The sequence below is a fragment of the Glycine max genome, chromosome 6 (genome assembly GCF_000004515.6).
Source record: "Glycine max cultivar Williams 82 chromosome 6, Glycine_max_v4.0, whole genome shotgun sequence".
Lineage (NCBI taxonomy): Eukaryota > Viridiplantae > Streptophyta > Magnoliopsida > Fabales > Fabaceae > Glycine > Glycine max.
In genome coordinates this window covers 37,172,030-37,244,118 of record NC_038242.2, presented here as the reverse complement: position 1 = coordinate 37,244,118, position 72,089 = coordinate 37,172,030, and the positions used below count along the sequence as shown (strand labels likewise).

Genomic DNA, 72,089 nt, shown 5'->3' with positions numbered 1-72,089 from the left:
TTTTCCGCTTTATTTTACTAAAAGATGTCTTTTTGATTATTATATTATTTTTTACCTCTTTTTGATTTCCAACGTGGTTACGGCACGACCGAACGGTCGGAATTTATTTTAACCGAAGTTAATGGATAATACAATTCAAACGTTCGGTGGAAATTTATTTTATTTTTAAGTTAAGCGAGAAATGACTTAAGTAAAATGGCTTAAGCACGTCAACAGGGGGTATAAAAAGTAAACAAAACGAGAATAAAAATGCACGGAACACAATGTGGACCACTACGGGTACATAGAATGAATCGAAAAGCTTGGTTCGAGGTACTTACCCGTTGAAGATCGAAGAACGATGAAGAACGAATGAAGAACGTCGAAGAACGGTTGAAACCTTTGCGAAATTCCTCACGGAAAACGTTACGGAAACGTTTCGGAAGCGCCTCGGCTTAGATTTTCTTCACGGAAACAATTTTTCCAAGCAAATTCGAAAGAGAGAGAAGTGCCTAAGGGGCTGAACCCCTTTCTTCTTCACTTCCTCCCCTATTTATAGCAAAATAGGGGAGGTGGTTGCCGCCCAGCTCGCCCAGGCGAGCTCAGCTCGCCCAGGCGAGCAGGGTTGCTTCCTCCAGAAGCAACCGCCTTCTGGAGGAATATTCCGGAGGGCCCAAGTGGGCCTGGGTGCTATTTGCACCCCCATTTTTACTAAGTACACCCCCCTCTGCTGTTTTTTGGTGATTCTTTTTCCGTAAAGTTACGGAAACTTACGAATTTCGTAACGATACTTGTTTTCTTTCCGTAATGTTACGGAACCTTGCGGATTACATAATCATCCCCTTTTTGACTTACGGAATGTTACGGAACCTCACTTAATTATGCAACGATGCTTCCATTTGATTTCCGGTGTGTCACGGAAACTTACGGATTGTGCATCAATATTTTTTTGGTTTTTCGGCATGTCCTGGAATTTCACAAATTGCCTAATGATGGGTGCCAAGCACCTCACGAGGACCAAAGAATGGTCGCACGTCATCGAGCAAAGGTTCCCGGACGAAATTAGGGTATGACAGTCCCCAAACGAAATTAGGGTCTGACAGTCTAAATCCTGACATTAGAGATGTTGTTGAATTACAAGAGTATGTGGAATTGGATGACTTACTACATAAAGCAGTACGGGTTGAACAACAGCTCAAGAGGAAAAGTGCAGCAAAAAGGAACTCATCCAACAATTTCAACTAGAACTGGACCAACAGATCCGAGAAGGAGGGAGACAACTCGTCCAATCCACATGGAAAGTCAGCAGTGTTCAGTGCTGGAACCAAGCATAATTCTGCCTCATCATCCAACATCAATACCAGAAACATAAATGCTTCAATTGCTTAGGCAGAGGACATATTGCTTCTAACTGTCCAACTAGGAGGACTATGATCATGAAGGTAGATGGAGAAATCACCAGTGAATATGAAATCAGTGAAGAAGAAGAGGTGGAAGAAGAGCTCGAGGAGGAAGCTATGCAACATGATAGCGAATGGTGAGAAGACTCTTGGGAAGTCAGATGCAGCCATTGGATGATACCCAAAGAGAAAATATTTTCCACACCAAATGTACAATTAATGGTAAGCTTTGCTCTTTAATTGTTGATGGAGGAAGCTATACCAATGTTGCAAGTTCAAGGTTAGTGTCCAAACTGAGTTTGGATACTAAGCCCCATCCTAGGCCATACAGACTTCAGTGGCTTAATGAAGATGAAGAGGTAAAAGTGACTCAGCAAGTTGAGGTGTGTTTCACCATTGGAAGATACAATGATAGGGTGATGTTTGATGTGGTTCCAATGGAGGCAACTCATATACTGTTGGGAAGACCATGGAAATATGACACCAAAGCGGTGCATGATGGATTCGCCAACAAGATTTCTTTCCAGCACCATGACCAGAAAATTATTCTTAAACCTTTATCCCCTAGAAAAGTGTGTGATGACCAAATCAGAATAAGAGAAAAGAGAGAACAAGAGAAAGAAAAGAGTGAGGCACCAAAGAGGAATAGGAAAAAGAAGTGTGATACACATGAGAGAAAATTTAATTGTTTAGTAAAGGCGAGTGAAATAAGGAAAGTGTTACTTGCTCGTGAACCACTCTATCTAATGTATTGCAAAGACAATAAAATTTCTACTGATAATTCTAATGAGTTAACTATTTTTGTTTCTCCCAGTGTTGAACTCTTATTGTAGGAATTTAAGGATGTCTTTCCCAAGGAGATTCCTCATGGACTGGCACCCTCAAGAGGCACAGAACATCAAATTGACCTCCTTCTAGGTGCTTCATTGCCTAATAGACCATCTTACAAAAGCAATCCCCAAGAGACTGGGGAGATTAAGAAGCAAGTGCAAGACCTTATGCAGAAGGGGTGGGTGCAAGAAAGCTTGAGTTTGTGTGTCATCCCAGTTATTCTAGTGGCAAAGAAGGACAGAACTTGGAGGATGTGCATAGACTGCAGGGCCATCAACAACATCACAGTAAAGTATAGACATTTCATTCCTAGGCTTAACGATATGTTGGATGTATTGCATGGAGCTTGTGTTTTCTCTAAAATTGATTTGAAAAATGGGTACCATCAAATTAGGATTAGAGAAAGGGATGAATGGAAGACAACTTTCAAAACTAAGTATAGGTTATATGAATTCCTGGTTATGCCCTTTGGGCTGACCAATGCTCCTAGCACTTTCATGAGATTAATGAACCATGTGTTAAGGGAATTTCTTGGAAAATTTGTTGTGGTTTATTTTGGCAATATCTTGATTTACAACAAATTCCATGATGAACATCTTATGCATCTGAGACAAGTATTAGAGGCCCTTAGGCGTGAGAGTTTGTATGCCAACATGGATAAATGTGTGTTACGTATGGACCATGTAGTTTTCCTTGGTTTTGTTGTTAGTTCACAGGGAGTACAAGTTGATCAAGAAAAGGTGAAAGCCATTCAAGAATGGCCAACCCCCAGAACTGTTGGTGAGGTAAGAAGCTTTCGTGGTTTGGCAAGTTTCTATAGGAGATTTTTTAGGGATTTTAGTACCATGGCAGCACCTCTTACTGAGATTTCCAAGAAAAATGTAGCATTTAAATGGGGGGGACAAGATAATGCATTCACTGCACTTAAGGAAAAACTGATGCATGCACCAATTCTTGCATTACCTAATTTTGACAAATCCTTTGAAATTAAGTGTGATGCATTTGGGGTTGGGATATGGGTTTTTTGAATGCAAAAGAGACATCCCATTGCCTACTTTAGCGAAAAACTGAATGAGGTTGTCCTTAATTATTCCACATATGACAAAGAGTTGTACGCATTACAAAATTGGCAGCATTACCTTCTACCCAAACAATTTGTCATACATAGTGACCATGAATCCTTGAAGCATCTTAAGGGTCAAGGCAAACTGAGCAAGAGACATGCCAGGTGAGTGGTGTTTCTTAAACCCTTCCAATATGTCATCAAGTACATGAAAGGTAAGTCCAATGTAGTTGCTTGTGCATTTTCAAGAAGGTTCTCAAAAATGGCACATTTCATACCCTGTAAGAAAAATGATGATGTGTGCCATGTTGCTGATTTATTTTTCAAGGAAGTGGTGCGTCTCCATGCATTACCGAGAAGCATTGTTTCAGACCAAGACACCAAGTTCCTTAGTCACTTTTGGAGAATATTGCGGGGTAAGGTTGGAACAAAGCTACTCTTTTCCACCACATGCCATCCTCAAACTGATGGCCAAACTGAGGTAGTAAGCCAAAGTTTTTCTTCTCTTCTTAGAGTTGTGATTAAAAAGAATATAAAGATTTGAGAAGAATGTATGCCTCATGTTGAATTTGCATGCAATAAGGTTGTACATAGCACTACACAACACTCTCCATTTGAAGTAGTGTATGGTTTTAACCCCCTGACTTCTCTTGATTTGTTACCATTGCCTAGCATTTCTAATTTTAAGCATAAGGATGCACTGGCTAAAGTTAAGTATGTGAAAATATTGCATTAGCAGGCAAAGGCTCAAATTGCAAAGAAGAATGAAAGATATGTTAAGCAAGCCAACAAGAACATGAAGGAAGTGGTACTTGAACCAGGTGATTGGGTTTGGGTACACATGAGGAAGAAGAGGTTTCCTAAACAAAGGAAGTCCAAACTTCAACCTAGAGGAGACGGACCTTTCCAAGTACTAGAGAGGATCAATGACAATGCTTACAGAATGATATTCCAGGTGAGTATGGAGTAAGTTCTTCATTTAATGTTGCTGACTTGACTCCATTTGTTGCAGGTGATGATTCTGAACATTTGAGGGCAAATGCTTTCCAAGAAGAAGGGAATGATGAGAATCCTAAAATTTCCCAAATACAGGGACCTATGACCAGGAGTAGGACTAAACAGTCAGTGGATACCCTCCAACAAATGGTAATAGGCATACTTAACAAGGCCCAAGTGGAGAAGGATGAAGGCCTAGAGGTAGAGGCACTACCGAGAATATTAATTGTTGCCAAAGTCCCAAACTAATTTGAAGGCCCATGCTAAATATGTTCTATTTTTAATTTATAATTTTTTCATTATAATTTTGACCCAAAATCATTTGAATGCCCATGTCTATTTCAATTTTTTTTGTTTAGATACACTATATGTATGAATGTCATTTTCAATAGAAGGACTTTTGGCATTTGATAAAATTTGGTGAGAACTTCTCTCTGGGTTCCTTGTTGAACCAATCTTAGACTTATCAAGGTAATCCTTGAGGCGTCTACCCTGACTTATCTTCCCTCTATGGAAGTGGCATCATCCAAACTCTATGACCTGTATCAAGCGATCTGCTCCTAGTAAGGATCACATCACTAAGGGTTTATCCTCTCGTAGCCATAAGGGGCCTTACACTTGAAAAGGGGTTTAGAAATTGATGGAAGAGAAGGGATGGAAAAAGGGAACAGAAGATGATTGAGAGAGAAGAAAGAATTGCCTTAGGGAGTGTTCTTAGGCTTTAGGTGTGTATTAAAGTGCTCTGAGACTCGATGTGTCTTTTCTCCTTGGCTTGACTCTCTTTTTATAGTTGTTGGAGTGGACTTGGGCCTTCGTAGTTGTGCTTAACGCACTTTGTTCGCTTAGCACGTGTGTCTGTATTCGCGCTTAGTGCGCCTATTCCTTGCTTAGCGCCACTGCTTGTTTTCACGCTGAGCGCGCCCTGCGCGTCTTGTGCTAGGCCTTTTTTTAAATGTTTGCTATTTTCTTCATTTTTAAGGCTTTTAATCCCTCCCTTTCATATTTGCAAGCCATGAATAGGAAAAAACATCAATTCTTAACAATTAAGCATGAATAACTGCTAAATAATCATTTTTAAAGATATTTTCATTATCGAAAACAACTCATATTTAGCATTTATTAGCCAACTAAGTTTCTTTAGTCAGATTAGGGTGGAGAATATAAACCTTTTACAAAGTTTCTTATTGAAGATTATACATCAACTAATTTGCCCTTATAATCACCATCAGAATGGTGTTGTAGAGCGTATACACCGTCACATTGTTGAAATGGGACTTACTTTGCTTTCTCAAGCTTCAATGCCACTACCTTATAGGGATTATGCCTTTATTTATAGTGTCTACTTGATAAATTGACTTCCATCCTCATCTATTCAATATGAATTGACTTACTAAAAACTATTTCCGAAATTACCAGATTATAGCTTCTTAAGGATCTTTGGTTGTGCATGTTTTCCTCTATTTTGACTATATAGCTCCTCTCTCACTAAGACTTGCTCATAATGACTCCAAAGTTTCTCTTGAAGATTATCCAAAAAAATCTATTATGACCCTGAAGCAACTATCTAGCAATGCCATTAAGCCTTCTTATCAATCTTCTTTTTTCTTTGAAAATATTGCCAAAAGAGTTAACATTCCAATCTTTCAAAGCATGTTGGATATGTTTGACCCTTTGACTTTATAAGGCTTTTTTGTTCCACTCATTTCTAACCAACTTCGGGAATTAGCTATGAGTGAGCCAAGCTAACTCAAATCTAAAAGGCCCTTTGTTACTTCGAATAAACATACTCAGGGAGAAACAGTAATAATGGACAATGTTATGACTTAAAACAATTTAAGTGAAGAATAGTATCCTTAGGGAACAAAATTCTCAAGTCATAAGCTACCAATATTTTGTGCAACCGCTCAAAGAGATTACCACGTCTCTAAGTTGTGGAAGCAATGACTTCCAAGATTATTTTGATGTTGCCAAAGGGGGAGAGAAAAATGGGTATTTTAGAAATCAAGATATTATATTTTCAAAGCTTTAAAATTAAGCATAAATTCAAAAAGAAAGCATAGATTCGAAAAGAAAGGGGGAGAAAGAGATAAGTGAACGATAGAACAAAACTTGTATGTATCCTCTTGATTTCAGGATTGTCATCATCAAAAAGGGGGAGATTGTGGAAGCAATGACTTCCAAGATTATTTTGATGATGCCAAAGAATCAAGAGTTAAGCAAGTTCCAAAGAATCAGGCTTCAAGAATCAAGTCTCAAAGAATCAAGATTCAAGAGCAATTAAGTTTCAAGATTCAAGATTCAAGAACAATCAAGATCAAGATTCAAGAGAAGAAATCGAGAAGCAACAGTCAAGACTTCACAAGGGAAGTATTTTTTCAAAAAATCCAAACATAGCACAATTTTGTTTTACAAAAGAGTTTTCTCAAAATTTTCTAAGTTGCCAGAGTATTTACTCTCTGGTAATCGATTACCAATTTCATATAATCAATTATCAGTGACCACATTTGATTTCAAAATGTTTTTAACTGATTTGCAACATTCCAAAACATTTTTCAAATAGTATAATCGATTGCACCATATTGGTAATCGATTACCAGTATATCTGAACGTTGGAATTCAAATCCAATAATGAAGAGTCACAACTTTTCATAAAATGCATTGTGTAATCGATTACATGATTATGGTAATCGATTACCAGTGATAACTTTTGAATAAAAAGTCAAAAGTTATAACTCTTGACATGATTTTCTCAAGGTTATAACTCTTCCAATGGTTTTCTTGACCAGACATGAAGAGTCTATAAAAGTAAGACCTTGCCTTCCATTAAATAGAACTTTTACAACTCTTTAACAATTTTTTAAAACTTCTAAGAATTCCTTTCTACTCATCTTTCTTCTTGTTCTTCCTTTTCCAAAAAGCTTTATAAGTTTTGTTTTTCCAAACCTTGTTTTTCTGCAAGTGGAAATTCTGCAGAAAACAAAAGTGTGCTATCTTTTCTTCTCTTCTCCCTTTGTCAAAAGAATAGAAGGACTAACCGCCTGAATTCTTTTGTGTCTCCCTTCTCTCTTTCCAAGAGAATTCAAAGGACTAACTGCCTGAGAATTATTTTGATTCTTCCCTTCCCCTTAAACAAAAGATTTCAAAGGACTAACCGCCTGAGATATCTTTTCTTTCCCCTTACAAAGATTCAAAGGACTAACCGCTTGAGAATCCTTTGTCCTAACACATTGGAGGGTACATCCTTTGTGGCACAAGTAGAGGGTACATCTACATAGGTTGTAATACTGAGAACAAGAGAAGGTACATCTCTTGGGGATCAGTTCAAGTGGAGGGTACATCCACTTGGTTGTTCAAAGAGAACAAGGGAGGGTACATCCCTTGTGGATCTTTGGCTTGTAAAGGATTTTACAAGGTTGAAAGAAATCTCAAGAACCGTTGGTTGCTTGGGGATTGGATGTAGGCACTGATTGTGGCCGAACCAGTATAAATCTTGTGTTTGTCTTTTTCTTCCCTACACTATTTAATTTCCATTGTGTACTTTTAATTGCTGCTTTTACTTTTGGTTAAGTTTCTCAAATTCTCTATTTCCTAAAGGAAACTCCATCCATAGGCCACCTATCTTTAATGGTGAGGGTTACCACTATTGGAAAACTTGAATGCAAATCTTTATTGAAGCCATAGATTTAAACATTTGGGAAGCAATAGAAATAGGACCTTATGTACCCACCATAGTAGATGCAAGCACAAGCACAACAACAGAAAAACCTAGAGATGAATGGACTGAAGAGGATAGAAGAAGAATCCAATATAATCTTAAAGCCAAAAACATCATCACTTTTGCCCTAGGAATAGATGAATATTTTAGAGTGTCTAACTGTTCAAATGCAAAGGAGATGTGGGATACTCTCCAAATTACACATGAAGGCACCACATATGTGAAAAGATCTAGAGTCAATACCCTTACACATGAATATGAATTATTTAGGATGAACCCTAATGAGAACATCCAAAGTATGTAGAAAAGATTCACACACATAGTCAATCATCTTGCCTCCTTAGGAAAAAACCTTCCTTAATGAAGATTTAATTAATAAAGTTTTAAGATGCTTAAGTAGGGAATGGCAGCCCAAGGTAACTGCCATTTCTGAAAGTAAAGATCTTTTCTCTATGTCTCTTGCCACTTTGTTTGGCAAATTGTAGGAACATGAAATGGAACTTCAACGTCTCAACCAAAATGAAGAGACCGACAAAAGGAAAAGAAGCATAGCACTCAAAGCCTCCTCCTCAATAAAGAAGAAGAAGAAGAAGAAGAAAAATCTGATGATGAAGAGGACTTCTCACTCTTTGTGAAGAATTTTCATAAATTTGTCAAAAATAGAAGAATGGAGAGAAGTAATAACTTCAACAATGGGAAGAAATCCCAAGAAGTTTCTCCTACACTTAAATGCTATAAGTGCAATCAATCAGGTCATATAAAGGCAAACTACCCCTCAAATGAGTCATGGCCCGAGAAGAATGAGAAGAAAAAGCTATAATGAAAGAAGATCCTAGAAGGCATATATTGCTTGGGATGACAATGAATCATCCGATTGTTTAGAGAAGGAGATCAACCTTCTATCCAAGGACTATGAGAGCGATGAGAACATCTCTCAAGAAGATTAAGCAAAAAGCAAAAGTCTGACTTCCATCTTTGAAGATCTAGGCACTTAAATCATGAAAAAGGTAACATCAAAACCATTCTCTTCTAAATTAAGTTGGTTGAAACTTTCCTTTCAATTAACTTGTTTATATGATGACTAACAAAATCTTACTTGTTTGTCTTGGTTAATTGCTATTATGAACATTTGCTTATATGTATGATTGAGTTATTTTTTCTTTTCTCAAAGCATGAAGTCTATTCTTTTGAAAACAAATATTTGATGATGTCTATGATTATTGCATGATTTTTGGTATGATATGTGAATTACTTGCTTTAAGAAAATTCTTTCATAAAGTTGTTCAAAAATCTATTACGTTATATATATATTTTCATATAAGAGTTTTTAGATATAAAGTATTTTGACCCCCCCCTCAAATCCTTTCACCCTAAGATTTCTTTCAAAATTTAAGTTTTGCTAAAATATTCTCTGGTAATTGATTACTACAATACTGTAATCGATTACAAGACAATCAGGAAGAGTGTAATCGATTACCAAATGTTGTAATCAATTACAACGCGTCCCTACTATTATAAATTCAAATTTCAAAATCTGAAATCTGAAACCTCTCATTCCTTTCGCGAACCCTCGTTCCCAATTCATATTTCAGCCATAACTTACTCATTTCTTATCCAAATCACGTCCCACAAAGCCCAAAATTCATCTTTTTTCATCCTCTTTCATTTCAACTGATTGAAATTTCGAATAAGTCTCTCAAATGGTGGAACCATCGAAGAAGCGCAAGGGTTCTTCAAGTAGAAGCCAACGACACTCTAAGGCTCAGGATACTCCAATTCCTTCCTCCATTTCCTCATCCTCATTGTTCTCATCGGAAGAACAACATATACGGTACAGAAACCTCTTCTCCTCTCATTCTATCATTGACCCTAAGTTCATAGATATGGATTTCTTTTCTGATGAGAGTTTTGAATGCATTCAAGCATTTCAAAACTCAAATCTCATTCCCTTTATGTCTTTAAAACTGCCTGTGTATTCTGAATTGGTAAAAGCTTTTTATTCTAACCTTGAAATTCAGGAAAGTACCTTGATTTCTGAGGTCTATGGGATAAAGATGGTCATTGACCAATCCCTCTTCTATGATTTGACCCAATTGTCTAGTGATGGTGTACCATTTGAAGGTTCACTGGACGATGATTGGAAGTTTGATTTTTCTGTACATGATGCCCGCCGGTTGGTTTGCACCAACCAAGTGGATATGTCCGGAAGGCTGCTTGTCGGTTCATTGGCTTTTGAAAGCCGCATCCTTCACTATCTTATTGTTCGCATCTTACTCCCAAGATCTTCAAACCTTGCACAGGTTTCTGAAAAAGATCTTATAGTCATGTGGGCCTTTCATACCGGCTGACAAATTGATTGGGCACACCTAGTCCGATATCGCATGCATAAGGCATTGTGATTAAATGCTCCTTTTCCCTATCCTCATTTAGTCACTCTTTTCCTTCAACATTTTAACATCCCTCTTGATTCTGAATCTTATGTTCCAATCAAGAGATCTTTCTTGATCAGTGCTGTTGTGGTTGTGTCCTTTGGTTACCGCAAAGAGCGTGATGGCTCTTGGGTAAAAAAGGGTGCTCAACCAAATGATGATGAAGGACAATTACCGGTTGAAGGGGACTCTTCTCTCCTTCAGAGTATTTTGGAAAGATTTGATGGACTTCAAACCTATGTTGGTGAAAGGTTTGATGCTTTGGAACAACAAGTGGACACGCGATTCGACGAAATGGACTCAAGGATCACAAAGGTTGAAGAAGATTTCACCATCATTCGTGACTACCTTAATTTACCTCCACCACCACTATCAGTTTAGACATTACTATTATTATTAGTATTTTGTTTTCTAGCCGTGTATTTGGCTATATTATTATGACATTTGAAAACTTAGTATTTCTTTTAATATTTGCTTAGTATGACTGAACATGATATTTATGGTTTGTGTTATATGACTAAGTGGTTTGCATTTCAATTTGGTTTTATTCATGTTTTTCTTTATGTATGTTTCAGAATCTTTTATGTTTGTTTTACAAATTATGCTTTGTGTATGATTAAATTATTCATGTTTTGCGCACTTTGGCCTTTTTGATGTTTACAAAGGGGGAGAGAAAATGGGTATTTTAGAAATCAAGATATTATATTTTCAAAGCTTTAAAATCAAGCATAAATTCAAAAGGAAAGCATAGATTCAAAAAGAAAGGGGGAGAAAGAGATGAGTGAACGGTAGAATAAAACTTGTATGTATCCTTCTATTCTTCCTTTGCCAAAAAGCTTTCTAAGTTTTGTTTTTCCAAACCTTGTTTTCTGCAAGTGAAAATTCTGCAAAAAAAAAACAAAAGTGTGCTATCTTTTCTTCTCTTCTCCCTTTGCCAAAAGAATAGAAGGACTAACCGCCTGAATTCTTTTGTGTCTCCCTTCTCTCTTTCCAAGAGAATTCAAAGGACTAACCGCCTGAGAATTCTTTTGATTCTTCCCTTCCCCTTAAACAAAATATTTCAAAGGACTAACCGCCTAAGAATCCTTTGTCTTAACACATTGGAGAGTACATCCTTTGTGGCACAAGTAGAGGGTACATCTCTTGTGGATCAGTTCAAGTGGGGGGTACATTCACTTGTTTTTTCAAAGAGAACAAGGGAGGGTACATCCCTTGTGGATCTTTGGCTTGTAAAGGATTTTACTAGGTTGAAAGAAATCTCAAAAACCATTGGTTGCTTGGGGACTGGATGTAGGCACGAATTGTGGCCGAACCAGTATAAATCTTGTGTTTGTCTTCTTCTTCTCTACATTTTGTAATTTCCGTTGTGTACTTTTAATTGCCGCTTTTACTTTTGGTTAAGTTTCTATTTCTGTTCTTTATTTTCTTAACTTTGTAGTAAAAGCCTAGTTGAATCTAGTAACATTAAGAAGGATAATTTTTTAATTAGTCAAGACACATTAATAATTAATTCAACCCCCTCTTCTTAATTATTCCGAGGCTACTTGATCCAACATAAGTAAAAGGATCACCTTGATATCCTTTATCCATAAGGTGGTAGTCCTGGACAAAATTCTGAAAAGCCATATCCCCACATAACAAAGCTCTCTGGGATCCTCCACAATGCTTATGGTCTTGGAGTAGAACATTGAAATCTCCAAATAAGCTCCAAGGACCATCAATCTGATCTGCTATCTGATTGTTTGCTACTGACTTAGATGTCTCCAAAGCTCTATATGATTGAACATGTGGCCTTGCATAGATAGAAGTGAAATACCTGGATTTAAAATTATTCTAAACATTGAGGTGAAAAATCTGGTTGGACTCATCCATAGCCCTAAAACTCCATTTGGATGAATCCCAAGCACACCAGATACCTCCAGCTTGTCCCTGTGCTTCAACCACGTAGGACATATCTAAAGAAAACTTATTGATAATATTACGAGCTTTATTCCCACTAACATTGGTTTCTAAAAGACAAAGAATACCGATATTGGATTTTTTAATCAATTCGTTGATAAGACTTGAAAATCCTATTCCACCTACACCCTTACAATTCCAACAAATAACATTTATTAAGACATGTTTGAAGGAATGGGCACTAATACCCTTGGTTTATCAATGTTTCCCAAACCAACCTCTTCATGAGAATTTGAAACACTAGCTCCCTGATGAGGAGTGTTTAATCCTGGATCTAAGGCTCTTCTCATTGTCTTTCACAAAAGCATGAGTCTCTTGGTCAGGAAGAATGACCATGACCTTAGGGTCAGGCATTCCTAACATATGAGAAATTTCATTTGCCTAGGCCTTCTCAATATTTCTCAAGCTCTCCATCCCTAAAGCAATATTGGTATCTTCATCCATCTTTGAGCTAGTTGACCCTTGCTTTGTGTGATCAACAACCCTAGAATAAGTTGGGTCCAAAACAACAATATCTTTTGTCTTGCTCATGGGCCCATGAGCTCATTGTCCCTTCATTGGCCCATGTCTTGACGTCGTTTTATTTTTAGGATTGACTTTGACTCTTAAGGAAACCTCCTTCCCACGTGATATTTGCGGGCTCTTTCCACCAGCCTAATTGCACACTTTATGGACTACCCCGACCATTTTTCTCGAGGCAATAATAGGCTCATTATTGCAAATCAGAATTCCTCCCCCCCCCCCCCCCCCCCAAAAAAAAAAAAAAACAAATTCTCCCCAACATCCTTTAATTGCAAATAATCATATATGGATTTGAACTCATGATTAGTAGGACCCACCTTATCATTTATTGGTTGTTGAAACTCAACCTTCCATATTATTTCCTTGTTTGCGTGCCCATTTTTTTACTATCATCCAAGCCTATACAACCCTGCTGACTCACCCCCAATATGATTGGATGCCACAGTTGGTTTTGATCCCACCTCAGCATTAGGGTTGTCGTCATCATTCTTCTTCCTTACTTCCACCTCTTACATTGGAACTAGAGTCTCCCCTTGAGCTTTCGCCACCAGCACACCTGATTTCTTAGTCTCCAAAGTAACTTCTCAACACTGCAACTATTTATGGACATACTTCTCGTAGTTAAAACAAATTGAATGTAGCCCCTCGTACTCCAATTTGATGATATGACGTAGCACGTTTATTTGAGGAACAAGTTTTCTGCCTAGGTCAATCTCCACACAGATTTTGGAAGAATGACTTCTAAAAGGGATAGATGTTAATTTTCCTATCCTAAGCATACCACCCCATTTGCTTCCACCCTCCGTAGGAATATGTCATTGTATAACTAAATTGGCAGTCCAAGGATATGAATCCATGTTACTACTTTTCAGACCTCCTTCTCAATCACCGTGAAAAATGGATGCTTTGAACCACTATGTAATGATCAACTATTATCTAAGGCCCTTCAAAAAGGGCATGTTTATAGTCCTCCTCCATTGCAAATTGTACTAGAATATAATCTTGTGGCAAATCTACTATACGGGCAACACCTCTTTTTAGCCCACTTCTTTTGAAACTTGTTTTCAATCATTCTAAAAGCAACATGTTTCCCTAATACACTAACATTAGGGATTTTTTTCCTAGATCCACACTGCTCCTTAAACTTTTCTAGGGTAATCAGAATAGTAGGACATGGATCAAGCTCCAGACCTACTACTAAATCATCCTCTTTTTCCTTAAATATCATCTCTTTTTGTATCAATCGTCTCTTTCATAAGACTATTAAAATATGTGAATATTATTCCTCCATTGATCTCAAAGAGTTTCTCCATAAACTTCTTTATGGGTGTAGTCGCCTTGCCCACCTCAGCTTCACTATCAACATAGCCTCCTCTCGCACTTCATCTCTATCCTTCGTCGTGACTTTCTTGTTACTCCTTTTCTATGGATCGTTGTCCTCCAACAACCCTCTCTCCAAAACCCTAGTAGGCTCTTCCATATAATCTTTTTACCTTGTACATTAAGATTGGTGACTTGTAATTGTATATTTGATATCCTAGATGCCTTTTTGTATCAATCATCTCTTTCATAAGACTAGTAAAATCTGTGAATACTATTCCTCCATTGATCTCAAAGAGTTTCTCCATAAACTTCTTTGTGGGTGTAGTCACCTTGCCTGCCTCAGCTTCACTACCAACATAGCCTCCTCTCGCACTTCATCTCTATCCTTCGTCTTGATTTTCTTGGTACTTCTTTTCTATGGATCGTCATCCTCCAACAGCCCTCTCTCCAAAACCCTAGCAGGCTCTTCAATATAATATTTTTACCTTGTACATTAAGATTGGAGATTTGTAATTGTATATTTGATATCCTAGATGCCTTTTTGTATCAATCATCTCTTTCATGAGACTATTAAAATCTGTGAATACTATTCCTTCATTGATCTCAAAGAGTTTCTCCATAAATTTCTTTGTGGGTGTAGTTGCCTTGCCCACCTCAGCTTCACTATCAACATAGCCTCATCTCGCACTTCATCTCTATCCTTCGTCTTGACTTTCTTAGTACTCCTTTTCTATGGATTGTCATCCTCCAGCAGCTCTCTCTCCAAAACCCTAGCAGGCTCTTCCATATAATCTTTTTACCTTGTACATTAAGATTGGAGACTTGTAATTGTATATTTGATATCCTAGAGGCCTTTTGTATCAATCATCTCTTTCATAAGACTATTAAAATCTGTGAATACTATTCCTCCATTGATCTCAAAAAGTTTCTCCATCAACTTCTTTGTGGGTGTAGTCACCTTGCCCACCTCAGCTTCACTATCTATATAGCCTTCTCTCACACTTCATCTCTATCCTTCATCTTGACTTTCTTGGTACTCCTTTTCTATGGATTGTCGTCCTCCAACAACCCTCTCTCCAAAACCCTAGCAGGCTCTTCCATATAATCTTTTTACCTTGTACATTAAGATTGGAGACTTGTAATTGTATATTTGATATCCTAGATGCCTGTTTGATATAAAAAAAGAAAAACTAAAACATAAGTATTTGATTAACGAATTAGGTTTTCAAAAATTTATTTTACATTTTTTACTTTGAAGAAGTAATTTATCTACGGAAGTATTGTTTTCCTCATGATTAAAGATTTTTGCAATTGTGAGCTATAAATTAATCTCTTCGAAAATATGAAAATCATTAAAACAAATTTTATTCATTTTCATAAATATAATTAATTCTTTAAATTAAATGAAAAGATTATAGAAAAATATACTCATATGGGAATTACTATTAACACTACCAAACCTGCTATTAACACTATCCACATCAATCTTAAATATTTTTGTTACAAAAATACCCTTTTAACAAAAACATGATTTCTTTGTGTTTTTTTACAATTGTTTTCATTAATTATAAATGTAAGTTAGCTTTTTAAAAATAATTAAATTAATTATGATATAATTTACTATTTTTAAAAGTAATTAGCATCTTTTTTAATTAAATGAAAATAATTAAATAAAAATTATCATTTATAAATGTAATCCAATCATGATTCGGTGGGTAAAAGAAAACCTTATCATTTTTTGTGTCCAACAAATAAGGGGAAAAAAATAGTGTAAGAGAAGAAGAGAGATGATGGAAGTGTCATGATGGAGGAGTGAGAGAGAAAGGGAGAAGGGCTGGATTGTACGAAAGTCATAAGGGTAGGATGATCATTTTCTTATGGCTGGCAATGACTTTAGCAAAGTTGGTAGTTGGAATATCCCAATTTTGTTTCTTACAATCACCGTATGACGGACACTCGTTGCATTGTGTGCGTACTATGAATTAAATATCTGGTAGTGGTAGGTGTGTTATGTGGCTATAAATTTCTCACGTGTTAATATTATAATATTTTATTTAGATTAAAATATATTTTTTATTTTTCTATTTTTTTATTCTATGTTTTTAGTTTTTCATTTTTTTAACTGAGCCATTTCATTCTCATTTGTATAAAGTTTGTGATTTTAATTTTTTATTTTTTAATTGAGATATTTTATTTTTCATTTTTTAAAAAAGTAATTATTATGATTAACTTCAAACATTAATCTATATATCATGTATTTATGTTAACCAATAGTTGTTTGTTTATAATGCAAGTGACAACTATTTTTTAAAAAATTATTTAATTATTAACAAATTTAATTTATTAAAAAAAAGAGTTAAAAAATATACAGTTAATAAGTCTGAAATTAATTAAAGAAATAAAAATCATAATTTTTTTAAAAATGAAGAGTAAAATGTCTCAATTAAAAAATAAAAAAATTAAAATCACATATTTTTTAAAAATACAAGACAAAATATAAGAAAATAAAAATTACATTTTAACCTTTTATTTATATAGAAAAAAATAAACACAACTTGTACATAATCGGCTAATCCTATCATGTAAAATTTCAACATAAAAATATATTTTTCAACACAAAATTAATTATACTTTTAGTTTTACTTGCTGCGTAGTATAATTTTTAATTACACCAAAAGAACCCATTCCCAAGGGAAGTCCTATTGATCCATGATCACGCATGTAATTTTTGATTTGATAGGAAATAATTTGCAAAATCAAGTCATGACATATCTATGGTTCGGAATTAGGATGAAACACTTACCTGTGCGAGATTGATACACTTTGAGTGATTTTCTTCTATTTTTGTCGAACCCAGTGTTTCCTCTAAATGGTCATTTAGAAACGAAATGCTAAACATCCAAAATTTCATTGTGGTTATGAGAAAATTTCATCAGCAGATTCTCCTTCCCCGATAGACACATTGTTTTTTGTCCGAAAAGCATATGTTGATCTAATTAGTTGGAAGTTTTATCTCTTTACTAAAGCACGTTCGCATTTTTAGCGAAGAAAACACCAAGACTATTTCTAGTCTCACAAGTTATCCAGAACTACGTAGGTCTGAGTTCCTCATTGGAGGATACGTAGGAGCAAAAGCCTCGCTTTTGTCGACCACACCGCTTTTTGTTACCATGACCCAAGAGCTGGTAGCCCACGGAGACACCTTACGGTTATCCCCACCTCGTCATTCAGTGACCCCAAGTGTGATTGATGAGCAGAGGCCAATGTGGTCATCTGCGCCCTTTCCGGAGATGTCAGCATCTTCCGGTGGAGACTTTTTCAAGTCTCACAAGTTATCTAGAACTACGTAGGTCTGAGTTCCTCATTAGAGGATACGTAGGAGCAAGAGCCTTGTTTTTGTCAGCCGCCCCACAATCTCTATCATACTGACCCTGAGGTCATGTGACATGCGGAGACAAATTATGGTCATTCCGCACACCTTTTGCCATTCAGTACAGTCGTGTCTGATGGCACGCAGAGACAAATTATGGTCATTCTGCACCCTTTTGTCATCCAGAGGCGGCGGGCCCGATGACATGCGGAGACAAATTATGGTCATTCCGCACACCTTTTGCCATTCAGACACAGTCGTGTCCGATGGCACGCAGAGACAAATTATGGTCATTCTGCACCCTTTTGTCATCCAGAGGCAGCGGGCCCGATGACATGCGGAGACAAATTATGGTCATTCCGCACACCTTTTGCCATTCAGACACAGTCGTGTCCGATGGCACACAGAGACAAATTATGGTCATTCTGCACCCTTTTGTCATCTAGAGGCAGCGGGCCCGATGACATGCGGAGACAAATTATTGTCATTCTGCACACCTTTTGCCATTCAGACACAGTCGTGTCCGATGGCACACAGAGACAAATTATGGTCATTCTGCACCCTTCGTCAATCGCGGCCGACAAGCTCGTTGACACGCGGAGATTTACATCATCTTCCGCACTTACAAGATCTGTCATACTGACTTTTGAGTCACGCTGACGGGCGGAAATACCCGAGTGGTTATCCGTATAAACATTCTTTTGCTATCTGTAAGACAGAACGCTTGATAGCATGCAGAGACTGACATCGTCTTCTGCACCTTTTGTTCCCCCGGGAACAACAAGTCATTTGCATGCGGAAATTTTATGGTCACCCGCGACTCTCGTCAACCGAGAGGAACGAAATTAGTGTCTTATCTTTACTTTCCTTTTATCTCCAATAAAAGACAAGTAAAGAGGGGCAACTGTCATACCCTAATTTCGTCCGGGGACCTTTGCTTGATGACATGCAACTTTTGTTTGGTCCTTGTGAGGTGCTTGGCGCCCATCATTAGGCAATTTTTGAAATTCCGGGACATGCTGGAAAGCAAAAGAAAATATTGATGCACAATCCGTAAGGTTCCGTGACACACCGGAAATCAAATGGAAGCATCGTTGCACAATTAGTGAGGTTCTGTAACATTCCGTGAGTCAAAAAGGGGATGATTATGTGATCCACAAGGTTCCGTAACATTACGGAAAGAAAACAAGTATCGTTACGAAATTCGTAAGTTTCTATAACTTTACGAAAAAAGAATCACCAAAAAAAGGCAGGGGGTGTACTTAGTAAAAATGGGGGTGCAAATAGCAACCAGGCCCACTTGGGCCCTCCAGAAGATTCCTCCAAAAGGTTGTTGCTTCTGGAGGAAGCAACCCTGCTCGTCTGGGCGAGCTGGGTGACAAGCTTCTCCCCCAATTTTCTATAAATAGGGGGAGAAGTGAAGTGAAAAAGGGTTCAGCCCCTAAGGCACTTCTCTCTCTTTCGAATTTGTTTGGAAAAATTGTTTCCGTGAAGAAAATTCAAGCCGAGGCGCTTCCGAAAAGTTTCCGTAACGTTTCCGTGAGGAATTTCGCGAAGGTTTCGACCGTTCTTCGACGTTCTTCATTCGTTCTTCATCGTTCTTCGATCTTCAATGGGTAAGTACCTCGAACCAAGCTTTTTGATTCATTCTATGTACCCGTGGTGGTCCACATTGTGTTTCGTGTATTTTTTCTCGTTTCATTTACTTTTTATACCCCCCTTTTGACGTGCTTAAGCCATTTTATTTAAGTCATTTCTCGCTTAAACTAAAAATAAAATAAATTTCCACCGATCGTTTGAATTGTATTATCCGTTAACTTCGGTTAAAATGAATTCTGACCGTTCGGTCGTGCCGTAACCACGTTGGAAATAAAAAAAAGAGGTAAAATAATAATATAATAAAACAAAAGCATTCCCTAAAAGACCTTTTATGTAAAATAAGTTGCAGTTTGAAGACCAACACGGGCCATGTTGGGCTAGCAAGACCTTCTACGAGGATTTGGTTGTTGATTCAACATGCTTGTGTTCAGTAAAAAAAATGCTCAGAATTCCCATTTTCTTATCTCTTTCGGTGTTCCTGCCTCTATATAAGCTTCCTTGCTCAACTGTTCACACTTAACACATACCCATGAGTTCTACAAACAAAATAAAGTAAAAACAAGACAAAATGGGACAAAAATTAGGTCCAAATACAATCAAATAGCAGTTTATCAAGTGTGTTTAAACATTTTAAGGAAATTTTTGCTACTAATTTAATATGCCAATGTTAATGATTTGGCAAGCGTACCAAATGTCCAAGTAGTAAAGACTCAGAAGTCCGAGTGTCAATTTTTACAGGGACTTTGTTTTGTACTTGTGTTAGATAATTTCCAATTTATAAAAATAGAAGATGAAATGAGGTATAAAAGATGAATTTAAAAGAATAGGATAATAAATACTAATAGAGAACAAAAGGAAATAATAGAGAAATAAATGAGATGAGGATGTTAGGACCTAACATGCCTTATTTGCCTAAGGTGTATTAATTGAGATTTTTCCTTATCAATTAGGTGAATTTTTCCTACCCACATCTATTAGAATACTTGCCCCTGACAAGACTATTTTACCTATCTATCTCCCAAATGTCTTTGCAAAGATTCAATAGATAAAATGCATTAAGTTCTAATTCTAGATGTTTGCTATGATGCATAGGTATAATGGAATCACTCTATGTCTAGCAATGATTTTATTAAGATACCTCTTCCTTTTAGTTCTATTAGAAATTACCCTTTGTCGAGTAACTAATTCCTAAAACTGATGCATGCAAGACCTTCCTTGTATTTCTATTAAGGATTACCCTCTATCGAGCACCTAACCCCCAAAGATGATGCAAGGATGAATGATGCATGGAATTAAAAGTAAGAAAGGATAATAGGAAAGAAAACACTTGTTTGCAATGATAAATATGAAGTGTACAATACATCTTTTGGCTTTTTAGACCTGCTAGGCCCTAACTAAGGGTTTAGCCTCTCATAGCCATAAAGGGCCTTACACTTGAAAACGGGTTTAGAAACTAATGAAAGAGAAGGGATGGAAAAAGGGAACAGAAGATGATGAAAGAGAAGAAAGAATTGCCTAAGGGAGTGTTCTTAGGCTTTAGGTATGTATTAGAGTGCTCTAATCCTAAAACTACCCAAATACAGGGACCTATGACCAAGAGTAGGACCAAACAGTCAGTGGATACCCTCCAACAAATGGTAACAGACATACTTAACACGGCTCAAGTGGAGAAGGATGAAGGTCCAAAGGCAGAGGCACTACTAAGAATATTAATTGTTGTTGAAGGCCCAAACTAATTTGAAGGCCCATGCAAAATATGTTCTATTTTTTATTTATAATTTTTTTGTTGTAATTTTGGCCCAAACTTATTTGAAGGCCCTTGTCTATTTATATTTTTTTCATTCAGATACACTATATGTATGGGTTTCATTTTCAATAGAAGTACTTTTGGCATTTTATAAAATTTGGAGAGAGCTTCTCTCTGGGTTTCTTGTTGAACCAATCTCAGACTTATCAAGGCAATTCTTGTGGTGTCTATCCTGACTTATCTTCCCTCTCTGGAAGTAGCATCATCCAAACTCTATGACCTGTATCAAGCGATCCACTCCTAGTAAGGATCATATCATCTGCTATCAAAGCTTTAGCTCTTGATACAGGTTCTATCCTATCCAATTTTTTTCTTTGTAATTTGTCTCAGGTTCGTGTTTTGTCCTTGTTCTGTTATTTGTGTTCTTGTTTTTGTCTTGTTGAGATCTTGTTTTTGTTCTTGTTCTTGTTTGTGTTCTTGATTTCGTTCTTGTTCTTGTCCTTGTTACGTTCTTGTTCTTGTTCTTGTTCTTGTTTCTTTCAGATTCTGTGTCAAAAAAAATGTTTGAATTCTGTTTGGGGACAATTTGGCTTTCTAGAAGAATTTAGGGGTTTAGGGTTTAGTAGGCTCTTGAATCTATTTTCCTATTTGCCTATTGAACAAATTGCCTAAATTATCCTAGACAAATTTGAAAAGAAAGCATTATAAAAAAAAAAGTTGCAGAAAGTTTGAAAAAAAAAAGAAAGAAAGTGGGTGTTTGATCTTTGAATGCAGATTTGAGGCAGCTAGAGGCATTTTTTGGCAAAATTTGCAGACCAAATCCCCTTTGGAAATCATTAAGGAATTCTCCTCTAAATTTTGGGCGTTTTGACATATAGTGGGCCTCAAACGGACAACCGTAACAAAAGTTATGACTATTTGAAGTTTACATGTCATCTTCGTTAATTTTGTTCTCTTCTTCTCTGTGAATTGAGTAGCTTCTTTGTTTCTTCTATTTGTTATCAAATCTATGTTGGATCAAGTCGCCTCGGAATAATTAAGAAGCGGGGGTTGAATTAATTATTAATGTGTCTTGACTAATTAAAAATTTGTCCTTCTTAATGTTACTAGATTCAACTAGGCTTTTACTACTAAGTTAAGAAAGTAAAGAACAGAAACAATAACTTAACCAAAAGTAAAAGCGGAAATTAAAAGTACACAGTGGAAATTAAAGAGTGTAGGAAAGAAGAAGACAAACACAAGATTTATACTGGTTCGGCCACAACCCATGCCTACATCTAGTCCCCAAGCAACCAACGGTTCTTGAGATTTCTTTTAATCTTGTAAAATCCTTTACAAGCCAAAGATCCACAAGGGATGTACCCTCCCTTGTTCTCTTTGAACAACCAAGTGGATGTATCCTCCACTTGAACTGATCCACAAGAGATGTACCATTTCTTGTTCTCAGTATAACAACCCAAGTAGATTACCCTCTACTTGTGCCACAAAGGATGTACCCTCCAATGTGTTAGGACAAAGAATTCTTAGGCGGTTAGTCCCTTGAATTCTCTGTGAGGGGGATACAAAAGATATCTCAGGCGGTTAGTCCTTTTAAATCTTTAGTAAGAAACAGAAGATATCTCAGGCGGTTAGTCCTTTGAAATCTTTTGTCAAAAGGGAGAAGGGAAGAAACAAAAGAATTCTCAGGAGGTTAGTCCTTTGAATCTTTTGACAAGAGAAAGAAGTGAATGAAGAAGAAGAATAGAACAAGTTTTTAGGTCAATGAACTTTTCTTGAAAGAGAAAGTATTGAACAAAAACTTTTAGAAAGATGAAGGAAATCAGTTATGCATGAAAGGAATCAGTTTTTGAAATTCGTGTCATGGTCACATATTTATAATCATTTGATTACTCAAATTAAAGTTTGTGACTCTTGGCAATTTCTTTAAAACTAGTCATTTTAAGAGTTGTGACTTTTGTGAAAACTAGTCACTTAAAAAAGTTGTGACTTTTGAAAAAATCTTCAGAAACAAGTCACCTTAAGAATTGTGACTTTTGGTAATTTATTTTTCAAAACAAGTCACTGGTAATCAATTACCATCATAGTGTAATCCGTTACACATCAACAGATGTGACTCTTCATGTTTAAATTTGAAAATCAAAACGTTTAGAAACACTGATAATCGATTACAAGTATTGTGTAATCTATTACACAAGTTTGAAATGATTTGAAAATGTTTTATCACAAGTTGTGACTCTTGAAATTTGAAATCTAATGTTTTAAAACATTGGTAATCGATTACAACATTGTAAATCAGTTTGAAAACAATGTTGGCTACTGGTAATCGATTACTGCCTTTTGGTAATCGATTACCAGAGAGTAAAACTCTTTGGTAAAATTTTTCTTTTGAAAAAATTCTTTTGAACAAAATTGTGCTATTCAATAGTTTTTGAAAAACTCTTTTAATACTTATCTTGATTGAGTCTTCTCTTGATTCTTGAATCTTGAATCTTGATCTTGATTATTCTTAAATCTTGAATCTTGATTTTGATTCTTGAAACTTGCTTGACTCTTGATTCTTTGGAACTTGCTTGACTCTTGATTCTTTGGAATCATCAAAATAATCTTGGAAGACATTGCTTCCATAATCTATTATCAAATCTGTTATCAAATATGTTATCAAATCAAATATGTTATCCAATCTGTTATCGAATCTGTTATCCAAAATCTGTTATCCAAATTTGTTACTGAGTCTGTGATAATTAAACTGTCATTCCTGTTATATTACCTTGTGCGTCTAATTTGATTCATCCAGGAACTTAAGATGGAGTGAGTGGTAAAAGGAAAGAGTGAAAAAAAATCACACAAAAGCCTATATTAAGAGCATCAAACACGAGAGTACTACTATCAAAGAGAGAAACACGTGAGTAGAGTGTGGTGAGGTCCTGAAACCTTTGTTAAAAATTACTGTAGATTTTTTTCTCTGTTAATTATGGCAGGAGCTAGTGATGGTGGTGGTGATTATCATCAACTAGATGGATCTCAACATTTTTTATTGGACGTAATGACAACACAGATGCAACAATTGATGAACCGTAACAATGAAGAGCTCTATGGACGAATTGAAGGTTTGGAGAACCAACTGAATCAAAATACTGGAAGACATTATGGTGGGAACAGAGTGGGAAATGTTTGACTCAGTCAAAACAGAGTGGAGGGGCAGAACATAATTGAGGGAGTAAAACTCAATGTACCATTTTTCAAAGGCAGGAGTGACCCAGACGCCTACCTTGATTGGGAGATGAAGATTGAGCATGTATTCTCCTGCAATGATTATACTGAAGAACGGAAGGTGAATTTAGTGGCAGCTGAATTCTCAGACTATGCCCTTGTTTGGTGGAATAAAAATCAAAGAGAGATGATGAGAGAGGAAAGGTGGGAGATTGATACATGGACTGAGATGAGAAGGGTTATGCGAAAGAGGTATGTTCCAACTAGCAACAACAGAACCGTGTAACAGAAACTCCAGAGGCTATTCCAGGGAAGTTTGACTGTGGAGGAATACTACAAAGAGATGGAGATGGAACTAGTGAGAGCCAAAATTGAAGAGGAAATTGAGGACACAATGGCTCATTTTCTGAATGGTCTATGTTGCAACATACCCTTCGACGAGAGGGTGAGGCGAAAAGCAAAAGGCACTGTTAGTTGTTATTCATGAGTTAGTTTTACATTGAAAATTTGCAAGGAAATAGCAATGTGCCTCCAATTTATGGTTCTTTTTATGGAAATTGTATATATTTTCTTTCTTGTGTGATTTTATAGAGTAGAAACTCCATTTTTTGTGACCTAATGTTGAATCCAACTCAGTTTGTAGGCCAAAGAAGAGAAGGTGCAAAAAGTTGCTGATGACTTGCTTAGCGAGGCAGATTGGCTAAGCGAGCCTCATCCGCTTAGCGAGGCGTCCAGCTCGCTTAGTTGATGGGAAACCCTAGAAGAGGATAAGTCAGAGAGCTACACACTGAGCGTGCAGCCAGCCAACCTAGCGAGAATGTTGTCTCTTCTCGCACTCAGCGCGACCACTCTCACTTAGCGGAATTCCACTTACTCTCGCTCAGCGAGCATGTTCATGTGCTGAGAAGTCCAAGAGCCTTTAAAACACTGAGATTCGTGAGAACCAAAAGGGGGAACCAGTCAAGAACCACAACCAGAGGCTAGCCAACGTGAAAAACAGAGAGAATTAGGGCTGAGAGGCTGGAGAAGACATTCTCCATCATCTTCTTCCAATTTCTTTCACCAAAAATATTTTCTTTCTTTATATTTTGAAGCTTTATTTGTAATGGAAGGCTAGAGCCTCTTTGTTGGGGAGTAACTACTGAAACTCTTGATGTAAAGCTCTTACTATTTATTTAATGTTATTTTTTGGTGTTCTTTGCTTCTATCTATGATTATTTTACATGCTTGTGGCTTAATCATCCATTTGTATGTGTAGTTAGGCTTTTTAGTATTGGAAAATGCTTTAAAACCTTAGAACTTGATAGAGCAAGCTAGAAATCTGTATGTCTAGGAATGGAGTGCAGTGATTTAGTATATTTTACATTGTATGCATAGTGCAACTCTTTTAGAATGAGTTTGTTGAGGAATCAAGAACAAAAGCTAAGAGAGTTAGGATCATTCATGTGAGAAATCATGGTCTGAGTATTTTCTCGGTGTAAGAACACTAGGATAATATTAAATAGAGAAAAACCCTTTTATACGGTAAGAGAAATTTCAGTAGGAAACTCCCTATCGCTTTTATCTTGATATTTGTCACATTTTACAGCTTTGAGTATTTTACTTTTGTCTGAATAGTTAAAAGTGCAGAAAACCTATTCACAACTTAAACTTTACTTTATTTCCAAGCTTTAAAAGTGTTTACATACTGAATATACATAGTCTAGGTGAAACAAATTCCCTATGAATATGATACTCGGTCTTATCGTTTTATACTATTTTTGCAAATCGGTACACTTGTTGACCACATTCGAACAGGCGCGTCTTCCAAAAATGAGAACACGCGAGAGTCGCCACCAACATTTATTCGAGGAAAATGTTAGAAAAACCAAAAAAAGAGGTTTGCAAATTTTGAAGATAAGAGTTTGGGAGTTGTTTACGCATGAGGAAGATATTAGCACTCCACGCGCCCGTTACAAGGGACGGCAGCCAATAATCAAGTGTGCAACATGACTTCAAAAGTTATTTACTTTTCCCCTTTTTATATCTTTTTTTTTATTGGGGTCGACAAGGGGATGCCCTTGCTTCCATGTATCCTCAAGTGCGATGAAGAATTCAGACCTACATAGTTATTTAAAGTGAGAAAGTTTGTATGTCAAATTGGTTTTTCTGCTTTTGAAAGATTCTTTTTAAATAACAAGAACAAAAAGGGTCATTAAGGCGTTGGACCTTGAACAATCTCAAGTGACTTTGACGGAGAGAAATTTAGTTATGCGTTGATTTTATCTTGGTTTTATTTATTAACTTTCAACCTCTTTAAAATACAACTTTATGGTGCTAATGATCGGTCAAAAACAACACAAGATTTACCGATGATAGATGGAGGAAATGAATATGCACAAAACAAAAAATGAGGACCTCTAAGGGTGCATAGATCACATTCAAATCTAAAAAAAAAACAAAACTAACCGACGGTCGCACGAAGAACACCAAACAAGGAATGACGTAGCGATTGATCACTTTCGCAGTTCGGCAGCGCCTCGGCTTCATTTCCTCTTCTTTCTTCTTCTTCTCTCTTATTTCTCTCAATTTCCTTCACTACTCAATGCTGGAACCCCTTCTCAGCCCCCCTAGCACACCTATTTATAGGAAAAAGGGTCACTTTGGGGACTTGCAGCTCGCCCAGGCGAGCTAAGGCTTACTCCTAAAGTCATGAGCTTGCCCAAGCGAGCTAGAGCTTGGCCAGGTGAGCTGGTTTTCCTTAACCCTAAAGTTTTTTATGGCCTAGGGGAGCCAGATGCTGGCCTGGGTGAGCTGGGGCCTAGAAAATGCAAGGAAAAGACCCTTTTGCCCTCCTTTCTTGGTATCTTTTGTTTTCCGGATCGACACACTAAGTGGTTCATCGCTTTTCACTATAACTAGCATCCAATGTCCTAAATCGACTAGCAAGAATCAGAAGATCAACGAACAATGGTCCCCGAACGAAATTAGGGTCTGACAGTCTAAATCCTGACATTAGAGATGTTGTTGAATTACAAGAGTATGTGGAATTGGATGACTTACTACATAAAGCAGTACGGGTTGAACAACAACTCAAGAGGAAAAGTGCAGCAAAAAGGAACTCATCCAACAATTTCAACTAGAACTGGACCAACAGATCCGAGAAGGAGGGAGACAACTCGTCCAATCCACATGGAAAGTCAGCAGTGTTCAGTGCTGGAACCAAGCATAATTCTGCCTCATCATCCAACATCAATACCAAAAACATAAATGCTTCAATTGCTTAGGCAGAGGACATATTGCTTCTAACTGTCCAACTAGGAGGACTATGATCATGAAGGTAGATGGAGAAATCACCAGTGAATATGAAATCAGTGAAGAAGAAGAGGTGGAAGAAGAGCTCGAGGAGGAAGCTATGCAACATGATAGCGAATGGTGAGAAGACTCTTGGGAAGTCAGATGCAGCCATTGGATGATACCCAAAGAGAAAATATTTTCCACACCAAATGTACAATTAATGGTAAGCTTTGCTCTTTAATTGTTGATGGAGGAAGCTATACCAATGTTGCAAGTTCAAGGTTAGTGTCCAAACTGAGTTTGGATACTAAGCCCCATCCTAGGCCATACAGACTTCAGTGGATTAATGAAGATGAAGAGGTAAAAGTGACTCAGCAAGTTGAGGTGTGTTTCACCATTGGAAGATACAATGATAGGGTGATGTTTGATGTGGTTCCAATGGAGGCAACTCATATACTGTTGGGAAGACCATGGAAATATGACACCAAAGCGGTGCATGATGGATTCACCAACAAGATTTCTTTCCAGCACCATGACCAGAAAATTATTCTTAAACCTTTATCCCCTAGAAAAGTGTGTGATGACCAAATCAGAATAAGAGAAAAGAGAGAACAAGAGAAAGAAAAGAGTGAGGCACCAAAGAGGAATAGGAAAAAGAAGTGTGATACACATGAGAGAAAATTTAATTGTTTAGTAAAGGCGAGTGAAATAAGGAAAGTGTTACTTGCTCGTGAACCACTCTATCTAATGTATTGCAAAGACAATAAAATTTCTACTGATAATTCTAATGAGTTAACTATTTTTGTTTCTCCCAGTGTTGAACTCTTATTGTAGGAATTTAAGGATGTCTTTCCCAAGGAGATTCCTCATGGACTGGCACCCTCAAGAGGCACAGAACATCAAATTGACCTCCTTCTAGGTGCTTCATTGCCTAATAGACCATCTTACAAAAGCAATCCCCAAGAGACTGGGGAGATTAAGAAGCAAGTGCAAGACCTTATGCAGAAGGGGTGGGTGCAAGAAAGCTTGAGTTTGTGTGTCGTCCCAGTTATTCTAGTGGCAAAGAAGGACAGAACTTGGAGGATGTGCACAGACTGCAGGGCCATCAACATCACAGTAAAGTATAGACATCTCATTCCTAGGCTTAACGATATGTTGGATGTATTGCATGGAGCTTGTGTTTTCTCTAAAATTGATTTGAAAAATGGGTACCATCAAATTAGGATTAGAGAAGGGGATGAATGGAAGACAACTTTCAAAACTAAGTATAGGTTATATGAATTCCTGGTTATGCCCTTTGGGCTGACCAATGCTCCTAGCACTTTCATGAGATTAATGAACCATGTGTTAAGGGAATTTCTTGGAAAATTTGTTGTGGTTTATTTTGGCAATATCTTGATTTACAACAAATTCCATGATGAACATCTTATGCATCTGAGACAAGTATTAGAGGCCCTTAGGCGTGAGAGTTTGTATGCCAACATGGATAAATGTGTGTTACGTATGGACCATGTAGTTTTCCTTGGTTTTGTTGTTAGTTCACAGGGAGTACAAGTTGATCAAGAAAAGGTGAAAGCCATTCAAGAATGGCCAACCCCAGAACTGTTGGTGAGGTAAGAAGCTTTTGTGGTTTGGCAAGTTTCTATAGGAGATTTTTTAGGGATTTTAGTACCATGGCAGCACCTCTTACTGAGATTTCCAAGAAAAATGTAGCATTTAAATGGGGGGGACAAGATAATGCATTCACTGCACTTAAGGAAAAACTGATGCATGCACCAATTCTTGCATTACCTAATTTTGACAAATCCTTTGAAATTAAGTGTGATGCATTTGGGGTTGGGATATGGGTTTTTTGAATGCAAAAGAGACATCCCATTGCCTACTTTAGTGAAAAACTGAATGAGGTTGTCCTTAATTATTCCACATATGACAAAGAGTTGTACGCATTACAAAATTGGCAGCATTACCTTCTACCCAAACAATTTGTCATACATAGTGACCATGAATCCTTGAAGCATCTTAAGGGTCAAGACAAACTGAGCAAGAGACATGCCAGGTGAGTGGTGTTTCTTAAACCCTTCCAATATGTCATCAAGTACATGAAAGGTAAGTCCAATGTAGTTGCTTGTGCATTTTCAAGAAGGTTCTCAAAAATGGCACATTTCATACCCTGTAAGAAAAATGATGATGTGTGCCATGTTGCTGATTTATTTTTCAAGGAAGTGGTGCGTCTCCATGCATTACCGAGAAGCATTGTTTCAGACCAAGACACCAAGTTCCTTAGTCACTTTTGGAGAATATTGCGGGGTAAGGTTGGAACAAAGCTACTCTTTTCCACCACATGTCATCCTCAAACTGATGGCCAAACTGAGGTAGTAAGCCAAAGTTTTTCTTCTCTTCTTAGAGTTGTGATTAAAAAGAATATAAAGATTTGAGAAGAATGTATGCCTCATGTTGAATTTGCATGCAATAAGGTTGTACATAGCACTACACAACACTCTCCATTTGAAGTAGTGTATGGTTTTAACCCCCTGACTTCTCTTGATTTGTTACCATTGCCTAGCATTTCTAATTTTAAGCATAAGGATGCACTGGCTAAAGTTAAGTATGTGAAAATATTGCATTAGCAGGCAAAGGCTCAAATTGCAAAGAAGAATGAAAGATATGTTAAGCAAGCCAACAAGAACATGAAGGAAGTGGTACTTGAACCAGGTGATTGGGTTTGGGTACACATGAGGAAGAAGAGGTTTCCTAAACAAAGGAAGTCCAAACTTCAACCTAGAGGAGACGGACCTTTCCAAGTACTAGAGAGGATCAATGACAATGCTTACAGAATGATATTCCAGGTGAGTATGGAGTAAGTTCTTCATTTAATGTTGCTGACTTGACTCCATTTGTTGCAGGTGATGATTCTGAACATTTGAGGGCAAATGCTTTCCAAGAAGAAGGGAATGATGAGAATCCTAAAATTTCCCAAATACAGGGACCTATGACCAGGAGTAGGACTAAACAGTCAGTGGATACCCTCCAACAAATGGTAATAGGCATACTTAACAAGGCCCAAGTGGAGAAGGATGAAGGCCTAGAGGTAGAGGCACTACCGAGAATATTAATTGTTGCCAAAGTCCCAAACTAATTTGAAGGCCCATGCTAAATATGTTCTATTTTTAATTTATAATTTTTTCATTATAATTTTGACCCAAAATCATTTGAATGCCCATGTCTATTTCAATTTTTTTTGTTTAGATACACTATATGTATGAATGTCATTTTCAATAGAAGGACTTTTGGCATTTGATAAAATTTGGTGAGAACTTCTCTCTGGGTTCCTTGTTGAACCAATCTTAGACTTATCAAGGTAATCCTTGAGGCGTCTACCCTGACTTATCTTCCCTCTATGGAAGTGGCATCATCCAAACTCTATGACCTGTATCAAGCGATCTGCTCCTAGTAAGGATCACATCACTAAGGGTTTATCCTCTCGTAGCCATAAGGGGCCTTACACTTGAAAAGGGGTTTAGAAATTGATGGAAGAGAAGGGATGGAAAAAGGGAACAGAAGATGATTGAGAGAGAAGAAAGAATTGCCTTAGGGAGTGTTCTTAGGCTTTAGGTGTGTATTAAAGTGCTCTGAGACTCGATGTGTCTTTTCTCCTTGGCTTGACTCTCTTTTTATAGTTGTTGGAGTGGACTTGGGCCTTCGTAGTTGTGCTTAACGCACTTTGTTCGCTTAGCACGTGTGTCTGTATTCGCGCTTAGTGCGCCTATTCCTTGCTTAGCGCCACTGCTTGTTTTCACGCTGAGCGCGCCCTGCGCGTCTTGTGCTAGGCCTTTTTTTAAATGTTTGCTATTTTCTTCATTTTTAAGGCTTTTAATCCCTCCCTTTCATATTTGCAAGCCATGAATAGGAAAAAACATCAATTCTTAACAATTAAGCATGAATAACTGCTAAATAATCATTTTTAAAGATATTTTCATTATCGAAAACAACTCATATTTAGCATTTATTAGCCAACTAAGTTTCTTTAGTCAGATTAGGGTGGAGAATATAAACCTTTTACAAAGTTTCTTATTGAAGATTATACATCAACTAATTTGCCCTTATAATCACCATCAGAATGGTGTTGTAGAGCGTATACACCGTCACATTGTTGAAATGGGACTTACTTTGCTTTCTCAAGCTTCAATGCCACTACCTTATAGGGATTATGCCTTTATTTATAGTGTCTACTTGATAAATTGACTTCCATCCTCATCTATTCAATATGAATTGACTTACTAAAAACTATTTCCGAAATTACCAGATTATAGCTTCTTAAGGATCTTTGGTTGTGCATGTTTTCCTCTATTTTGACTATATAGCTCCTCTCTCACTAAGACTTGCTCATAATGACTCCAAAGTTTCTCTTGAAGATTATCCAAAAAAATCTATTATGACCCTGAAGCAACTATCTAGCAATGCCATTAAGCCTTCTTATCAATCTTCTTTTTTCTTTGAAAATATTGCCAAAAGAGTTAACATTCCAATCTTTCAAAGCATGTTGGATATGTTTGACCCTTTGACTTTATAAGGCTTTTTTGTTCCACTCATTTCTAACCAACTTCGGGAATTAGCTATGAGTGAGCCAAGCTAACTCAAATCTAAAAGGCCCTTTGTTACTTCGAATAAACATACTCAGGGAGAAACAGTAATAATGGACAATGTTATGACTTAAAACAATTTAAGTGAAGAATAGTATCCTTAGGGAACAAAATTCTCAAGTCATAAGCTACCAATATTTTGTGCAACCGCTCAAAGAGATTACCACGTCTCTAAGTTGTGGAAGCAATGACTTCCAAGATTATTTTGATGTTGCCAAAGGGGGAGAGAAAAATGGGTATTTTAGAAATCAAGATATTATATTTTCAAAGCTTTAAAATTAAGCATAAATTCAAAAAGAAAGCATAGATTCGAAAAGAAAGGGGGAGAAAGAGATAAGTGAACGATAGAACAAAACTTGTATGTATCCTCTTGATTTCAGGATTGTCATCATCAAAAAGGGGGAGATTGTGGAAGCAATGACTTCCAAGATTATTTTGATGATGCCAAAGAATCAAGAGTTAAGCAAGTTCCAAAGAATCAGGCTTCAAGAATCAAGTCTCAAAGAATCAAGATTCAAGAGCAATTAAGTTTCAAGATTCAAGATTCAAGAACAATCAAGATCAAGATTCAAGAGAAGAAATCGAGAAGCAACAGTCAAGACTTCACAAGGGAAGTATTTTTTCAAAAAATCCAAACATAGCACAATTTTGTTTTACAAAAGAGTTTTCTCAAAATTTTCTAAGTTGCCAGAGTATTTACTCTCTGGTAATCGATTACCAATTTCATATAATCAATTATCAGTGACCACATTTGATTTCAAAATGTTTTTAACTGATTTGCAACATTCCAAAACATTTTTCAAATAGTATAATCGATTGCACCATATTGGTAATCGATTACCAGTATATCTGAACGTTGGAATTCAAATCCAATAATGAAGAGTCACAACTTTTCATAAAATGCATTGTGTAATCGATTACATGATTATGGTAATCGATTACCAGTGATAACTTTTGAATAAAAAGTCAAAAGTTATAACTCTTGACATGATTTTCTCAAGGTTATAACTCTTCCAATGGTTTTCTTGACCAGACATGAAGAGTCTATAAAAGTAAGACCTTGCCTTCCATTAAATAGAACTTTTACAACTCTTTAACAATTTTTTAAAACTTCTAAGAATTCCTTTCTACTCATCTTTCTTCTTGTTCTTCCTTTTCCAAAAAGCTTTATAAGTTTTGTTTTTCCAAACCTTGTTTTTCTGCAAGTGGAAATTCTGCAGAAAACAAAAGTGTGCTATCTTTTCTTCTCTTCTCCCTTTGTCAAAAGAATAGAAGGACTAACCGCCTGAATTCTTTTGTGTCTCCCTTCTCTCTTTCCAAGAGAATTCAAAGGACTAACTGCCTGAGAATTATTTTGATTCTTCCCTTCCCCTTAAACAAAAGATTTCAAAGGACTAACCGCCTGAGATATCTTTTCTTTCCCCTTACAAAGATTCAAAGGACTAACCGCTTGAGAATCCTTTGTCCTAACACATTGGAGGGTACATCCTTTGTGGCACAAGTAGAGGGTACATCTACATAGGTTGTAATACTGAGAACAAGAGAAGGTACATCTCTTGGGGATCAGTTCAAGTGGAGGGTACATCCACTTGGTTGTTCAAAGAGAACAAGGGAGGGTACATCCCTTGTGGATCTTTGGCTTGTAAAGGATTTTACAAGGTTGAAAGAAATCTCAAGAACCGTTGGTTGCTTGGGGATTGGATGTAGGCACTGATTGTGGCCGAACCAGTATAAATCTTGTGTTTGTCTTTTTCTTCCCTACACTATTTAATTTCCATTGTGTACTTTTAATTGCTGCTTTTACTTTTGGTTAAGTTTCTCAAATTCTCTATTTCCTAAAGGAAACTCCATCCATAGGCCACCTATCTTTAATGGTGAGGGTTACCACTATTGGAAAACTTGAATGCAAATCTTTATTGAAGCCATAGATTTAAACATTTGGGAAGCAATAGAAATAGGACCTTATGTACCCACCATAGTAGATGCAAGCACAAGCACAACAACAGAAAAACCTAGAGATGAATGGACTGAAGAGGATAGAAGAAGAATCCAATATAATCTTAAAGCCAAAAACATCATCACTTTTGCCCTAGGAATAGATGAATATTTTAGAGTGTCTAACTGTTCAAATGCAAAGGAGATGTGGGATACTCTCCAAATTACACATGAAGGCACCACATATGTGAAAAGATCTAGAGTCAATACCCTTACACATGAATATGAATTATTTAGGATGAACCCTAATGAGAACATCCAAAGTATGTAGAAAAGATTCACACACATAGTCAATCATCTTGCCTCCTTAGGAAAAAACCTTCCTTAATGAAGATTTAATTAATAAAGTTTTAAGATGCTTAAGTAGGGAATGGCAGCCCAAGGTAACTGCCATTTCTGAAAGTAAAGATCTTTTCTCTATGTCTCTTGCCACTTTGTTTGGCAAATTGTAGGAACATGAAATGGAACTTCAACGTCTCAACCAAAATGAAGAGACCGACAAAAGGAAAAGAAGCATAGCACTCAAAGCCTCCTCCTCAATAAAGAAGAAGAAGAAGAAGAAGAAAAATCTGATGATGAAGAGGACTTCTCACTCTTTGTGAAGAATTTTCATAAATTTGTCAAAAATAGAAGAATGGAGAGAAGTAATAACTTCAACAATGGGAAGAAATCCCAAGAAGTTTCTCCTACACTTAAATGCTATAAGTGCAATCAATCAGGTCATATAAAGGCAAACTACCCCTCAAATGAGTCATGGCCCGAGAAGAATGAGAAGAAAAAGCTATAATGAAAGAAGATCCTAGAAGGCATATATTGCTTGGGATGACAATGAATCATCCGATTGTTTAGAGAAGGAGATCAACCTTCTATCCAAGGACTATGAGAGCGATGAGAACATCTCTCAAGAAGATTAAGCAAAAAGCAAAAGTCTGACTTCCATCTTTGAAGATCTAGGCACTTAAATCATGAAAAAGGTAACATCAAAACCATTCTCTTCTAAATTAAGTTGGTTGAAACTTTCCTTTCAATTAACTTGTTTATATGATGACTAACAAAATCTTACTTGTTTGTCTTGGTTAATTGCTATTATGAACATTTGCTTATATGTATGATTGAGTTATTTTTTCTTTTCTCAAAGCATGAAGTCTATTCTTTTGAAAACAAATATTTGATGATGTCTATGATTATTGCATGATTTTTGGTATGATATGTGAATTACTTGCTTTAAGAAAATTCTTTCATAAAGTTGTTCAAAAATCTATTACGTTATATATATATTTTCATATAAGAGTTTTTAGATATAAAGTATTTTGACCCCCCCCTCAAATCCTTTCACCCTAAGATTTCTTTCAAAATTTAAGTTTTGCTAAAATATTCTCTGGTAATTGATTACTACAATACTGTAATCGATTACAAGACAATCAGGAAGAGTGTAATCGATTACCAAATGTTGTAATCAATTACAACGCGTCCCTACTATTATAAATTCAAATTTCAAAATCTGAAATCTGAAACCTCTCATTCCTTTCGCGAACCCTCGTTCCCAATTCATATTTCAGCCATAACTTACTCATTTCTTATCCAAATCACGTCCCACAAAGCCCAAAATTCATCTTTTTTCATCCTCTTTCATTTCAACTGATTGAAATTTCGAATAAGTCTCTCAAATGGTGGAACCATCGAAGAAGCGCAAGGGTTCTTCAAGTAGAAGCCAACGACACTCTAAGGCTCAGGATACTCCAATTCCTTCCTCCATTTCCTCATCCTCATTGTTCTCATCGGAAGAACAACATATACGGTACAGAAACCTCTTCTCCTCTCATTCTATCATTGACCCTAAGTTCATAGATATGGATTTCTTTTCTGATGAGAGTTTTGAATGCATTCAAGCATTTCAAAACTCAAATCTCATTCCCTTTATGTCTTTAAAACTGCCTGTGTATTCTGAATTGGTAAAAGCTTTTTATTCTAACCTTGAAATTCAGGAAAGTACCTTGATTTCTGAGGTCTATGGGATAAAGATGGTCATTGACCAATCCCTCTTCTATGATTTGACCCAATTGTCTAGTGATGGTGTACCATTTGAAGGTTCACTGGACGATGATTGGAAGTTTGATTTTTCTGTACATGATGCCCGCCGGTTGGTTTGCACCAACCAAGTGGATATGTCCGGAAGGCTGCTTGTCGGTTCATTGGCTTTTGAAAGCCGCATCCTTCACTATCTTATTGTTCGCATCTTACTCCCAAGATCTTCAAACCTTGCACAGGTTTCTGAAAAAGATCTTATAGTCATGTGGGCCTTTCATACCGGCTGACAAATTGATTGGGCACACCTAGTCCGATATCGCATGCATAAGGCATTGTGATTAAATGCTCCTTTTCCCTATCCTCATTTAGTCACTCTTTTCCTTCAACATTTTAACATCCCTCTTGATTCTGAATCTTATGTTCCAATCAAGAGATCTTTCTTGATCAGTGCTGTTGTGGTTGTGTCCTTTGGTTACCGCAAAGAGCGTGATGGCTCTTGGGTAAAAAAGGGTGCTCAACCAAATGATGATGAAGGACAATTACCGGTTGAAGGGGACTCTTCTCTCCTTCAGAGTATTTTGGAAAGATTTGATGGACTTCAAACCTATGTTGGTGAAAGGTTTGATGCTTTGGAACAACAAGTGGACACGCGATTCGACGAAATGGACTCAAGGATCACAAAGGTTGAAGAAGATTTCACCATCATTCGTGACTACCTTAATTTACCTCCACCACCACTATCAGTTTAGACATTACTATTATTATTAGTATTTTGTTTTCTAGCCGTGTATTTGGCTATATTATTATGACATTTGAAAACTTAGTATTTCTTTTAATATTTGCTTAGTATGACTGAACATGATATTTATGGTTTGTGTTATATGACTAAGTGGTTTGCATTTCAATTTGGTTTTATTCATGTTTTTCTTTATGTATGTTTCAGAATCTTTTATGTTTGTTTTACAAATTATGCTTTGTGTATGATTAAATTATTCATGTTTTGCGCACTTTGGCCTTTTTGATGTTTACAAAGGGGGAGAGAAAATGGGTATTTTAGAAATCAAGATATTATATTTTCAAAGCTTTAAAATCAAGCATAAATTCAAAAGGAAAGCATAGATTCAAAAAGAAAGGGGGAGAAAGAGATGAGTGAACGGTAGAATAAAACTTGTATGTATCCTTCTATTCTTCCTTTGCCAAAAAGCTTTCTAAGTTTTGTTTTTCCAAACCTTGTTTTCTGCAAGTGAAAATTCTGCAAAAAAAAACAAAAGTGTGCTATCTTTTCTTCTCTTCTCCCTTTGCCAAAAGAATAGAAGGACTAACCGCCTGAATTCTTTTGTGTCTCCCTTCTCTCTTTCCAAGAGAATTCAAAGGACTAACCGCCTGAGAATTCTTTTGATTCTTCCCTTCCCCTTAAACAAAATATTTCAAAGGACTAACCGCCTAAGAATCCTTTGTCTTAACACATTGGAGAGTACATCCTTTGTGGCACAAGTAGAGGGTACATCTCTTGTGGATCAGTTCAAGTGGGGGGTACATTCACTTGTTTTTTCAAAGAGAACAAGGGAGGGTACATCCCTTGTGGATCTTTGGCTTGTAAAGGATTTTACTAGGTTGAAAGAAATCTCAAAAACCATTGGTTGCTTGGGGACTGGATGTAGGCACGAATTGTGGCCGAACCAGTATAAATCTTGTGTTTGTCTTCTTCTTCTCTACATTTTGTAATTTCCGTTGTGTACTTTTAATTGCCGCTTTTACTTTTGGTTAAGTTTCTATTTCTGTTCTTTATTTTCTTAACTTTGTAGTAAAAGCCTAGTTGAATCTAGTAACATTAAGAAGGATAATTTTTTAATTAGTCAAGACACATTAATAATTAATTCAACCCCCTCTTCTTAATTATTCCGAGGCTACTTGATCCAACATAAGTAAAAGGATCACCTTGATATCCTTTATCCATAAGGTGGTAGTCCTGGACAAAATTCTGAAAAGCCATATCCCCACATAACAAAGCTCTCTGGGATCCTCCACAATGCTTATGGTCTTGGAGTAGAACATTGAAATCTCCAAATAAGCTCCAAGGACCATCAATCTGATCTGCTATCTGATTGTTTGCTACTGACTTAGATGTCTCCAAAGCTCTATATGATTGAACATGTGGCCTTGCATAGATAGAAGTGAAATACCTGGATTTAAAATTATTCTAAACATTGAGGTGAAAAATCTGGTTGGACTCATCCATAGCCCTAAAACTCCATTTGGATGAATCCCAAGCACACCAGATACCTCCAGCTTGTCCCTGTGCTTCAACCACGTAGGACATATCTAAAGAAAACTTATTGATAATATTACGAGCTTTATTCCCACTAACATTGGTTTCTAAAAGACAAAGAATACCGATATTGGATTTTTTAATCAATTCGTTGATAAGACTTGAAAATCCTATTCCACCTACACCCTTACAATTCCAACAAATAACATTTATTAAGACATGTTTGAAGGAATGGGCACTAATACCCTTGGTTTATCAATGTTTCCCAAACCAACCTCTTCATGAGAATTTGAAACACTAGCTCCCTGATGAGGAGTGTTTAATCCTGGATCTAAGGCTCTTCTCATTGTCTTTCACAAAAGCATGAGTCTCTTGGTCAGGAAGAATGACCATGACCTTAGGGTCAGGCATTCCTAACATATGAGAAATTTCATTTGCCTAGGCCTTCTCAATATTTCTCAAGCTCTCCATCCCTAAAGCAATATTGGTATCTTCGTCCATCTTTGAGCTAGTTGACCCTTGCTTTGTGTGATCAACAACCCTAGAATAAGTTGGGTCCAAAACAACAATATCTTTTGTCTTGCTCATGGGCCCATGAGCTCATTGTCCCTTCATTGGCCCATGTCTTGACGTCGTTTTATTTTTAGGATTGACTTTGACTCTTAAGGAAACCTCCTTCCCACGTGATATTTGCGGGCTCTTTCCACCAGCCTAATTGCACACTTTATGGACTACCCCGACCATTTTTCTCGAGGCAATAATAGGCTCATTATTGCAAATCAGAATTCCTCCCCCCCCCCCCCCCAAAAAAAAAAAAACAAATTCTCCCCAACATCCTTTAATTGCAAATAATCATATATGGATTTGAACTCATGATTAGTAGGACCCACCTTATCATTTATTGGTTGTTGAAACTCAACCTTCCATATTATTTCCTTGTTTGCGTGCCCATTTTTTTACTATCATCCAAGCCTATACAACCCTGCTGACTCACCCCCAATATGATTGGATGCCACAGTTGGTTTTGATCCCACCTCAGCATTAGGGTTGTCGTCATCATTCTTCTTCCTTACTTCCACCTCTTACATTGGAACTAGAGTCTCCCCTTGAGCTTTCGCCACCAGCACGCCTGATTTCTTAGTCTCCAAAGTAACTTCTCAACACTGCAACTATTTATGGACATACTTCTCGTAGTTAAAACAAATTGAATGTAGCCCCTCGTACTCCAATTTGATGATATGACGTAGCACGTTTATTTGAGGAACAAGTTTTCTGCCTAGGTCAATCTCCACACAGATTTTGGAAGAATGACTTCTAAAAGGGATAGATGTTAATTTTCCTATCCTAAGCATACCACCCCATTTGCTTCCACCCTCCGTAGGAATATGTCATTGTATAACTAAATTGGCAGTCCAAGGATATGAATCCATGTTACTACTTTTCAGACCTCCTTCTCAATCACCGTGAAAAATGGATGCTTTGAACCACTATGTAATGATCAACTATTATCTAAGGCCCTTCAAAAAGGGCATGTTTATAGTCCTCCTCCATTGCAAATTGTACTAGAATATAATCTTGTGGCAAATCTACTATACGGGCAACACTTCTTTTTAGCCCACTTCTTTTGAAACTTGTTTTCAATCATTCTAAAAGCAACATGTTTCCCTAATACACTAACATTAGGGATTTTTTTCCTAGATCCACACTGCTCCTTAAACTTTTCTAGGGTAATCAGAATAGTAGGACATGGATCAAGCTCCAGACCTACTACTAAATCATCCTCTTTTTCCTTAAATATCATCTCTTTTTGTATCAATCGTCTCTTTCATAAGACTATTAAAATATGTGAATATTATTCCTCCATTGATCTCAAAGAGTTTCTCCATAAACTTCTTTATGGGTGTAGTCGCCTTGCCCACCTCAGCTTCACTATCAACATAGCCTCCTCTCGCACTTCATCTCTATCCTTCGTCCTGACTTTCTTGTTACTCCTTTTCTATGGATCGTTGTCCTCCAACAACCCTCTCTCTAAAACCCTAGTAGGCTCTTCCATATAATCTTTTTACCTTGTACATTAAGATTGGTGACTTGTAATTGTATATTTGATATCCTAGATGCCTTTTTGTATCAATCATCTCTTTCATAAGACTAGTAAAATCTGTGAATACTATTCCTCCATTGATCTCAAAGAGTTTCTCCATAAACTTCTTTGTGGGTGTAGTCACCTTGCCTGCCTCAGCTTCACTACCAACATAGCCTCCTCTCGCACTTCATCTCTATCCTTCGTCTTGATTTTCTTGGTACTTCTTTTCTATGGATCGTCATCCTCCAACAGCCCTCTCTCCAAAACCCTAGCAGGCTCTTCAATATAATATTTTTACCTTGTACATTAAGATTGGAGATTTGTAATTGTATATTTGATATCCTAGATGCCTTTTTGTATCAATCATCTCTTTCATGAGACTATTAAAATCTGTGAATACTATTCCTCCATTGATCTCAAAGAGTTTCTCCATAAATTTCTTTGTGGGTGTAGTTGCCTTGCCCACCTCAGCTTCACTATCAACATAGCCTCATCTCGCACTTCATCTCTATCCTTCGTCTTGACTTTCTTAGTACTCCTTTTCTATGGATTGTCATCCTCCAGCAGCTCTCTCTCCAAAACCCTAGCAGGCTCTTCCATATAATCTTTTTACCTTGTACATTAAGATTGGAGACTTGTAATTGTATATTTGATATCCTAGAGGCCTTTTGTATCAATCATCTCTTTCATAAGACTATTAAAATCTGTGAATACTATTCCTCCATTGATCTCAAAAAGTTTCTCCATCAACTTCTTTGTGGGTGTAGTCGCCTTGCCCACCTCAGCTTCACTATCTATATAGCCTTCTCTCACACTTCATCTCTATCCTTCATCTTGACTTTCTTGGTACTCCTTTTCTATGGATTGTCGTCCTCCAACAACCCTCTCTCCAAAACCCTAGCAGGCTCTTCCATATAATCTTTTTACCTTGTACATTAAGATTGGAGACTTGTAATTGTATATTTGATATCCTAGATGCCTGTTTGATATAAAAAAAGAAAAACTAAAACATAAGTATTTGATTAACGAATTAGGTTTTCAAAAATTTATTTTACATTTTTTACTTTGAAGAAGTAATTTATCTACGGAAGTATTGTTTTCCTCATGATTAAAGATTTTTGCAATTGTGAGCTATAAATTAATCTCTTCGAAAATATGAAAATCATTAAAACAAATTTTATTCATTTTCATAAATATAATTAATTCTTTAAATTAAATGAAAAGATTATAGAAAAATATACTCATATGGAAATTACTATTAACACTACCAAACCTGCTATTAACACTATCCACATCGGTCTTAAATATTTTTGTTACAAAAATACCCTTTTAACAAAAACATGATTTCTTTGTGTTTTTTTACAATTGTTTTCATTAATTATAAATGTAAGTTAGCTTTTTAAAAATAATTAAATTAATTATGATATAATTTACTATTTTTAAAAGTAATTAGCATCTTTTTTAATTAAATGAAAATAATTAAATAAAAATTATCATTTATAAATGTAATCCAATCATGATTCGGTGGGTAAAAGAAAACCTTATCATTTTTTGTGTCCAACAAATAAGGGGAAAAAAATAGTGTAAGAGAAGAAGAGAGATGATGGAAGTGTCATGATGGAGGAGTGAGAGAGAAAGGGAGAAGGGCTGGATTGTACGAAAGTCATAAGGGTAGGATGATCATTTTCTTATGGCTGGCAATGACTTTAGCAAAGTTGGTAGTTGGAATATCCCAATTTTGTTTCTTACAATCACCGTATGACGGACACTCGTTGCATTGTGTGCGTACTATGAATTAAATATCTGGTAGTGGTAGGTGTGTTATGTGGCTATAAATTTCTCACGTGTTAATATTATAATATTTTATTTAGATTAAAATATATTTTTTATTTTTCTATTTTTTTATTCTATGTTTTTAGTTTTTCATTTTTTTAACTGAGCCATTTCATTCTCATTTGTATAAAGTTTGTGATTTTAATTTTTTATTTTTTAATTGAGATATTTTATTTTTCATTTTTTAAAAAAGTAATTATTATGATTAACTTCAAACATTAATCTATATATCATGTATTTATGTTAACCAATAGTTGTTTGTTTATAATGCAAGTGACAACTATTTTTTAAAAAATTATTTAATTATTAACAAATTTAATTTATTAAAAAAAAGAGTTAAAAAATATACAGTTAATAAGTCTGAAATTAATTAAAGAAATAAAAATCATAAATTTTTTAAAAATGAAGAGTAAAATGTCTCAATTAAAAAATAAAAAAATTAAAATCACATATTTTTTAAAAATACAAGACAAAATATAAGAAAATAAAAATTACATTTTAACCTTTTATTTATATAGAAAAAAATAAACACAACTTGTACATAATCGGCTAATCCTATCATGTAAAATTTCAACATAAAAATATATTTTTCAACACAAAATTAATTATACTTTTAGTTTTACGTGCTGCGTAGTATAATTTTGAAATTTTGATCCTAGTTTTTAATTAACTGTATAAATAAAGTGATTCAAATATCATAATTTTATAATTTTTATTTTTTTTATTAGTTTTAGTTAGATTTTTAATAAACTTTGATAGTGTGATATTAGATAATGATGTAACAATTGACGTATTATCTAAAATATATTAATGTGACTTAATTATATTTTTTGATATTTTAAGATTGGGATATTTAAAGAATCAAATTTTAATTAAATTATGTCAAAATATATTTTTAATTAAATTTTGGTCCTAGATTTTAATTAACTGTATAAATGAAGTGATTCAAATATCATAGTTGCATAATTTTGGTTCATTTATTAGTTTTAGTTAAATTTTTAATAAACTTTGATAGTGTGATATTAAATAATGATATAATAATTGATGTATTATCTAAAATACATTAATGTGATTTAATTATATTTTTTGGTCTTTTAAAATTGTGATACTTAAAGAATCAATTTTTTTAACACTTAAAATGTCAAACGACACCTAACGAGAAAGAAACAAATATATAAATATTGGAATTATATAGGTGTTAATGTATGATGGGAAGAGAAAAAATAAAGGATAGAAAAAAAAAATAATAAGGGTTAATTAAGTGTTTGAAAGAAATAAGTGTTCAAAATCATTAATTGTATTATATACATGAATGAATTTGTTAAAGAATTTCGGAGAGAGTGACATGGCCTCCCAAAACTAACACTAAATTTGTTTCACTAATAATTTTTTTAGTTTCAAAAATATTTTTTCTTGGAAATATAACATGATAATGTTTTTTTTTTTTAGTATATATGAACTTTACTTATGAAGAGGTATTTTTATCCTATAGGAATAATTTTCCCTCCATTTTCTTTGTCAAGACTAAATATTGGTATAGTATATGTCTTTCTCAAGAATAAAATATATACATGGGATTAGTTTTTTTATAATCTCATAATAAATGTGGGATAATTTTTCAACCCTATATTCCCAAAAATAACAAAATAGTCCGTGAAACAAAACGCTCAAAACTCTTATGATTGGTTGGAATCTAACGAACCAAAATTGTACAATTACTATACTTGAAAGAGTAAAAAGGTAATTAAACTAAACTAAAAATGCAAGAACTGAAGTAAGTCGTGAGATAGAAAAGACTAATATTATCCTAAAATTCAAATTTAAATTAATACTTAATCATTTTTATAAGATTTAATTTATAATGTCTCATGTATTAATTATTTTTTAATAAAAGAATCCTAATTATGAATATCTTTTTAGTTCAAAAAATAAAAAAATATAATATATTAATGACTTAAGGAATGCTTGTTTCACGAATAATTTGTTTAGTCCAAAAAATATGTTTTTCTTGAATATAACATGAGAATGTTATATTTTAATATTAAAAAAATATGTTTGATTAACTACTTGAATTAGTCGACCGAGAAATTATGTGTTTCTCCAAAATAAAATATACACATAATTAATTTTTTTATGATTTCATAAGAAACTTGGGATAATTTTCTTGTATTCCCAGAGATAACAAATATATTCCGTGAAGCAAATGTTCCTTTAGGTTACTTGAAGTCTAACTTTGTCTGGTATAAAGAATATTTAAGAAATCTTACTAACATATATAGCCAATAAAAATTAAAACAATATATCAATAGTGAGAGATATTAGAAATTAAAACTAATAATATTTGAAAAAAAGAATAAAATTCTGTCTCATTAATATTAGAAGTAATTTAAAAAAATATTATAGAAAAATACTACTAACAAAACCAATTAATTTTTTTAATTTGATAAATTAGTTAGTTGGATCTTATAAAAAGAATTACTTCATCCTTCCTATAATAATAGTTGAGTAAGAAGAAAAAAATTATTTCATAATAATTGTCTTTTTAACTTTTAAATGTAACATTAATTATATTTTAGTACAACAATTATAATTATAATTGCAATTATGAGGAAGTAGAAATTAAGATTATGTCTATATATATCTTATGTAAAAAAAATTCATTAACCTTTTTATCTTTTATAGAAAGAAAGAATCAACCTTTTTATCTCAGAAAAAACAAAAATAAAATTTTTTATAATTTGAATATTAATGAATAACAAAGATAGTGTTTTTTTTAATAATGCAAAGATAGTGTTTTTGATATGGTATTTAGCAAGAGCATCGTATCCGTCTTTTCTATTAGAAATTCAAAGTGTATAAATAATGTGATGGTTCTGACCTAATAATTTTTCCTATAAAAACAATTGGAATTCCATATCATAGTCATGACCAACAAAGGAATCAAACCTTAATAAAAAGTCCCCCAAAATGGCTCCAACAAGAAACCACCTTCTTCACATTGCCATGTTCCCATGGTTTGCAACAGGTCACATGACTCCATTCCTCCACCTTTCAAACGAGTTAGCCAAAAGGGGTCACAAAATCACGTTCTTGCTACCTAAAAAAGCCAAACTACAACTCCAACACCTCAACAACCATCCTCACCTCATCACATTCCATACCCTCACAATTCCTCATGTAAAAGGCCTTCCTCATGGCACCGAAACAGCCTCAGAGATCCCCATTTCCTTGAACCATTTACTAGTCATAGCCATGGACAAAACCCGTGACCAAGTGGAGCACACACTTAGTGCAACAAACCCTGATTTTGTGCTCTATGATAACGCTTATTGGGTGCCCCAGATAGCAAAAAAGCTGGGCATCAAAACCATTTGTTACAATGTGGTTTGTGCAGCAAGTTTGGCTATAGTTCTTGTGCCTGCAAGGAATGTTCCCAAGGACAGGCCAATTACTGTGGAGGAACTAAGCCAACCACCAGAAGGGTACCCTTCATCCAAAGTAGTTCTTACTGGCCTTGAAGCAGAGTCATTGATGTTTATTTCAGTACCCTTTGGTGAAGACAACATAACATTCTATGATCGCATAACTAGTGCCTTGAGAGAAAGTGATGCTATAGCCATTAGAACAAGTAGGGAAATTGAGGGTAACTTTTGTGACTACATTGCATCACAGTTTGGAAAAAAAGTGCTTTTGACTGGGCCAGTGTTGCCAGAGGAGGCTGAGGGGAAGTTAGAAGAAAATTGGGCCAATTGGCTTGATGCGTTTGCGAATGAGTCTATTGTGTATTGTGCATTTGGGTCTCAAATCAATTTGGAGAAAGATCAATTTCAAGAGCTTTTGCTTGGGTTTGAGCTTTCAGGGTTACCCTTTTTGGTTGCTCTCAAAACTCCTAGAGGGTGTGAGAGTGTGGAAGAGGCACTGCCTGAGGGGTTTGAAGAGAGGGTGAAGGGGAGAGGGGTGGTTTCAAGGGGGTGGGTTCAGCAATTGTTGATCTTGAAGCACCCTTCTGTGGGGTGCTTTGTGAACCATTGTGGGTTTGGGTCTATGTGGGAGTCTTTGATGAGTGACAAGCAGATAGTGTTGGTTCCACAGTTGGGGGACCAAGTTTTGAACACCAAGTTGCTTGTTGAGGAACTTGGAGTGGCTGTTGAGGTGGAGAGAGGGGGAAATGGGTGGGTCTCCAAAGAGAGTTTGAGCAAAGCCATTAAGTTAGTGATGGATGGAGACAGTGAGGTTGGTGCTAGAGTGAAGAAGAATCACATGGAGTGGAAGAAAACTGGGGGCAGTCCTAATTTAATGAATGGTTACATGGATAGGTTTGTCCAAAATCTTCAAGATTTTCCTCTCCATGGGTGATTGAAGGATTTTTTTCAGAGGGATGGAATTCATCGTTTGCCCACCAAATGAAAATGAAATTGTTTAGAAAATAAGTTAAGAGATAAAATATCTAGAGTTTAATGCTCAGTCTACTTTATGAATGGTGCAGTTTGACTCTTATTTAGTAGTTGAATTCAGTAGTTCATGTGATACTTTATATTTAAATATATTTTTTATTTTTAATAAATATTTAATGTTATGTTTGTTTTTTTAATAAAAAAATTTTGTCATGAATTTTTAATAAAATAATAATTTTATTTTTGGTCTTTAACACTTATTTTTAACCTCTAATAAATTATTATTTTTTTATTTTATGATAAAATTTTCCATTTTTTATTAATAAATATTAAAACAAAATTTTCTAATTTATTAGAAAGTAAATAAAAAATACTCTAATTTATCAAGAACTAAAACAAAATATCAAGGATAAAAAATAAAAATATTATTTTATTAGAGACTCAATACAATGTAAAAATTTATTAGGGAACAAACATAAAAATCAAATATTTATTAGGAATTAAAAATATATTTAAGCCTTAGAAATAAAGGAGAGTATTGCAATATTGATTCATTAAATTTGTAATTTTTTAACAAAAAGTTTGTTCTTTTATTTAAAAGATAATTATTTTTTGGTTAAATGATTATTTATACCTTTTATCTTATTTATTTTGCTCAAAATAGTCCTTCATCTATTAAAAAGTTTGTTATGGTCCTTAATTTATCTTATTTAAAATGTTAAAAAGATCCTTTATTTTTAAAAAGTTCATTTTGGTACCTCTTCATATTTAAAAGTTTCAAAATAGTCCTTCAATTGTTTAAATATATTTAATTTTGTCATTCGAATAACACTTAGATTAAGGATCATTCTGAATATATTTAAGACTTAATTATGTTTCCGATCGCTGATATAAATTTTTCCTTCGCATCGGTTTCCTGATATTTGAAAAGATTTATTTTAAATCCCTGTCATTAGTTAAGTGATGATGTGTCCGTTAAATATTTGATAATACGATTCATGACCACTCAAAAATCACCAATATCTATTTCAAAATCAAATTTAAATTTTCTAACGACTAAAAAACTGTCATAATTAATTAAAGTAAAAAAAATCAAACATTGAGAATCCTCCTCCTCCGTGCTCTCATCTTCCACTTCTGCCACCGATCACTCCTTCCATGCTCGAACTCACCTGCCGTTGTCGAATGTTAGAGTATGCATGCCTCATGCAAGATCTGCTCCAGGCAAACACAATCTACCTCCCTTACCACATGCCTCTTCATCAACATGTGATGCCACACCCCATCGATTGTGGCCACTCACAAGCTGGATAGCATTCAACACTAGAACTAATATCTTTTGTATCAAATCAACAAAATCACTCAAAATGAACTCGCCAACAATTTAATATAGAAATCAAAAAAGAATCATAACGAACAAAAAAAATAGCAATGAACACCAGCTCGAAAAAAGAATTCACCTGAAGCAACGAGAGAGCAGCAAGTAGTCGTCGAAGGTGAAGATGGAAGGCCATACATCAGCGACAACGACAGAGTTCTTGTGCGTGCGTAGGAGGAAACTCTTGTAGGATTGAATGTAGAGGAACAAAACTATATCAGGGTCGACATAATCGATTTCTCTAAGCTTGGCGACAATGAGAGGTTTTGAGTCGGAGTGCAAAATCAAGGTGAAAGTCTCGAGGATGAGCCTGGCTTGCTCAATGGAGATTTGAAGTGACTCAAAGATTGTCGCTAAGTCGACTCATTGGTTGGAGGAAGACTTGAGAAGCTTCTACTTCAGTGGAATTAGGGTTTGTGCCAGGTCAAAGAAGATGAGACGCAGGATTGGCAAAAGGCCATGCTTGAAGGATTCGCGCCTTGGGTGAATCATGGTGGTTGGGTCCCTTGCCAATGAAGATGGCATGCACGACAAAGGAGGTCGAGGAGCTAGGAGGGGGAAAAGTCTAGGGGGAAGAGGTGGTAGGTGGCGGAAATGGAAGATGAAAGGACGGAGGAGGAGAATTCTCAATGTTTGATTTATTTATTTATTTACTTTAATTGATTCTAACAATTTTTTACTGTCAGAAAATTTAAATTTGATTTTGAAACAAATACCGACGATTTTTTAAGCTGTCACAAATTGCGCTATCAAATATTTAATGAACACATCATCACTTAACTGACGACAAGAATCTAAAACAAAAATTTTTAAATATTAAGGAGCAGATGCGAAGAAAAAAAATTTCAGGGATCAAATGCAAAATTCAAATATATATTAGGGATCAAAAATATATTTAAACCCATATTTAAATAGTTGAAGAACCATATTTTGAATATTTTAAATTAGATGAGGTACCAAAGTGAATCCTTTGAAATATAAAGGACTATTTTTAATCTTTTAAGTAAGATGAAAGATCAAAATGAACCTTTTAAAAGTTAAAGGACCAAAGAAAACCCACAAGTTAATATAGATGATCAAAATTATCATTTTTCCTTTTTACCAGAAATTATCAAAATTTTATGAGAAATTTCTCTAAAAACATAAATATTTTTCAAAAGCATTCTTTGTTAAACACACACTAACAAGTTTAATTTTTTCTTAATTGATTAATTAATGTATATATTATTTGAGATTCACCATCATACTACTTGAATAAAAAATAATTTTATATGATTTTATGATTTTTCTTGAAGAGTTTATAATTTTTTAAATATAAATTATGCGATTAATTACAATTATAAATTTATAAATGAAAAATGTATATTTATTGAGATGGTATAATGGTTTTTCAGAATAAATACGGAAGTAAACTTTTTATTAATTTTACCCTCTCTTTCAAGATATCTCTTCTCCCTCAACAACTAATGGCCTGTTTGTTGTATTCTTCAATCGGTTCAATGTTTCATCCTAAAGCAGTGGTTTAGACTTTTTTTAGCAAAGAGATAAAAAAAAAGATAAACATTTATGTTTTTAATTGAATAAATTATAGAAAAAATACTAACCTTTAACAATAGTGTGTTTTTGAGCATGTGCTTTAAAAGCACTTTATATGTTTTTTTACAGCAAAACACTTTATATGTTTATTAAAAGATTTTAATATTTTTTTAAAATTTAGACTTAAAAATAATATTGGTATCTTTGTTAGCTAAATTTATAATTTTAGTCTTTCTATTTTAAAATAGAATCATTTGATCTCTCATTTTGTGAAATTTATAATTTTGGTCTAATTTTTAATTTTATCTATATTTTTTTATTTTTACGTTTAATTATTTAAATAATTTTTCATGATACTTTAAAGAAAAATGTTAGGCTTAAATGTCAATTGAACCAAAATAAAAGAAATGAAAGAAATAAATTGTAAACAATATTGGGGATTAAATTAAAATTGTGAATTTTTTAAATAAAAAATTAAATATCTTCCTTTTAAAATAAAGGAACAAAAATTACAAATTTAACAAAATACAAACCAAAATTATATTTAATCCTAAAGAAAACATTTGTTTCAGATCAAACTTGTATTGGCCACCCAAATTTGGACGAGTTCAACGAACTGATGCAAAATTATGACTACACACCATATGCAAGTATTGTTTCTTACACTCTCCGGTATCTAGTGTGGGTGACAAATAGATTTTATTTTTTTTGGTTTTAATGTAACTTCTTATTAACAATATTGTTTCTATCTAATATTATCTCAAAATAACTAAGTTATTAATGGTTAAACAAAACTAAAGTTAAATTTGATAAAATTAGTCGAAAAGTTAGTTTAAAGTTAAAAAAATTAATTGATAACTAAAAATTAACTTATTAAATTATAAATGTTTGATTGAAGTAACTCAAAAATGTAAAATGATATAAATAAGCATATTTATTTGATATTTTTATATAAATTTTAATTTTATTTTATAACTAAAAATATATTTTGAGGTGTTATAGTTTTAGTTTTTTAATTAATTTTAAAGTCTTGTAATTTTTTATTTATAGATAAATTATATTTGTTACATTTATAGTTTCAATTATTCATTTTTCATATTTTTTATTACAATATTAATTTTATACTATATTTTTAAATATTTTTAATCAATTTTAACATAAATTTCAAAAAAGCATACACTTAAAGTATACATTACATTTTTACTATTTTAATTAACGTAATAGGTAAGATAAATCATTTGATATAAAATTATTAAAAAATAATTGACAAATAAAATAAATCTAAAACTTATCATTGTCAATTTTGTGAAATATAATGTTTAAATAATAAATTAAATATTATAAACAGTATAATTTTCTAAATATATATTGTAATGAAAAATATGTAAATAAAATAAATATATTATCTATCAATATCAATATGTCTTCTACAAAAGTCAGTACCAATATCATATCTTCATGTATAATGCTAAAATAACAAAATAAATAGTGTAATCATTAAATTAAACCAGGAAATATGGAAATTTAGTAAATAGGATTATAAGAAAATTTAACAAATATTTTAAGGGTAGAAGAGAATATTTAAAAAAAAACTAAAATTTAGAAGCCAATATCTTAAGAAATATTATTTGAAGAAACATTAAAAAATATTAAAAATTACTAAAAAAAACTTATTTATTAACCAATAAAAAAAATTAACTAGTAAAAAAAACTAAAAAATAATTAGACTTGTCAAATATAATCTAACAAATTACTTCTCAACTGTAAAATTAAGAAAGGTCCCCTGTAACATCAAACAATTCTATTGAAATGTATGGTTGAATGTATTGTACACTAACATCTAGTGATAATATGTACTCTCATTATTCCACTCTCTCATTCACTCTCATTGGATATACTCTCCTCTTATGAAGTAACAAACTATACTCTTTTAAACTGCATTTAATATATCTTCTTGTAACTTTAATATCAATCAAAAAGTTTTTGATAATATCAGAAATCAATTTAAAATATATACCTCATATATTGATGGCTGAGAAACGAGAAGAAAGTTAAATTGAGTATCAGATGGTAATTATTATATGAGGAAGAGGAGTAAGAGAACCTATTTACAAATGGCAGAAACTTATGAAAAGCAACCTGTGTTGTTAAATTCGACTTTTTCCCTACCCAGAAATATATCCAAAACCCTTTCAGAAAAAATAGAAAATCTTTTGGAATACTCATATATTCCAGAAGATGCCCAAATATCTCAGTCCCTAAATCCCTTGTTAAGTCCTTATAACATATTCAAAAGACATCGTTACTCATTAAGATCTATCACAGTTTGATCACCACTAGAAGACTCCATATGAAAGAATATGTCTAGTATTCAAGAATGGACCAGTGCTCGCTGACTGCTACTTCTGAGGAGCAATATGTCAATATTGAAATTCCAGAACAACTTATCAGAGGATGGCAACAATAGGGATACACTCATCTTCACTATGGAGCCATTAGGTTGGTATTATCCTTACATGGCAGAAGAGGATTTCCCATGACTGCCAGAGTCTCCCTTCTAGACTCTAGTTACATCCACTATGAAAATACTGTGATCGGAACTGTACTAACTACTCTTCATGTCGGAAGTGTGGTTCTCACCATCTTTCCAAATTACAACGTCAGTTTGAAAGATCCCACTCTCCCACAAAGGATGAAAGTCCAAATCCAGATCACTAGAGCAGAACAAGTATCTGAAGCTCATTCGGCTACCTTACATCATCAGATTATATATAGATTGCAGAATCATGCTGTCAATCTATCTCTGCCTACTAGCCATGACAGTGGTCTCTTTATCCTGGCTAATAACCAGGAAGAAACTCCATCCATTGTCCAAATCCCCAGAAACATGTCTAGAAAAGAATTATAGGAGCTGATCCCTCTTCATTGGGTGACCGGTTACAAGATGCTCAGAGAGAATACTAAGCCTCTTAGTACTTCTCAGGCCACTTTCAGAAGATCGACAGATGGCTTAGATTAAAACCTCAATTTTTAAAAATGATACATTAAAAATTGAGGGGCTCGTAACTACAACCTTCAGGAAACCAGATGAAGCCAGTTGCAACAACTCTTCAGAGGTTTTTCATTCTTTAATGATAAAACCTAGAATTAAAGAAGACAGCAAAATGCCGATATTTGTCGTCAAAGCAGATGGAGGTGTGATATATTCAAATAAAGTAAATGGACACTTTATCTGGGATATTGCTCCAGCAATGTGTGATTCAGACTGTTCTTGTGATGAACATGATGGAGACATAGATGAAGAGACAGATGATGAGGAGGAGGATAAATGGAAGCTAGATCCAAGGCCTTGCAAACTGCCTCCACCACCGCAAAGAAGAAGCAACCCTGAGAATGGACCATGGACGGGGATAAAGAAGAAATACCCAGAAGACCCTTTTTGGAAAGAAAAAAGGATGGCGGAAATCCTAGGTTGGAGTCATCCATCCCTAAAGATTCCGGCAACACCTATACCTTGCATGATGCTTTCCTCCACATCCTATGATCAAGAGTTTCCATCTCTTGACAAAAAGACAGACCCAGTGACAAAGGTTTCAACCAAGCCCTACATAATTCCAACGGAAGTAGGGCCAGAAGGAAAGCTCAAAAGCCCTAGCCAGGTCGAAGAAGTCTTAAACTGGCAGGCAGATAATGCCAGAGCTCAGAATCATTTCTTGAAAAAGATAGATGAGAAGATTGACAGGATATGTACCCAAGTAAGCACAAATGATGAAAAGCTACAGTACCTGCCTGACAGGATGAAAAAACAATACCATCAACTTTCCAAGGAAATTGCTCGCCTTGAAGAAGAATGGAGAAAGACCGCTTTTGGGGTAGCGTCTAACGCCAAAGAAAGAGAAATAAGGAGGCTTAAAGCTCAAGTCCAGGATTTAGATCGATACATAGAATCAAAGATAATAGAAAAACAAAAGTCTGTCTTAGATCCTTATTCCTTTTTAACCCCTCCCTCTCCTACTTTCTATTCTCCATTCCCAAACCCTCCATATTATTTCTTTTCCAAAGCTAGCCAATCCTGGTCTTTGCCCACAACTTCAGCTTATAAGAAAAAATCAGAACCTCCAAAGAAAGAATCTACAAGACTAAATATCTCTTCCCAAGAGTCAACTGAATCTCCTACAAGAATAGGAGAAACTCAAAAGAATGACCCTCATGACTTTCAAGATTCTCAGGATCCATATTCCCAGTTTTCGATTCAACAAAAGCTAGAGGCCTCAGAAGGATCTGATGAAACTGGAACAGAATCTGAAGAATCTTCTTCAGAAACACAAAAATCTTATTCTGATGAAGAAGAAGAGGATGGACACATGGACATCTCAAACATTTTGATGGCTCGCTCCACAGAAGAACCATTCTATGATTCTCCTGTAGAAGAAGAACCAGTGTTTTCAAAGAGTTCATCCTCCAAGCCAAATGCAGGACCTTGGTTTATCCTTGATGATACTCCCCCAAGAGAATGGAGGAAAAAACTCATCGAGATGGGAGCATGGCTGGATACAAAATTCATGAAGGATGCTGATCCTTACAAAGTAACTGAAGAGTTTTGTTGCCGAATGACAGGAACACTGAAGGAATGGTACCACAATCTAGGAGTTGTACATCAAAATCAGTTTCTTGAATTAGGATCTACAACAGCGGTTCTAGGAACTCTCCATCAAGAATTCATTGGAGAAGGGAAGATCATTGAAAGAAAGATAAGGCAAGAATTCTTTGAGATGAGGTGTTGTTCTTTAAAAATAAAAGATTTAGACAGACGCTTCCAAAGAATGAACCAAAGATTTTATCTCCTCGATGGTCTCAATGATCCAAGCCTGAAGAATACATATGTGGCATCGTTACCAGAAGAGATACAACCAGAATTAAACAAGATGGTAGCAGCCGCCCAAATGGATTTTTCTACCATGTCTATGGGGAAAATCAATCAATTCACTCTGGAGGTCGTTGACAAGTTATGCAGACAACACCAGTATTTCTCAGACATCATGAACAGAAAAGTCAAGTATAGCAGAGCATGTAAAAAACCTTACTTGGAAATCAAATGCAAAGAGAAAACATGTCATTGTTCACCGAAGAAAAAGAAAGCCTTACAAACTCACACAAAGGAGAAAAGAAGGCCATTAAAGTTTTTCAGGAGAAGCCAAAGGAGAGGAAAATCCAGGGGACAAAGATGTTTCATTTGCCACCAGACGATACATTTTGCAAAAAATTGTCCTAAGAAGTCACAAAAAGCCATCAGACTAATCTCTCATCTTCAAATTGGTGAGTACGATGATGTAGAATCTTTGTACTCTGAACAGAGTGAGGCCAGATGATGAGACTGAATTTGCCCTAAACCAGACAGACTCTTCTGATGAAGAATCCCCAGCACTTCCAATCCCCATCTTCTCCATACAAGAAGAACAATCTATCAGGCCTGCGATTCCTCAACCATGTGTTGAAATTCAGGTGTTGGCAAAAAAGTTTGAAAAACCAATTAAGGTTATTGCCTTTATAGATACTGGAGCTCAGAGGACGATGATGGATCCAGATATTCTTCCACAAAAATACTGGAAGAATGAAGTAGCCTATTTTTTAGTTGCTGATGGAAAAGTTTTTTAGAACTAACATGGTAACACATGCTCCTATAATGGCCTTCTTTTCTCCTTTGTGTGAGTTTGTAAGGCTTTCTTTTTCTTCGGTGAACAATGACATGTTTTCTCTTTGCATTTGATTTCCAAGTAAGGTTTTTTACATGCTCTGCTATACTTGGCTTTTCTGTTCATGATGTCTGAGAAATACTGGTGTTGTCTGCATAACTTGTCAACGACCTCCAGAGTGAATTGATGGATTTGCCCCGTAGACATGGTAGAAAAATCTATTTGGGCGGTTGCTACCATCTTGTTTAATTCTGGTTGTATCTCTTCTAGTAACGATGCCACATATGTATTCTTCAGGCTTGGATCGTTGAGACCATCGAGGAGATAAAATCTCAGGTTCATTCTTTGGAAGTGTCTGTCTAAATCCATTTGGACCTTGTGGCCTCAATAATCTTAAGAGGGATAGGCTTAGAATGTAGAAGAAGCAACAACAATCAATTTAACAATGTTCTTTTGGAATCTCTCTCATTGTCTTTTGAGAGGATAAGACGTTTTGCACCAAAAAAACTCTCTCTTCAATTTCATCCCAAGTCACACATATATATAGGCCTTTGATGGCCATTCAAAATCCAAATGATAAGATGTGACTGTTGGCGATATTCCTTGAAAATCCTCTCTGGTAATCGATTACAGAATTAGTGTAATCGATTACACAGTTATTTTTCTTGAACAGTTGTGACCCTTCATTTAAAATTTGAATTCCCAAAGTTCAAAGTCTCTGGTAATCGATTACATATGATGTGTAATTGATTACACACTTTCAAACCATTGGTAATCGATTACATGTGCCTTGAATGACTTGAAACCTTTCCTTGTGAGGAAAGGCTTGATCTTGAAGAAATCTTGAATCAAGGCTTTGTTTGTTGAAACAATCTTGTATTAATCTTGAAGCAAAATGAGCCTTGTTTGATTCTTCTTTTGACATAATCAAAATCATGTATAGATACATTCACATTTTCCCCCTTTTTGATGATGACAAACATGTGATTTCTTCTCAACACCATCAAAGCTTGCATGATTTACATTCTCCCCCTTTCTCAAGCAAATTCTTAATTCTTCTTGACATCATCAAAATCTTCATGATTTACATTCTCCCCCTTTTTGATGATGACAACCACCTGTAGGTTAGGAGCAACAACAAAGAAAAAATATCTATTTGCATATAGTTTACTCCCCCTTGGTTTTGCAATGATTGCTTATATGAGACAGTTGAAGATTTCATATTTTTCATATGTAAACAAATTGTCTCATAAAAAATAGATAATTTTTTTACTATTTTATCTTTTATCTTTCTCTCCCCTTTTGTCAACATCAAAAGCAAATCATGAATAGAGAGGAGAAAGATGTTACCACTTGTTGCAATGTATGAGAATCAAGTGATACCAAACGGCATTAAAACAATCATTCAATATTAATTGTATACCACTTGTTGCAATGTATGAGAATCAAGTGATACCAAAAGGCATTAAAACAATCATTCAATATTAATCAAGCAAAAACAAGTACAATAACACATCAATCAAACACAATCAAATACAATCAATCATCAAATATTTCAAATCAAATTTAATCACAACCATCAAGAACAGTCTAAACTCAAGTAGAAAACAAGTATCAAAAGTAATCAATCAAAGACAAGTGACTTGTTGGTATCATTTGATATTACTTGTTGGGGTTGTTGATCAAGTGGCCTTTGTTTGTTGTCTCCATATATCACATATTCAGTTTTCTTGGGGAGAAATGTGGCCTTCGTTTGTTGTCTCCATAAATCACATATTCATTTATCTTGGAGAGAAATATGAATAAACTTTTATGCATGCCATGTGTTTGGAGAAATTGCTATCAATGTATCGACTTTGCTCTTCTCCATTTTCATATTCTTTCATCATGATATCCAGACTTATGATTTTCTTCTCTGAATCACTTGAATAATTTATGACATTATCTTCCCAAGTGATATATCCTTTCTTTTATTTCTTCTCTTTGAAATTCATCTTGTCGGATTTTTCCATTCTTCTTTTAAACACAGGATAATTGAATCTCATGTGCCCAAGTTGATCGCACTCAGCATTTTGGGGCTAAAGAGGAACCTTCTTCTTTCTTATTTCATCATCATCATCTTTCTTCTCTAGTTTTTTTTTATGTAGTTGCATTTCTCTCTACCATTGTAGGAATAAATGAATCAAATTCAATGGCTTCCCATATCTTTAGATCTATGGCTTCTATAAAGATTTGCATTCGGGTTTTCCAATAATGATAACCCTCACCATTGAACATAAGAGCCTATTGATAGAATTTCCCTCAAGAAATGGAAATTTGGATGAGGCCATATCTATTCTTGAAGCTTTTAAACTTTATACAAGAATCCTGCTCTGATACCACCTGTTGGACCTTGTGGCCTCAATAATCTTAAGAGGGATAGGCTTAGAATGCAGAAGAAGCAACAACAATCAATTTAACAACGTTCTTTTGGAATCTCTCTCATTGTCTTTTGAGAGGATAAGACATTTTGGACCAAAAAAACTCTCTCTTCAATTTCGTCCCAAGTCACACATATATATAGGCCTTTGATGGCCATTCAAAATCCAAATGATAAGATGTGACTGTTGGCGATATTCCTTGAAAATCCTCTCTGGTAATCGATTATAGAATTAGTGTAATCGATTACACAGTTATTTTTCTTGAATAGTTGTGACCCTTCATTTAAAATTTGAATTCCCAACGTTCAGAGTCTCTGGTAATCGATTACATATGATGTGCAATCGATTACACACTTTCAAACCATTGGTAATCGATTACATGTGCCTTGAATGACATGAAACCTTTCATTGTGAGGCAAGGCTTGATCTTGAAGAAATCTTGAATCAAGGCTTTGTTTGTTGAAACAATCTTGTATTAATCTTGAAGCAAAATGAGTCTTGTTTGATTCTTCTTTTGACATCATCAAAATCATGTATACATACATTCACATTCTCCCCCTTTTTGATGATGACAAACATGTGATTTCTTCTCAACACCATCAAAGCTTGCATGATTTACATTCTCCCCCTTTCTCAAGCAAATTCTTAATTCTTCTTGACATCATCAAAATCTTCATGATTTACATTCTCCCCCTTTTTGATGATGACAACCACCTGTAGGTTAGGAGCAACAACAAAGAAAAAATATCTATTTGCATATAGTTTACTCCCCCTTGGTTTTGCAATGATTGCTTATATGAGACAGTTGAAGATTTCATATTTTTCATATGTAAACAATTTCTCATAAACAATAGATCATTTTTCTTACTATTTTATCTTTTATCTTTCTCTCCCCCTTTGTCAACATCAAAAACAAATCATGAATAGAGAGGAGAAAGATGTTACCACTTGTTGCAATGTATGAGAATCAAGTGATACCAAAAGGCATTAAAACAATCATTCAATAATAATGAAGCAAAAACAAGTACAATAACACATCAATCAAACACAATCAAATACAATCAATCATCAAATATTTCAAATCAAATTTAATCACAATCATCAAGAACAGTCTAAACTCAAGTAGAAAACAAGCATCAAAAGTAATCAATCAAAGACAAGTGACCTGTTGGTATCCTTTGATATTACTTGTTGGGGTTGTTGATCAAGTGGCCTTTGTTTGTTGTCTCCATATATCACATATTCAGTTTTCTTGGGGAGAAATGTGGCCTTCGTTTGCTGTCTCCATAAATCACATATTCATTTATCTTGGAGAGAAATATGAATAAACTTTGATGCATGCGATGTGTTAGGAGAAACTGCTATCAATGTATCGACTTTGTTCTTCTCCATTTTCATAGTCTTTCATCATGATATCCAGACTTATGATTTTCTTCTCTGAATCACTTGAATAATTTATGACATTATCTTCCCAAGTGATATATCCTTTCTTTTCTTTCTTCTCTTTGAAATTCATCTTGTCAGATTTTTCCATTCTTCTTTTAAACACAGGACAATTGAATCTCATGTGCCCAAGTTGATCGCACTCAGCATTTTGGGCCAAAGAGGAACCTTCTTCTTTCTTATTTCATCATCATCATCTTTCTTCTCTAGTTTTTTTTTATGTAGTTGCATTTCTCTCTATCATTGTAGGAATAAATGAATCAAATTCAATGGCTTCCCATATCTTTAGATCTATGGCTTCTATAAAGATATGCATTCGGGTTTTCCAATAATGATAACCCTCACCATTAAACATAAGAGCCTATTGATAGAATTTCCCTCAGGAAATGGAAATTTGGATGAGGCCATATCTATTCTTGAAGCTTTTAAACTTCATACAAGAATCCTGCTCTGATACCACTTGTTGGACCTTGTGGCCTCAATAATCTTAAGAGGGATAGGCTTAGAATGCAGAAGAAGCAACAACAATCAATTTAACAATGTTCTTTTGGAATCTCTCTCGTTGTCTGTTGAGAGGATAAGACATTTTGGACCAAAAACACTCTCTCTTCAATTTTGTCCCAAGTCACACATATATATAGGCCTTTGATGGCCATTCAAAATCCAAATGATAAGATGTGATTGTTGGCGATATTCCTTGAAAATCCTCTCTGGTAATCGATTACAGAATTAGTGTAATCGATTACACAGTTGTTTTTCTTGAACAGTTGTGACCCTTCATTTAAAATTTGAATTCCCAACGTTCAGAGTCTCTGGTAATCGATTACATATGATGTGTAATCGATTACACACTTTCAAACCATTGGTAATCGATTACATGTGCCTTGAATGACTTGAAACCTTTCATTGTGAGGCAAGGCTTGATCTTGAAGAAATCTTGAATCAAGGCTTTGTTTGTTGAAACAATCTTGTATTAATCTTGAAGCAAAATGAGCCTTGTTTGATTCTTCTTTTGACATCATCAAAATCATGCATACAAACATTCACAAATCTTTTATTTTTAAAGAACAACACCTCATCTCAAAGAATTCTTGCCTTATCTTTCTTTCAATGATCTTCCCTTCTCCAATGAATTCTTGATGGAGAGTTCCTAGAACCGCTGCAGTAGATCCTAGATTGTGGTACCATTCCTTCAGTGTTCCTGTCATTCGGCAACAAAGCTCTTCAATTACTTTGTAAGGATCAACATCCTTCATGAATTTTGTATCCAACCATGCTCCCATCTCGATGAGTTTTTTCCTCCATTCTCTTGGGGGAGTATCATCAAGGATAAACCAAGGTCCTGCATTTGGCTTGGAGGATGAACTCTTTGAAAACACTGGTTCTTCTTCTACAGGAGAATCATAGAATGGTTCTTCTGTGGAGCGAGCCATCAAAATGTTTGAGATGTCCATGTGTCCAACCTCTTCTTCTTCATCAGAATAAGATTTTTGTGTTTTTGAAGAAGATTCTTCAGATTCTGTTCCAGTTTCATCAGATCCTTCTGAGGCCTTTAGCTTTTGTTGAATCGAAAACTGGGAATATGGATCCTGAGAATCTTGAAAGTCATGAGGGTCATTCTTTTGAGTTTCTCCTATTCTTGTAGGAGATTCAGTTGACTCTTGGGAAGAGATATTTAGTCTTGTAGATTCTTTCTTTGGAGGTTCTGATTTTTTCTTATAAGCTGAAGTTGTGGGCAAAGACCAAGATTGGCTAGCTTTGGAAAAGAAATAATCTGGAGGGTTTAGGAATGGAGAATAGAAAGTAGGAGAAGGAGGGGTTAAAAAGGAATAAGGATCTAAGACAGACTTTTGTTTTTCTATCATCTTTGATTCTATGTATCGATCTAGATCCTGGACTTGAGCTTTAAGCCTCCTTATTTCTCTTTCTTTGGCGTTAGACGCTGCCCCAAAAGCGGTTTTTCTCTATTCTTCTTCAAGGCGAGCAATTTCCTTGGAAAGTTGATGGTATTGCTTTTTCATCCTGTCAGGCAGGTACTGTAGCTTTTCATCATTTGTGCTTACTTGGGTATGTTAGACAAGTGGCCTCAGATATCTTAAGAAGGGGGGGGGGGTTGAATTAAGATATTCCAAACTGTTTCCCCTAATTAAAAATCTATTTCACTTTTTACTCAAGTTATGAATTCCCTTAATGACAATCTTCTTAAATATTAATTCAAATGAAGCAACTTGAATATGAATATAAAGCAATAATAAATAAAGGAGATTAAGGGAAGAGAAAATGCAAACTCAGTTTTATACTGGTTCGGCCACACCCTTGTGCCTACGTCCAGTCCCCAAGCAACCCGCTTGAGAGTTCCACTATCTTGTAAATTCCTTTTACAAGTTCTAAACACACAAGGACAATCCTTCCTTTGTGTTTAGAGATCCTTTACAACAAGAGACTCACAGTCTCTTAATCCCTTAGAGAATGAGAAGAAGAAGAGGAACAAATCTCTCTAGAAAGAGATGGATTTTACAGATTGAGCACTCAAATAATTCCTTAATGAATTGCAATTGAATTGGCCAAGGAATTCTTAAGAGGATAAAATGAATTTGCTCTTTGAGAGGATAAACACTTTGTTGTTTTGAAAATCTCTCAGCAATTTCGTGTTTAAGTCACATATATATAGACCATTGGTGGTCATGAATAAAGCCTTTGAAAAGTTGTGACTCTTGAAATTATTTTTCTGAAAATCCTGTCTGGTAATCGATTACAGTAATTGTGTAATCGATTACAGCTTTTAAAATTTGAATTAAAACGTTTACTAACTACTGGTAATCGATTACCAAAATTGTGTAATCGATTACACAGTCTAAAATTTCGAATTCAAATTTTTGTAGCTGTTATAAAACGTATTTGGCCACTGGTAATCGATTACATCCTCTGGTAATCGATTACCAGAGAGTAAAACCTTTGAGAAACACTTTTTAATTTAAATCACTTGGCCAAACCTTTGCTAATTCAATTAGGAATTCCCTTCCTAATATTCTAGTGATCATCTTGATGTTGTGACTTGTAATCTTGAAGTATTGTCTTGAATTTAATCTTGAAAAGCTCATTTGCATCAATTGCAACACATCATCATGTTCATCATCCAAACATCAAAGGCAATTGCATCTACAATCTCCCCCTTTTTGATGATGACAATACAATACCTGAAATCAAGATTCAAGCAAGCAACAAACAATTGTATATATAGATAAAGCGTTTACTCCCCCTATATTTCGGAATTCATGATCACTTGATTTCTAAGTTTGTTTGTTAAGCTTTTTCTTAAGCTTTTTCTACAACCTTTTCTCCCCCTTTGGCAACATCAAAAAGCCAAAGAACTCGGGAATCAACACAGATATAACAATGGAGTAGAACGATATAAATATCAGAGTATAAAACACAATAATCCAAACTCTCAAACAAGAAATAATCAAACCAGAATCCAAATAACTGAAAATGTCAACAACCACAAAATATCCAAGACTGAAATTTAAAAACCACAAGATAAATAAGCAAAGTACTTAGCATAATAATGTAAATTCTAAGAAACTAAAAGCCAAAATACACGGCTTATAAAAGATAAATAATCAGAAACTAAAATCTAAGAAGACGGAGGTGGTGGTGGAAGATCGAAACTCTGACGAATGTATCTGACATCCTCTTCAAGTTGTGTAAGACGAATGTCCATACCGGCAAAGCGTGAATCCAACGAGTCGAAGCGGTCACGAACATAAGAACGAAGACCCCGTAATTCGGAGAGGACTTCATTCATGAGTGCAGAATCTTCACATTGAGGAGGAGGTGAAGGAGTACGTTCATCTTGAGGAGGGAGTGCATCCTTCTTCAGCCATTGTCCATTCCGATCTTTACGATACCCAAAGGAGGTCACTGCACCAGCACCAATTGCAAAGGAACGCTTGACTTGAACAAAGGGTTCATCATCAAGCGGAATTTGAAAATGACGCAAAAACAGAGTAATCAAATGTGGATAAGGAAGAGGTGCATTGGCCCGTAATGCCTTATGCATTCGGTACTGAACCAAATGGGCCCAGTCGATCTGACGACCGGTTAGAAAAGCCCACATAAGAATCAAATCCTCCTCAGAGGCTTGTGCTAAATTTGAAGACCGATGAAGCAAAATTCTAACAATGATATAATGCATGATGCGATTATCAAAAGTTAATGACCCAGCCAACAATCTACCGGTCATTTCAGCTTGATCATTGCAGACCATGCGACGAGCATCATGACTCGAATAATCGAATTTCCAGTCATCAACAATGGTGCCCTCAAAAGGTGCACCTTGACTGGGTAAATGAGTCAAAGAAAAGAAAAGTGACTGATCAATGATCATAGAAGTACCATGCACCTCAGACATAATAATACCATCCTGAATTTTTAAATTGCAGTAGAAGACCTTTACAAGTTCAGGATAATATGGCAATTTTAATGACATGAAATCAACAAGACCAGAATTTTGAAACACTTGATAGCAATCAAACGTTTCATCATTAAAGAACTCTACGTCTAGGTACTTAGGGTCTAAGATTATTCTAGAAGAAAACTGAGAAAGGTACCGTAGACGTTGATCATCGGATGAAAACAGTGTTGATGATCTTGGAGATGACAAAGAAGGAGGAATAGGTGCTGTGGGTGCTCCGGATGGGCCGTGACGGCGATGGGCAGCAGCGGTAGCGGTGGAGGATGATCCCTTTCTCTTCTTTGATGGCTCTGCCATTTGATGAAGTTTTTCTGGATTTTGATCGGTTGAAGTGAAAGAGGAGTGAAAAAGAGGAAGATTGGGCTTTACGGGACGTGATTTGGTGAAGAATTGAGTGAGAATCGAAGGTTTGAAGTTCTAGGTATGGAGGAAAACGTGGAGGAAGCTTTGGCTGCGCAGCAGCTCTGATTTCGTGAGTATTTATAGAAGATGACGCATTGTAATCGATTACAGGTATTGGTAATCGATTACAGGCCCAATAAGCCTTCTGGTAATCGATTACAGGATGTTGTAATCGATTACAGGCTGCCTGTTCATGTGTAATCAATTACACTGGATGGTAATCGATTACCAGAGCCTATCCTAGGCTAGTTTCTAAGAGAATATCTATATTTATGCTCAAATACATCCTATATGACTAATTTTCACTACTAATACACTAAATTCAATCATTCAATTACTATATACACAAGAAATCATAAATTCTATCATAAAAACAAGAATTCAAACAAGATCAAACAAAATAATCTACAATCAAAAGGTGAAAGTAAATCAACCAATCAATCAACCAATCAATCCCTATTTTTCTAAATCTCTTACATCTAAGAGACCTAATTCTCTTCTAATAGAGAAGAACACTTCCTTGGGGAGAGGTTTAGTGAAAATATCAGCAAGTTGATTCTTAGTATCAACAAATTCTAATACACAATCTCCCTTTAAGACATGATCTCTAAGAAAGTGGTGTCTAATCTCTATATGTTTAGTTCTTGAATGTTGAACTGGGTTTATGGATAGATTTATGGCACTAGTATTATCACACTTAATAGGTATGCGATCAAGAATGATGCCATAGTCAGATAATTGTTGCTTCATCCATAAAATCTGTGCACAACAACTACTGGCAGAGATATATTCCGCTTCAGCAGTAGATAAAGCAACACTGTTTTGTTTCTTACTATGCCATGAGACAAGAGCCGATCCAATAAATTGACAAGTTCCACTTGTACTTTTTCTATCAGTTTTAGATCCGGCAAAATCAGAATCAGAATATCCTATTAAGTTACATGTTGAATTCTTAGGATACCATAATCCTAAATTGATTGTTCCTAATAGATATCTCATTATTCTCTTTACTGCACTTAAATGTGATTGTTTGGGGTTGGATTGAAACCTAGCACACATGCATACACTAAACATAATATCAGGTCTACTAGCAGATAAATAAAGAAGAGATCCGATCATACCTCGATATTGTTTTATGTCTATAGACTGACCAGATTCATCTTTATCTAAGTAACAATTAGTGCTCATCGGTGTAGACATGTGTTTTGCACTATCCATCCCAAATCTTTTGATCAATTCCTTGCAGTATTTGGATTGATTGATGAATATACCTTCTTGAGTTTGCTTGATTTGTAATCCCAGAAAGTACTTTAGTTCTCCCATCATTGACATTTCAAATTCACTTTGCATATCAAGGGAAAACTCCTTGCACAATGAATCATTAGTGGATCCAAAAATTATATCATCAACATATATTTGAACCAACAAAATATCATTATGCTTTCTCTTTATGAATAATGTGGTATCCACTTTACCTCTGGAGAATTCTTTTTCTAGAAGAAAATTACTTAATCGTTCATACCATGCCCTGGGGTCTTGTTTCAAACCATAAAGAGCCTTTTGTAATTTATAAACATGGTTTGGTTTATCAGAAATTTCAAAACCAGGGGGTTGTTCAACATATACCTCTTCTTGAATTAAGCCATTTAGAAAGGCACTCTTAACATCCATTTGATAAAGTTTAAAATTCATTATGGATGCATATGCCAATAGCATTCTAATGGCTTCTAATCTTGCAACAGGAGCATATGTTTCTTCATAGTCTATTCCTTCTTCTTGATTGTACCCTTTTGCTACTAACCTGGCTTTATTTCTAATAATTATACCATGTTCATCTAATTTATTTCTAAAAACCCATTTTGTTCCTATGATAGGATAATTTTCAGGTTTTTCTACTAATTTCCACACATTATTTCTTTCAAATTGGTTTAATTCTTCTTGCATGGCAATGATCCAATTATCATCTATTATGGCTTCTTTTATATTTTTAGGTTCAATCATGGATACAAAAGCCATATTATTGCATAAATCTTTCAGAGAGTGTCTAGTTGTTACCCCTTTTGAGATATCACCAATAATGTTGTCGAGGGGATGATCTCTTGAAGTTTTCCATTCTCTTGGGAGTGCATCATTGGATTTGCCTTCTTCTGGAGGATCTTCATTGTTTCCTTTGTCATTTCCTTTGGAATCTTGTTCATGAATGTTCATATGTTCTAAAGAATCTGCAATGTCATCTAGCATATTCTTTGTTGACAATATAGCATTAGATTCATCAAAGGTAACATGAATGGATTCCTCTATATTCATAGTTTTCTTATTATATATTCTATATGCTTTGCTTTGTAAAGAATATCCAAGAAAAATGCCTTCATCAGATTTTGCATCGAATTTTCCTAGATTATCTTTACCATTATTAAGTACAAAGCACTTGCAACCAAAAACATGCAGATGAGAAATATTAGGTTTTCTACCATTAAATAACTCATATGGGGTTTTCTTTAAAATAGGTCTTATCAAGGCTCTATTCATGATGTAACATGCAGTATTGACAGCTTCAGCCCAAAAATACTTTGGAAGAGAAGTATCATTTAATAAAGTTCTTGCAATTTCTTCCAATGACCTATTTTTCCTCTCAACAACTCCATTTTGTTGAGGGGTTCTTGGTGCAGAAAAATTATGTTCAATACCATGTTCATCACAAAATAATTCAAAATCTTTATTTTCAAATTCACCCCCATGATCACTTCTAATGGATGCAATCTTGAGATTTTTCTTGTTTTGTATGACTTTAGCAAGTTTCCTAAATGCTTGGAATGAATCACTTTTATGTGTAATAAATAATGTCCAAGTATATCTAGAGAAATCATCAACTATAACTAAAGCATAGTAATTTCCTCCAAAGCTCATGGTTCTAGATGGACCAAATAGATCCATATGCAATAACTGTAATGGTCGAGTGGTTGAAACAACATTTTTAGATTTGAATGAGACTCTTGTTTGTTTGCCCTTTTGACATGCATCGCATAGTTTATCTTTTTCAAATTTCAATTTAGGCAAACCAACTACTAAATCTTTTGAAATTAATTTATTTAAGTGATCCATGTTTATGTGAGCAATTCTTTTATGCCATAACCATGGATCATCATCTTTACTAAGAAAGCAATGATTGTTTTCTTGTTTTATGCTTAAGTCTATCATGTAAACATTATTAACTCTATGTCCTACATGCTTTATATTAATGTCATGCTTATGTTCTATAAGACATTTCTGAGAATCAAATGATACTAGATAGCCTTTGTCACATAGTTGACTAACGCTAAGCAGGCTGTGCTTAAGGCCTTCAACAAGTAGAACATTTTCAATGGAGTTTGAAGAATTTGTACCTATTTTACCCACTCCAAGAATTCTACCTTTGTTGTTGTCACCATATGTTACATGTCCGCTTTTCTTTGGAGATATGTATGTAAAATTTGATGCGTCTCCAGTCATATGTTTTGAGCATCCGCTATCTATGTACCACTTCTTTCTCAAAGATACCTGTATAATCAAGTTTTTGACTTAGGTACCCAAATTTTATTGGGTCCTTGCATGTTAGTATAAACCGAGGATCCTTTTGGGACCCATATCATTTTAATGTTACTGTAATTTTTCTTGAAGTAACAAGTTGATATGCCATGTCCTCTTCTTCCACAGTAAAAACAAGTGATAGAATTAGAATTACATTTTTGTGTGGAAGTGGAAAAGTTTTTATGAACCTTTTGTAGTTTTTCAGATTTATACCCTAGTCCATTTTTATTAGACACATATCTTTGTTTACTTAATATAACATCTAAATTATTTCTACTGTATGAAAATTTTGCAAGTGAATTTTTTAACTCTTTAATTTCTTTTACATATTTATCACAACAACTACAAGAATCTTTTATTTTCTTGTCATTAATAGTGGAGATATTAACTTTTTCATTTGTTTTAGAGATTGAGACTTCATTTCTAAGAAGATCTAATTCTTTGTTTAATTTTGAAATTTCATTTTCTAAATTTGAAATTGTTTTCTTTGATGATGAAACTAATTTTGCAAGTTTAATTGATTCTTTATGCAAATCAGCAAATGCATCTTGCAATTCATCAAAAGAAATAGATAAATTGTTTGAAGATGTTACCTCTTCATCACTTTCGTAACTTTTTGCCATAAGGCAAAGATTTATCTCTTCATTTTCAGAATCTTCAGAGGATTCCAAATCATTTTCATCCCATGTGATGTATGCTTTCTTTAGTTTCTTCTCACTATGATTTTTCTTTTCAGATTTTTCCATCTTTTTCTTGAAGATGGGACAATCAACCCTCAGATGTCCAGGTTGATTGCATTCAAAGCATTTTAGAGTAGAGGATGAATTTTCTGTCCTTCTCTTTGATTTAAAATTTGGTCGCCTCTGATTTCCTCTTACTTTAAGAAATTTGTTGAATCTTTTTACAAAGAGACTTAGATCATCATCATCATCTGCATCATTATCCTGATCACTTTCTTCTTGAATTGAGGATGATGCTTTAAAAGCAATTCCTTTCTTTTTCTTGTCATTTTCTTCATTTTGGTGTAATCTCAATAGTTCCATCTCGTGTTCCTGCAACTTACCAAATAAAGTGGCAAGAGACATGTTAGACAAATCTCTTGATTCAGAAATAGCCGTTACTTTGGGTTGCCATTCTCTACTTAAACATCTTAGCACCTTGTTTATAAGATCTTCATTTTGAAATTCTTTGCCTAAGGCTGCTAGATGATTTACTATATGTGTAAATCTCTTTTGCATACTCTGAATATTTTCATTTGCATTCATTCTAAATAATTCATACTCATGAGTTAGTGCATTTATCCTAGATCTTTTAACATCTGTAGTTCCTTCATGTGTTAATCGAAGAGTGTCCCACATTTCCTTAGCACTCTTACAATTTGAAACTCTGAAATATTCATCCATTCCTAGGGCAGATGTTATTATGTTTTTGGCTTTTAGGTTGTATTGTACTCGTTTTCTATCCTCTTCAGACCATCTATCTCTAGGTTTTTCTATGGTTATGCTTTCACTTGATGAACTACCATCTATTGAAACTCTTTCTACTGTGGTGGGTATATAAGGCCCTATTTCTATGGCTTCCCAGATATTTAGATCTATTGCCTCGATAAAAATTTGCATTCGGGTTTTCCAGTAGTGGTAACCCTCTCCATTAAAGATTGGAGGTCTATTGATAGAATTCCCTTCTGGAAATAAGGAATTTGCTGAGGCCATCTTTTTCTTGAAGCTTCTAAACTTTGTACAAGAATGAAGCTCTGATACCACTTGTTAGACAAGTGGCCTCAGATATCTTAAGAAGGGGGGGTTGAATTAAGATATTCCAAACTGTTTCCCCTAATTAAAAATCTATTTCACTTTTTACTCAAGTTATGAATTCCCTTAATGACAATCTTCTTAAATATTAATTCAAATGAAGCAACTTGAATATGAATATAAAGCAATAATAAATAAAGGAGATTAAGGGAAGAGAAAATGCAAACTCAGTTTTATACTGGTTCGGCCACACCCTTGTGCCTACGTCCAGTCCCCAAGCAACCCGCTTGAGAGTTCCACTATCTTGTAAATTCCTTTTACAAGTTCTAAACACACAAGGACAATCCTTCCTTTGTGTTTAGAGATCCTTTACAACAAGAGACTCACAGTCTCTTAATCCCTTAGAGAATGAGAAGAAGAAGAGGAACAAATCTCTCTAGAAAGAGATGGATTTTACAGATTGAGCACTCAAATAATTCCTTAATGAATTGCAATTGAATTGGCCAAGGAATTCTTAAGAGGATAAAATGAATTTGCTCTTTGAGAGGATAAACACTTTGTTGTTTTGAAAATCTCTCAGCAATTTCGTGTTTAAGTCACATATATATAGACCATTGGTGGTCATGAATAAAGCCTTTGAAAAGTTGTGACTCTTGAAATTATTTTTCTGAAAATCCTGTCTGGTAATCGATTACAGTAATTGTGTAATCGATTACAGCTTTTAAAATTTGAATTAAAATGTTTACTAACTGCTGGTAATCGATTACCAAAATTGTGTAATCGATTACACAGTCTAAAATTTCGAATTCAAATTTTTGTAGCTGTTATAAAACGTATTTGGCCACTGGTAATCGATTACATCCTCTGGTAATCGATTACCAGAGAGTAAAACCTTTGAGAAACACTTTTTAATTTAAATCACTTGGCCAAACCTTTGCTAATTCAATTAGGAATTCCCTTCCTAATATTCTAGTGATCATCTTGATGTTGTGACTTGTAATCTTGAAGTATTGTCTTGAATTTAATCTTGAAAAGCTCATTTGCATCAATTGCAACACATCATCATGTTCATCATCAAAACATCAAAGGCAATTGCATCTACAGGGTACATATCCTGTCAATCTTCTCATCTATCTTTTTCAAGAAATGATTCTGAGCTCTGGCATTATCTGTCTGCCAGTTTAAGACTTCTTCGGCCTGGCTAGGGCTTTTGAGCTTTCCTTCTGGCCCTACTTCTGTCGGAATTATGTAGGGCTTGGTTGAAACCTTTGTCATTGGGTCTGTCTTTTTGTCAAGAAATGGAAACTCTTGATCATAGGATGTGGAGGAAAACATCATGCAAGGTATAGGTGCTGCCGGAATCTTTAGGGATGGATGTGTCCAACCTAGGATTTCCGCCATCCTTTTTTCTTTCCAAAAAGGGTCTTCTGGGTATTTCTTCTTTATCCCCGTCCATGGTCCATTCTCGGGGTCGCTTCTTCTTTGCGGTGGTGGAGGCAGTTTGCAAGGCCTTGGATCTAGCTTCCATCTATCCTCCTCATCATCATCTGTCTCTTCATCTGTGTCTCCATCATGTTCATCACAAGAACAGTCTGAATCACACATTGCTGGAGCAACATCCCAGATAAAGTGTTCATTTACTTTATCTGAATATATCACACCTCCATCTGCTTTGACGGCAAATATCGGCATTCTGTTGTCTTCTTTAATTCTAGGTTTTATCATTAAAGAATGAAAAACCTCTGAAGAGTTGCTGCTATTGGCTTCATCTGATTTCCTGAAGGTTGTAGTTACGAGCCCCTCAATTTTTAATGTATCATTTTTAAAAATTGAGGTTTTAATCTAGGCCATCATTTTTTTAATTATGATCTAACAACAGTTAAAATCAATTCTTTTCATTTCTCATTTTAAATTAAATTCATAGAAAATTTAACTTATAAATACTAAAGATTTAAGAGAAAAAAAAAAAGACACTTACAAAAAGGAGGGAAAAAAGAAAAGAAACTAAACCGTTCAAAACAGTTTAGAGTAATTCGAGAAAATTCAGTGCTGTTTAAACAGTTCAATTCTTAAATTAGTTGGGTTCAGTTCGGGTGACAATTTAGCTCACTTTGGGCGAACAAGGAATGCAATTCGAAATAGTTGGCTGAACTGCAGTTGAGTTCGGTTCAAATTGAAGACCCCTGACCCCTACTTAAAGTCATTAGAATAATTCCTTGGAGTCACCACACGACCAACTAACCAGAATAAGCTAGAGAGGGAGTATATGCGCCATTAGACAAAAGTGGCACCAAACCCAGCCATCACAAGTATTAGAAGCCATCACCAGACTTTGAGCCTAAAAAACACGATTTTAAACAGAGTTTATAGAAGTATGAATCACATTACGCAAGCAAAGGTGGGAATCCAAGTTATGACCGTAAGGTACATTATGGCAGAGAAAACCAACCTTCGTCCAATCACCATACCACAAAGATGTCTCATCCCCAATACAGAAATTAAAGCCATCCAGATTTTTTTTTAATATCTTTAGTTGTAACTTAAATTTTAATATTTTTTTAAAAGAAATTATTAATAATTGAAAATAGTAATATATTATAATATAAATTATTTATCATAAATTTAAAATATAATTTATAAGTACAAAAATATTTATTAATTACAGATTTTAATTATAATATAATTTATAAATGTAAAAACATTTTTATTATAAATTTAAGTGGTATAAAGTAAACATTTATCCCATGCAATGCACAGACTAAAA

The 72,089-nt window shown here is 34.9% G+C and overlaps 1 protein-coding gene across 1 annotated transcript; it reads left to right on the top strand.

Moving 5' to 3' along the window:
* The first annotated feature begins 45,103 nt into the window (after positions 1 to 45,103).
* LOC100783005 (UDP-glycosyltransferase 79B3) lies at positions 45,104 to 46,831 on the top strand. The gene has a single exon (XM_003527174.5). The coding sequence runs from the start codon at positions 45,235 to 45,237 to the stop codon at positions 46,621 to 46,623; it is 1,389 nt and encodes a 462-aa protein (XP_003527222.1). The 5' UTR covers positions 45,104 to 45,234; the 3' UTR covers positions 46,624 to 46,831.
* The last annotated feature ends 25,258 nt before the right edge of the window (positions 46,832 to 72,089 follow it).

Bases quoted from the DNA above. Each gene is read 5' to 3' on its own strand.
- LOC100783005 (XM_003527174.5), top strand. From the start codon at position 45,235: ATGGCTCCAACAAGAAACCACCTTCTTCACATTGCCATGTTCCCATGG.